Here is a 72,089-nt window from a genome sequence, read left to right as displayed (position 1 = left end):
GACCTCCTTCTTTCTCTTTTTGGCCAGCTGTGTCATCTTGAGCTTGGCCTCCTCCTTCTTGCGTTGAGCAATGGACTTGCTCCCTCCCACCGCCAAGTCTGCTATAGCGTACCATTCTAATGGCCAGCAATCAAGTACTGCATCAATGCCATCATCCGTTGCTAGGTAAGGCAAGTCATACCATGTCTACGCAAGGCCCTTCTACACCGTGGTGGAAACATGGTGAAAATATGCTTTAAACTTTGTGTAGCCTTGCAGATTGGCAAACATTGTAGGTGACAACCATGATTTGCGATTGATGGCCATGCGGATCTTCATCTCCATCAAGATCCAGAAGATCTGGATGTCCTTGATGCGTTGCACATCCTTGGTCACCCATAGCAAAGCGTACTTCATTACTTCTAGTAGGTCTGGTGCGACCGAAGGGAATTGACTATCGTCTGGGAGCTCGCATGCTACTAGCACAATCGATAGCAAAAGCCACACGTAGTGGAATGTCTTACTGAGCTCCTGTGCTTTGCTATAGTTCGCAAGGAACTCACCACGGAGATAGTCTGCCCAATTGAACTGAACTCCTTCGGCGCACTAGGCTGCTAGTGTGACGATAGGCGCCAGCACCTCATTTCCGCAACACTTCCTCATCACCTTCCTTGCTAAAATATGTGTAGCCACCTTTACAGTAGGGTCACAGATGCTGGATATGGAATATCCACACAGCTTCTTTTCCAGCTTAAAATTCTCTTTCATGGCCTCCACGAGGGCCTACTCACCACCTTTTCTGCCAAATATCATGGCCGGATTTTCTCCTGTGTAGGGCAACCACGTGATCCTATGGATCAATCTATCAGTGATGGGTATTGGCTCCTCTAGCCACAAAGATCCATCATGCACCAAGCATGGCAGCTGCTTGATGACCAAGACTATAATCAGGGTGCAGTTGTAGTGCGACACCCATAGAAAGTTGAGCAGACGTACCTTTTCTACTCCTCTGAGATACCTCCGCAGCTCCAATGCGGTCATTTTGATGGTTGTATCGATAATGTGTCACATCAGTTGTTCGGTCGCCAAGTGTGGGAAGTTCTCATGGTCAGCCAAGTCCTAATCTTCAAGTTTTAACAGAGGAACCCACGCCAAGCATGGTTCTTCAAAAACAATCTCATCCAGCAGCAAAGGGGTTTGCGAGGGGACCTTGCTCTCGTCGATATATTTCAGTACCTTGGCCTTGCCCTTGCACGGAGGGACATGTTAGAGTCAATATTTTCATACTGCCATCAGTGATCAAAAATCCTCTTTTCATATCATTTTAAGGGTCCCACTCAGAATTTTTTTATCATTCCATTAGGTCATGCAAAAAATTAGTCACTGATGGTAGTCCTAGTTCAAAAACATCACTCTTTCCCTAAATGCGATTACTTGCTGGCATAGTTTCATATCTTGTTGACTGTTTCATCATTCATAAAGTTATTTTTATCATGCCATTTGTGTCAATCATGACAGTAATTTTCATCATGGTCACAACCATTCAAACTCTCCATTAGGTCTTAGGGTTTCCAAGGTCCACTAAAACACCATCTCCTGCATAAAATACCAGCAAGTGAGGGGGTAAGAATAAACAAGATTTCATCAACAAAACAGTTTGTAATTTGAATATTCAATCAAATATGTAATTTTATGGTTTTAATGTGTAATAATTCTCATGGTTCCAAATGTTGTAATTTGAAGTTCCATCATCCAAAATGAAGGGTTTCAAGTCATTATGTTTCCAAATCCACCAAGAAGATCAAATCAGAAGATCAAGTCCAAAGGTAAATTGTAAAAGACAAGTCAAGTTTGAGAAAGAAAAAGTGGGTCCCAAGACTAATTTTGGAAATCTAATCAAATACCAAGGGAAGGCTCATTTCCACTATTATCCATCGATATCTAACTCACCTACACTCCATCTACCTCCCTTGACCTTTTCCCATGCCCATTCCTCTCATTTCCCTCTCCTAGGGTTTTGAGGGCATTTTTCTTGGTTTCATGACCTTCATGGTTAAATCATCAACAAAATTTGTATCCTGATGCTCTTACACCTTCCCCTATCCTTAATATACCTTCCTAAACACTTTCCATCACTCCTATCCCTCAAAATCATCATTTTTCTACAAACCCTAGCCTATTGCTATGCTTTTGACACTTTTCTAGACTAGGCCTGTGTTTTTCCCTTTTGGAACCCTTCCCCTCACTCAATCCTTGAAATTCCAGTTTTCCCTACTTCCTAACATCCCTCCCTACCTCCAAAAATTTTCCTAAGAATTTAGAAGCCCCCTATCCCCTTTATTTCCCTTCATTCCTATAAATTTCCCAAATCCCCTATTTTGCCTACACTAAACCCTAATTTCCTCTCCCACTAAGCTAGGGTTGGCTATGGAATTAGAGACATCTGAGTAGAGGAGGCATAAGGGAGGTATTTCAATAAGTATGAGGCCATTCCAAACTCATAGACATCATGTCTCCATCATTTTTCAAGAAGTCATTCCAAGGGACAAATCATTTGCCACACATAGGGCCGGTTTTTCTTCAAACTATGTTTCAGACCAAACAGGGATGAATTTGGAAAACGTGAGAGAGGTTTTTGTCCATCATAGGCCAAGGATAAAAAACCTCCTTCACTTTTTACACAAGTGTCATTTTTTTATAGAAATGTCAAAAATATAGTTGCTACAAGAGAGTTGTTGCACTTCTGGAGTGACTTTGGAAAATCACTTTTTATTCTATCTAGAGTGTCCAAAAGACTTTATTGATGAGTAAAAGGATAACTAGACAAAAGTATCTTTCCAATGAGATATCATGCAGTCAATTTGGAGTTGAGTAAGACCTCCAAAAGTTTCCTGCAAAAGAACACTTCATTTTTTCACCCAGGTCGATGCGCGTTTACCAATCTTGGGATATTGGCATTTTGACAAGGAAAATGACCTTCAAATTGAAAACTAAAAGTATATATGGAAATTATACTCGAAGGGATTTCCAAAGAGCTATCTTGTAGCAAATTTGGACATTGGCAAGGCCTCCAGAAGCAGCCCTAAAGAAGTCACTATGCCTTTACCATTGTGAGGACGCTCTTGACAGTGAAATGGTCAAACGTGCAACACCTAGGACGTTGTGCTTTTCTTGGGCATTCAATGAGAAAATGGTCAGTAGTTTTGGATTCATAATTATGAGGACATGAACCATGTAATTTTTCTAATAATTTGGAGCAAAACGGGTCAGCCAAAAGGGTCAAAAACTACCAAAAATCACCTTTTTGCCTCTTTTCTGGCCTAGTCACTACGTGTTTGAGCAGTCTTGGGAGATTGCTATTTTGGAGGGGTAAATGAAGCCCATTTTGAAAACCAAGGGCATTTCTGGAAACTAGATAGGATAAGATTTCCAATGAGCTATCCTGGGATAGATTTGGACATCGTGAAGGTGGTTAAAATTCATCTTGAAGATGATGTTGTGCATTTGACCAAGGTCGTTGCGCGTTTACCAGTGGCACTGCGCATTTGACAGTTTTCCACAATTTTCACTGTTTCATTTCAAGTTGACTTTTTTCCATGGTAAATTAAAGTTTTACCTATGTAATTGATCTAGATGATGTAGTTATCATTTTTTTACTTTTACCTAGGGTAGATACATCAGTTAGATGGCCTATGTGGCATGTAATGAATTAGTTTGCTAGAGTGAGGGATGCGTCACTTTGACCACCTCACACTCTAGCTATCAGTTCAGCCTTTCTTGCAACTGCTCCTCCACTCATGGATTCGAACCCTGAGCCTAGAATGAGTTGGTTGTTGGCCTATATTATGTATTTTCTTAGTCATTTTACAGGTTGGACTCAGTTAGATGCTTATGCTTTGAGTAGACATCATTTTGTATCAATTTTAGCAAGAGATTTATGAAAAGTTGTAGCTATTTCTTTGGGATCCATGTGGTATGATGTTTAATTCATTTTTTCTTATGTTTTCATGTGTTAAAATGTATTATTGACTCCATTTCATCATTTCATACTCTTTAAGTGGATGTTTTCAAGTTGATAGGCAGAACCCATAATATTTATGCTCTGTTTTGGGAAAATATTCACAGTCTATGTTTCCTTCAGTTTAGGAAGAATCCATGTTGTTCACATGCTCTTTCTAGCTCCTCACCTATCTTTGAATCACTTCACCCATAAAACCCTAGAGTGATGAGCCTTGTGCCTACCTTTCCCCATCGAAACCCTCTAATTTTGACCTAATTTCCTTGCCCTAACTGTTTGGCTCCTCCTGATCCAGCAAAACCTTCCAAAATCAAAATCAAACCTTTTGCTACTATACCTAACCTAATATCATTTCTTGATCCAATCATCTCGGCTGGGATCCTTACAGAGAGAGCCCTCTCCTGGCCTAGTAGGGCTAGCTACTTGGCTAAGCGTGGTTTGTGCTTACCCTGGCATTGCCTTCCTTCAGTCTGAGGTTCAATCCAGATGATAACAGGACATACTCATGCAACCGAGTGATAGGGTTAGCACCCTGAGCTTCAACTTCCTCCACATCTATTCCCACATCCTCATCATCCATCGGGATGTCTTCGATTTCTTCCTCCTCCAACTTTAGATTGACGACTTTTCCCTTCTCTTGTGCAGTGTGCTTGTCCGTCGATGGGTCTCCTCTTGGCGCTGCACACACTGATATTGCAGGATGATTTCCCTTCTTCGCACTCTCCTTGGTTGGGGTGGGCTTTGGTCTCAATGTCCTTGGTGATTTAGGGACTTCCGCTAATACTTTGGCAACCTCTGTAGCAACTTCTTCTGCTACTTCTTTGGTATCTATAGCTTCTACCGGTGCCAACATAACACTTTCCAACAATGCTCGCAACGTTTCTAGAAAGTTCGCAAACGCTGGACTCGCTATCAAAGCCTCGAGGAATTTCCGTTGATGTGCACCTGAGAACTCAACAACTCAATGCTCAAAATGCCAAGTGTTTTTCGCTAGGCAGCCACCTGTAATTTATAGGTAATTTTGAATTCAAATTCGACCATTCCCCCCACATTTGGCTCATTAATTCTGGATTGGCAACAGATTTTCAATGATATGACCCACAAATTCCGTCTTAAATGCTGGCTACCCACTCCATTTGGCCGGATTTCTATTGTCAAACCATGAACAACGAATTTAATAGTTACTTTCTGGCCAACCTCCGCGATTCCTTCCTGGGTAGCACAGATCCCTTCGGGCAGCCGCAAACCCTGTGACACTTCCTTGCTTCGCACAATCCTCCAATCGTGTAGCTACCCAACCTAGGCAGTGTAGTTTATAGTCTGGTGCCTCCTTTCAGCTTCCTGGAGCGCTAAGACTATTCTACCTTCATATAGTCATATGGCCAGACCACCAGTGTATGGCTTCAATCAACTTCCATTCACCTTTCATGGGAAGGGATCTCCATTCAATTTAACCATCTGAACCTCTCCTCCATCGGTAATCTCCTTAATGACATAGGGCCCTAACCAGTGCATTCTGAATTTCCCAGGAAAATTATCAAACTTGCTGTCATATAACAAAACCAGGTCCTTTACCTTAAAGGTGTGCAACTTAATGTGCTGAACATGCCATGCTTTTTCACATTGCTTCTGGACTTGTTGGTGAAATCCAGCTAGAAATCTCTCTTTCTCAAGCTCAGCAAGGTGCGTGAGCCTCTCCTCTGGGGCTCTGCAATCCATCATACCCATGAGTGCCACTATGCACAGACTAGGCACAATGCATTCCATGGGCATCATGGCATCAACACCATATAGAAACCTAAAGGGTGTTTGTCTAGTCAACTTCTTGCATGTTGTCCAATAGGCCCATAGTACTGTGGGTATGCATAGGTCCCAATCACTTCACTCAGCGTTGCAAACCTTGATCTGCACGTTCTCCAACACTTTATTGAATTCTTCCACTATCCCGTTAGCCTACGAGTGATAATGCGTGCTTTTTTGATGATATACCTAAAATTCCTCCATCAGCGTGTTAATTGTCTCATTCAGAAAGTGTGTACTGCGATCACTCATCAAAATATTTGGACACCCGAATCATGTCAGTACATACTCAAAGAGGAACTTTGCAGCAGTCACGGCTGTGCAATATTCACAGGTTGTGCCTCCGCCCATCGAGTCAAATACTCTGTTGCAATGATAATGTACCTTGCTCCCGTCTTCTTCCCTCAGGGCTGAATGGGTTCCACAAAATCTATCTCCCATTTTTCGAAGGGCTTTAATGTAATATGTCGATTCAAAGGTAGCTCATCCCTCTGTGATGGCCTACTAGTCCTTTGACATACATCACACGCTTTGCAATACGCTTTTGAATCTTGATGGAGGGTTGGCCACCACAACCCTGGGCGTAGAATCTTCTGTATGGTCGCTCTCCCTGCATAATGTCCTCCCATGGCGCCCCCATGAACATCTGTGAGGATACTGCTCCTTTCATACTCCGGGACATATCATCGCAATATCTCATCAAACCCCATTTTGTACAAATGCCTAACAATGACAGAAAAGTCTGTTGCACACACCACTAACTCCTCCTTCTGTTGGGCGTTGTAACCTTTTGGGGCAGTTCTTATTGTTAGGAAGTGTATGATATCCTCAAAATGACCATCCGCAATGCGCGCTGCAAATAGTTGCACGTCAGGCAATCCCTCACCCAAATTAGTGGGATCTTCCCCTGTTTCAATGCACGACAGATGATTTGGTCCCGTGTTCAGTCATCTAGGCTTTACAATAACTTTAAAATCATACTTTTGGAACAATAAGAACCACCTGCAAATTCTTCCCCTCAACAGAAGCTTATTGACTAGGTATTTCAACGCAAAATTATTCATATACATCTTAAAATGGCCACCAAACAAATAGTGTCTAAACTTCTGGAGCGTGTATACCATGGCTAACCATTCACGCTTAGTGGTGGAATAGTTCTTCTCCTCCTTGGATAACCTTCTACTTGCAAACGTTATAGGAGTTCCAAATCTCCTCCGCCAGCCTGTGTTAGTATTGCTCCCAACGTTATACATGACGCATCAACATGTACATAAAACTCCTTCTTCCAATATGGGAAGACTAAAATCGGCATGGTGACCATCTTTTCCTTCAATACATCCAATATTTTCTTACAGTCCTCGTTCCAGTAGAATGTAACATCCGTTTTCAACAACTTCTCCATAGGCGCGGTTTAGGCATCGCCCTTGATAAACTTTCTGTAATATCCAGTATGCCCTAGGGTAGCGCGCAGCTATTTCACACTCCTCGATGCTTCTAAGTTAAGTATCACCGTGATCTTTGTAGGATCTACCATCAGTCCCTGTTTACAAACCACATGACCCAGTAGGGTCCCAAAAGGAACACAAAATAGGCATTTCTTCAGATTGAGCGCGATCTGGTATCTTTAAGTATCTAGCATTAGGAGAAAACTTGCCACATGGCATTTCACCAGCCCAAACATAATCCAGTCATCAAAGTATACTTCCAGGAACTTATGAATAAATTCCTTGAACACAGCAATGACTACGCGCGAAAAAATTGCAGGTGCATTCTTCAATCTGAAAGGCATTACAGTGTACTAAAAACATCCCCACTCAGTCGCGAAGGTCATCTTGCTTCTATCCTCTGGCGTGATTTTGATCTGATGGTACCTAGAGAACCTATCAGTGAAGGAATATGCTTCCTGGCCACCCACATTGTCCAACACTTCATCAGTGAACGGGGTTGGGAAAGGATCATGTACATAGGCATCATTCAACTTCCTGAGATCTACGCATATCCTTATTTCATCCTTCTGCTTCTTTTCCTCTACCACCATTGGGTTTACCCAATCAAATTCTTCTACGGGCTCAATGATACCTGCCGCAAGCATCTCATCTAGCTCTAAGCAGACCTTCTCTTTATACTTCAGATTGAGATGGTAAGGTATTTACTTAACTGGTTTCACGTTGGGCTTCAATGTGATCTTCATAACACCCATGTCTCCTATTATCCCTTTTAGATCTGTAAACTTGGTAGGGAACAAATCCTGGTATTCACGGAGCAATTCAGTGACTTTATCCACCATCACATCATCCCAGTAATCTCTAATCTTCATGAATTTGGGCTCCGCCTTCGTACCAATATTCACCTGTTTCGTCTTCAGTGACGTGGTTATATGAGGATTCTCAATCTGCAATCCTTCAACCTTGTGATGACCTTCTGTTTCAAGGATGTTAATATTTCGTGGATCCTCATCTTCTTCTTCAATGATCACATTATAGCATTCCAGTGCATGACTCAGCTGAGTAGTCCAATCGGGTTGAATCAGGTCCAAAGGATCCTGCAATATCCTAAATATCGTTGCTTTCACTTCTTGTAGCGCTTCATCAATACAGTCAAACCCATCTTCAAAGTTGAATGTCATTATGAATCCTTCACATAGAATATCCCATTCACCTGTACCATGGAGGAGCTCTGTTTCCAAGTACCAGTTCATCGAGATGACATCCGGTGTGTGACAGAAAAAGTGAACCCATTCAGGTTGGGGCTTCGCTCCATAAGCCTCGGCCCGTTTCGCTAAGTGCGTGCGCGGATCATCTTTCCCATCATATTTTTCTGTCATTCGTACCTTCAGCTTCCTAAAGCATCTTCTCATCATATTTCTACATTCGTGTCAATGATCAAAGCTACCCTTGTGCGTACCCTACCACCTTGCCGGCGTAGTGCACAGTGCCTAGTCCAAAGCCTGGAAGCGCTGTTTCTCTGGTACCTCCCTTTCGAATGCATCCAAAAATATATCTACATCATTTAGGCCATCATAAGTGGGAATATTTCTTACCTCTAATGACACACAGCATAGCGACTGGGTCATCATGTTATAGCTTAGCGTGGTTACTTCATGTAACCGATTCTGCCAGCGCTCTAATTCTTCAACGGAGTCCAAGGTGCAGGAACTCTCGTGATCCCATGTAAGTCATCCATCTGCTATTGGATTCACCCAATCTTGGTCTCATGTTATTACTTTATATATGCAGTCCAAATCGTTATCTCTCTCATAATCGCGAATTGGTTCAGTATAGTGTGATCCTTTAGCAGGATCTAGGGGTACTATTACGTGGAGCGATTTCTTCTCAGATATCATCTTTCACTTCTTTAGGTTGATTACCCTATTCATATCAGTAACCCAATCAATTCCAAGGAGCATAGGGTAGGGGTTGTTGTCATCTACAATTTCTATTACTTCAAAGTCAGCCAACATGCTTACGCCTTCAATATAGTCACCCCTTGAAGGTGCCCCATGGGGATGATCTTTTGCTGATTTTCCATCCTTAACTAAATTAGAGACCACTGCAGCGTGGGTCTTCTCATCCGTTCCCAATTCCACTTTGGTAGGAAATTTGCATCTGACCCCAGATCCAAAATAACCTAATCCATTTCATATTCTCCTATCTGTGTCGTCAATTTCATCTCTCGTCCTATCCTTGTTTTATGCTTACCAATCTTTCGTACCACGTGCGGTTCATTCGGAGTGTTTCCAGCACATCGATTTATAAGCTCTTGTAATCCCTTCACAGCTTTGCTGTCACGCAGCAACTTCATGCAGGTCTCTAGAAAGTTTGTAAGCATAGAAGGGTCCATCTCCTAATCAGGCTTATCCTTGCTCCTTGAGGTGGAGGCCTCAGCGAAGCTCTTCTTTGCTTCCATGAACATTTCATGTGCGCGCTCAAAATCAAATTCATCCTCCTTCACTGGAGCTTTGCGAACCCATGCACTATCTTCAGGGTGTTTCCCCTTAACATCCCCTATTGCAACTCCACTTCAGAGCATTATATTCACATTCAGATCCTCTTCGCGAGGCTCAAACCTCATCATAAATACATTATGAGTCAGCTGAGGTGGTGGCACCCATTTTTTGTGTATCTCATTATCAGCATAGGACAGTCCTCCATCTCATGATCAAATAGAGTGCAATATTTTCATGATGGACATGTTGGGTTAGTTCAATCGTGGGCATCGTGTCTTGGTCCCCCACAATTGTAGCAGATTAGCTATCATTGACCTCTATCAGGTCCTCCTCTGCATCGGCCTCGTCCACGCCCCTAAAATCCTGTTCGCACCATCCTCGTGCTTTAGTTAAGGGGTTGCATCTCTACCTAAACCATATAGGCAGGTGTTATATCCATCATCAAGTCATAACTTCTGAAATTGCGCTCATCATGCCCTACCAACATACAAAAGTTGCAGAACAGTTGTTGTGTTGTTTGTACAAACTTCTGCAGTAAATGATAATTATCCGTCGTATGTTTTATGTTGGGTTGTGTTATATTCTTTCCATGACTAGCCCACATAGTTAACTTGGGGGTTAGAAGGGGGGCAGAGCCCCCCTTTCGTTGCATCGATTGCGTAGCAGGGGGAGTCACAGGGGGTTTGAGGGGTGTAGGTAACCCCACTCTATGGGGTCCAAGGCAGTGCGCTGGAAAATTTTGGTTTTGGACCCTACATTAGGTTGGGCAGACCTACCTATGTTTTTGTGCATGTTTTTTGCACATGGTTTTAGACGTGATGGTCTTCGGTCCATCGTATTGGATGCTTCGGCATGTATAAATACGTATTGTAACATTGAAAGGAACACAATGAAAAATCAAGATAGTAGTCCCGATTTTGGGATCCAGGGGAAAATATCTGTGTATATGTGTTTTATGTGTTATGCTCTCGCATTGTTTATTTTCTGTGTTTTAGAATTCGTATGCAGGTAATTTCTGTATGAGGTTAAAACCTACATTTTCTTGCTACCTAACATATAGCACACCACAATGCAGGCCCCATGCTTGGTCCTGCTTGAATTTCCACCCTCAAAGGCATCGGTCCCCCTCCTGCAATGTAGTTCGCAAATACCAGGCAATTGTCTTTGTCATGCCCCTCACCCTTACATTTTAGGCACCATACCTCTTCGCGCACCTCCGACTAAACTGTCATGTCCTGCTTCAAGATCTATATTTCAATGCAAAGATTTTGCAACTGTGCACGGATCTACTAAACCACTAGATTGAGATCCTACATTTGTGTTTCATGCAGTCTCATTGCAATCTCCAAGGCCTCTTCCTGAGTCGTGATCTTCTGTTGTGACAACGCAACACTTTGGTGTGGCAGGAGCGAAACTAGGAATCATTTGCGTTGTTGTCCATCTGTTAAGTTCATATTAGCTTCGTAGATTTTACACTTCAATCTCTGATCTAATTCCCAAGGTGTCTCACCTGGTTTCATTGCGATTTCCTTGAACCCCACAACTGATTGTGCCTCAAATTTAGGCCTACTGAATTCTTTATTCAATGCGGTCTGGATGTCTGCCACCCCAGTGGTTGGGTTATCATTAGAGTACTTGATGTACCAGGTTAGCATGTGATCCTACAAAGCACTAAGCAGTGTTGCCTTCTTCATGTGTTCATCTATAACACCCTGAGCTTCCCAAACAACATTCACAATGAACCAAAACTGGTCCAAGTCCTCATTTACCAAGCCTTTGAACAAAGGTGTTTCCGGGAAAACTAGTGTCTTTTCAATCTACTAGTCCCACTAGGATTGGTAGCTATCCTAGAAACAAACAATCAAAGTAATTTGTGATTAACTCTATGTATGATAGATAAGAGAGAGGCAATTGGACCAACCTGGGTCTCCCGCTTAGCTCCTTGCTTGATCTCTCTCTCCCTTGACAGAGCTTGCAACTCCTCTCCGTACTTATCCCGCTTGGAGAGTACCTGTAGAAACACAGTAACAAAGAACTATCAAAGCATCTCGATCTATTATATCATAAGCATTGCAGAATCAGAAATACAATGAACATACAATGGCATTTACAAATAACAACATTCACAAATACACGATTGTATGGAGGAAAACTCAAAGAACTTTATTAAAGTAGAAGGGAGAATTACAACCCAGCTGTTTGATCCAGCATCATCCTCCCAGCATCAAAGCCCTCTTCACCTCATGAAAAGCAAGATCACCCAACAATACAATGCTCCTTCTCAAAGACAAACTATCAACACTTCCTTACAAATTACAAAATTCCAGCCTCTAGATCTCTCAGATGAGGGATCCATTTATAGATGTCTACAAGGGTGTGAGTCATCTCTGGGTTTTTGATTAGTGTCATTCCACTTGTTGTTCTTGGTTCCACTTGGAGATTTCTTGGATCTCTTACTCATCCCTGGGCGAATTTAGAGAGGCAAGTGTCATAGGAGAAGTTTCTAGAAGATTCCATGAGCATCCACTTAGCAAACTGTCTCAGACATTTTTCCATCCTCGTTCATCGCACCCCACAGAAGGCCTCTTCAATATGCATCACACCTGGATAGTGTAGAATTCAGTATGCATCGCACCCTGACAGTGGAGCAGACAGTATGGTCTAGTTTTGGCCAGTTCTGAGTGGTTTTTCAGGTGGAACTTTTGTGGAATGATGTAATCAGTTGACCATGATCCTTTAGGGTATGAAACAAAAATTTTAGGGGTTAAAGAGCCCTTTATTTATCGACATATAAGATTGGGGTTGCAGTGCTCAAATATGTCTATAACAGTTGCCCCCTAAAGCATGAAGTCGTAAATCTTTTGATGTCGGGTGAAATGCTTTATCATGAGGATCCGAGGTATTCGAACTGGAAGGTGACCTGTATAAGATACAATACAATACATCATCATCATACTATTTTCATGATCTACTGAGGCAGGCATTCCCATGCTCAGCTTTATAAATTCATTTTCATGTACATAGGACAAATAATTGTCTGCAGTTGCAGACTGGTGATTCCTCATATGAAGAGTCATCTTCCCTAGCTTAGATGACTATCTATGCAGTTTCTGTGTACATTTGATGTCTTTATATTCCCGAATGTATCGTAGCCCGGATGGATGAAACTAGATCTGGGGTATTCAAACTCGTTCAATATTCACCCAATGTACAAGTCGATCCATGTGAAAAGATGTCTTGAAGTCGAACATGGAAAGACATCGCCTGATTACCAACCAATAATGTAAGCTGTTAACAGGCGTGAGAGGAATCACCAATAATGATAATGACCCTCAAGGTACTACATTACAATTCACATGGTGTGAATATATGATCCGATGTCAAACACCACGCAAAATATTTTGGTCGAAGGCCATTGATGTAAAACTGTCACTAGAAGTGAGAAACTTGCCATTGAGGCATGCAAGATTCAAAGTACTGAAAGGGTTGTTTCTAAGTCAACTTCTTGGATCATGAGTTGATGTCGACAAGAAGTGACCCATCATAGGATGGCCTTAATGTATCCCACATCTACGACATGAAATGAAGCAAATGATTTTCTGGAGGTGAAAATGATCTGATGATACAAGGTTCAGGAATGGAGGTCATGAAAAATGGAGGGTGAAGGTATTGTAGTGGATGAGGCATTAACTGGATGATGAATTATCTGAATGAATTCTCTTGAATATATCGGTGACACTGAGATGGATTGGTAGCATTAACCCCAAAAGATGGATGGTATGGAGGACCAATGGTGATATGACTGGTGAATGGAATAACCCAACCCGACTCAATCATGGTGATGGAGTGAAAGTGTCATGTTTAAGAGTGACCTGCTACCAATAAAATTCTTCAAGTTTTCTTCCCTTTTTCCCCAGTCATTGCTGACCAGTACCTCTTTATTTTTGTCAAGCTTGAGGAGGATAACATATGCTTGTTCTATAATTTTCCCTTCGGGCAAACCTGTCACTATGTTTTAGCGAGCCTAGCGACAATGAAACTCGTTCTTGTCTGGGTGGACAAGTTTGTCGCTATTGTTTTAATGAGTTTAACGACAAAGATAACTCGGTCCTTTTCATGTTTAGAGAGTTTGAAAAGGGACGAAAACAAAACTCTTGCAGTTATTTTTCATAGCATAATCCCTTAAGTCCGAAAAAGATTAAAATAATACAAAAGGGATGACTTTTCGATCACTTTAGTGAGCCGAAAAAGACAAGCGCTCGATATTTTTTGTGAGATAATCCCTCAAGTCCAAAAAAGATTAAAATATACAGGAGGGATGGCGCTTCCAATCACTTTAGCGAGCTGGAGAGGCCAATAGCTCGACAATCTTTTCATATTTAGCAAGTCTGAAAAGAGTTTAAAGGAGACTCGTTTTTGAGGAACGAGTGGCGTTTAGGGTAGCAACTGGTTCCGGGTAATCTTGGAACTTCTCAAAACATGGTGATGTGAAGAGGGTGGCTAATCATACTACTCATTACAGCTGTTCCTCAAAATGGTAAAAAATCAAGTGGAAGCGTATGATCGGCCAAAAGGATGGAGGTGATGGAAGGAACACAACCAAGGCTCAAAAGGTTGATGTAATGGCAATCACAAAGGTTATTTACCGAAGGTGGGTTCATTTTTTAACGAGCTTGAACTCTGGGGGAACATATGCTCAGTTGGCAGGTTTATTTTTTAACGAGCTTGAACCTTGCAGAAACATTGCTCATTGCCTTTTTATGTAGGCTAGAAATGACCAAACTACAAAGCTAAAAAAACACTAGAAAGCTAAGGAACTACTGAGGTTAGGTAGGACAGTTTCATCAGTAGTTTATACAAAACCCTTCCTTTGCTCCGTCTATGGCACAGACATTGTCGAATTAATCACCTAACCTAAGAAGTTGAAAAACTAAAAAACTAAAAAATGAAATTGGTCATTTTTCGCTTGCATAAAAAGGTTTACATGCCCCCAGGGATCGAGAAAAGGAGAGTCTCCAGTAACCATATGGGAATCATTGTGGTTAAGCAGGATTGTTTTTATTAGCGGTTAGACAAAAACACTTCCTTGGCTTTGTCCGCCAATTAGACAAAGGTGAGTGGTGTGTCAGACCAATCAATTAACTTACAGGGACATTCATATGGTAGGATGGTTTTTTCAGCGGTTAGACAAAACACTTCCTTGGCTTCATCCACAATGTGAACGAAAGCGAATGGTGTGGGATGGCACTTCCAATCACATAACCTATAGGGAAACCTATCTTTTCAGCTGGGTTCATCCGCAGAATAGACAAGGGTGCATGCCCCCTAAGCTTCATTGCATTCACCTAATTAGACTTCTTATGGCTATCAGGTGAGTGGAATGAAGGTTCTTTTACAAGATCAAGTGAAGGACTTGACTTTGAACTTGGGACCTTGTTTCATTTTTAACAAGGTTGACACAAGTCAACTAACTATCCTCCGTAAATCCCTGTATCACAACTCATATGTGGTCGTGAAGGAGAGATCTGGGTCCAATGCCCCCAGTACATGTTGTACAACATCACTGAATTGATTGTTAGTTGATGTAGGTATGGAACAAGTTGCCACATAATTAACCCGTGGCGGGGATGATACCATTGGTATAAAAGGACCATTTAGGGATGATGGTTAACTAGGAGCTATATTTGGACCGGGAAATGAAAGCTGGTCAACGGTGACAATTTAGCTTTCATGTGGGAAACAAATCACTCGAAAGAGTGTTGAAACAATAGCTCCCATGTCATAAACATAGTCATGCCCAAAAAGTAAATTGTAGTCTAAAGGTCCTAAGACTACCATCACGTTCAGGTAAACGGTTTTTCCTCCCAAAGTGATAGGTAACTGAGGGAGGATCCCTAACAGTTGAATGGTTCCTCTGTTAAAGCCCAACAAATTCTGTGTAACAGGCAAAAGTGGTGGCGAACCAAGCACTTGCCAAGCAGTTGAGGAAAGGATGCTCATTGATGCACCTTCATCTATAATAGTGCTATGTACAATCATATTAAAAACTCATACTATGATCTAGAAAGGCACATAAGAAGGAAGGCAAGATCCTGACAGTCGATTCCAATCAAAGGAAGTGACTAGACTACTTGGAGGGGGTACCGTAGAAATGGGAGAATTGACCCCTTGACTTACGAGAGCCGAAGGATTTTCCTCTTGTCTTGGTGGAACAGGAGGACTGCCCCCAAGCTCATTTGAACCTGAGGTAACAAAAAGAACTTGAGTGGTATCCTTTTCACTCTCTTCGGCAATGATATCATCTGAAGGTGGACCTTCTGAAGGCAAAACTGGGTCGACTGCTATCTCAACCTATTGACTTTGGTCTAGTATGGACTCAGAAGATTCACTTTCAACGATAGGTGTTTCAACCGATGGTTGAGTTATGTCAGTCTCATTTTCAACTAGTAAAGGACTTGAGGTGAGTTTCTTGTATCTAGATGGAAGTCGCTGTGGTGTAGTAGGATGGTTATCCAATACTCTTTTGGCTTCATCCAAAAAGGGACAAAGGTGAAGGGAATGTTACCTTCACATAACTTACATGGAAACTTAACCTTTCTCCTGTGTCCATGAACTTTATTATCACTAGTTGAAGGTGTGTTACCAACATGATTTCCAGTGGTTGATCACACGGGATGGTGCTTACGGGAAGACCATTATTTCAAGAGCTGAGGAAAGCAAGGACAATTTCGATGAAAATGGTCTTTCGCACAAATTATGCAAGGGAATTTGGGTTTAGGAGCTTTAATGTGTGGATTTTCACCAGATGATGCATTTAAAGCAATGGTCACTTGGTTTCCCCCTTGCTGAATGGGCTTCTTCTTCTTCCTCTTCCCTTTCTTCTTCTTCTTAGCCACCTGGTATATGGTATCAATACTTTGACCAAGCGAAGAGGAAGAGGGGGCGGGAGAAACAAATGAAGAATAAGGTGAAGGGTCAACTTCAGTATCAACTGGATGTTGATTTGATTATGGAGGAATCACGATATTTTGAACGACAGAGGTTGAGAATAGCCATACCGGCAGACCAATTGTGATTCTTGGAGGGACAAAGTGGCCATATGAGGAGCACCAATATTTCCCCAAGAAGTGAAAGGACTAGGATTCCCATCGAGAGGGATTCCTTGATTGGTGGACTCCGTTACCTCAATCTAAGATCAACGAAGGAACAGGGATGTTATTTTGAATTTAATAAATTTTAATGACGCTTTGACACAACTTTGGTTTTTCAATTTTTAAGAGTTGAGAAAAAGCTAAAGATGACTCTATTCCCCTTCGATTTTTAATGAGCCTGAAGTGACAAGTGCTCAGATGGACCTTTTCTTTTGAGTCGAAAAGGAACGAAAGTGACTTCTCTGGAAATCTAGATAGAGGGATTACCAAACCAATCGCAAAACTGCAAAATACACCTTGGTGATAAATTAAAGAGAAATTACCAAGGACTTATGTATGGCAGTCAATCTTCCTGAATGTTATGTTCAATGCATTGCGATCGATAGGGCGGCAGACACAGCTTCCTATGGATAAAGGATATAAGCCTATTGTGGTCTCCCAATATATACTCGACAGTACAAGGAGCACAAGTCTGTGCTAGCACTTACCGTATCAAAGAGGAGGAATCACCCAACCTTCGATGAAAATGATAGTTACTAGATTTTACGATGCCAAAATACGTATCTAGCCTATACCTCTAGATGTGTTGCGTTAGGTTCCAAAGCATTGTTAAGTTCATTGAAATTTATTTTAGAGTTGATCTTGCTTAGAAGTTTTCCTTTCAATGGTTCATCGCGTGATGTATATGTAAAATTCCTAAAAATGCAATCTAAAATGATAAACAATCGTTGTTTACTTTTAGCAATGAAAATCCTAGCTACTAAGGAAATAAGATTATGATTCTTTCAAACAAAGAGCAATCAGCACACACTAAATGCACTTTTCCTAAATCATTTTTCGCACACAGTCTAAATGCAAATGCAAATGCATGTATTTTTTTTTCGTTCCCTTAATGTGAGAAATGCAAAAAAGGAAAACTAAGTATAGATCTGAAATATTTTCTTCAAAGCAACATTTCGACAATTTCTTTTTTAAAATGAAAGGAAGACTTAAACGACACTTTTCAATTTCGAATAGAAGATGCTTTCGACACTTCAAATATCAACAAATCAAATCAAATACATGACAAAAAATTCAATCAACTATCTAGAGAAGGAAGACTTTACGACACTCCTCTTTTTGACACAAAATGACAGTTACAACACTTTTTGCACCAAAATGACACATCGATTCAAATAACTTTTTGACAAAGGATTGCAAATGATGGAAAAATACATAAAAAAAATTACTAATCCTAATCAATCGAGGCTGGTCTATGTAATGCAAGGAGGCTTCAGCAATGAGATATTATTCATAAGTAGCAAAACAACTAAAGAGAGTTGAAAACAAGGACAAAAAACCCAAATTTCAAGGAAAGAAATAGGATTACTCAGTCATCGCACCTGTGCTTCACAGAAACAGGGATGCATCTCACCTGCTACACTCGGGAAGTGCGATGCATACTGGCTTCCAGTGACAGACAGTGCGATGGGCCAGGGAGCACAACTAAGATGGGTTTTGGCACAAATTTGCAGCTGGTTTCAGTGAGTTAAGCTGAGCTATTATAGACAATAAAGAACAAATTACAGGGGTATGATATTGGGAGGTTATTGAGCTACCAACAAGGCATCTAGAATGCTTGTAAGTCAGATGTTCAAATCATAAACTAAACCGGAGATTGACTGAAGCAGCATTCATCTACTTTGCAATTGCAGAGCAAGAGCAGTTCGAAGGCTATCTGGCTAACTTCAGGCTCCATCTATAGTTTATAAAACAAACAAACAAACTATTCGATCCCCAGCGGAGTCGCCATTTTGTTTCCAGGAAAACTAGTGTCTTTTCGATCTGCTAGTCCCACTAAGATTGGCAGCTATCCTAGAAACAAACAATCAAAGTAATTTGTGATTTCCTCTATGTATGATAGATAAGAGAGATGCAATTGGACCAACCTGGGTCTTCCGCTTAGCTCCTTGCTTGATCTCTCTCTCCCTTGATAGAGATTGCAACTCCTCTCTGTACGTATCCTGCTTGGAGAGTACTTGTAGAAACATAGTAACAAAGAACTATCAAAGAATCTCGATCTATTACATCATAAGCATTGCAGAATCAGAAATACAATGAACATACAATGGCATTTACAAATAACAACATTCACAAATGCTCGATTGTATGGAGGAAAACTCAAAGAACTTTATTAAAGTAGAAGGGAGAATTACAACCTAGCTATCTGATCCAGCATCATCCTCCCAGTATCGAAGCCCTCTTCACCTCATGGAAAGCAAGATCAACCAACAATACAATGCTCCTTCTCAAAGACAAACTATCAGCACTTCCTTACAAATTACAAAATTCTAGCCTCTATATCTATTAGATGAGCGATCCATTTATAGATGTCTGCAAGGGTGTGACTCATCTCTGGGTTTTTTATTAGTGTCATTCCACTTTTTGTTCTTGGTTCCACTTGGAGATTTCTTGGATCTCTTACTCATCCCTAGGCGAATTCAGAGAGGCAAGTGTCATAGGAGAAGTTTCTGGAAGATTCCATGAGCATCCACTTAACAAACTGTCTCAGACATTTGTCCATCCTCGTTCATCGCACCCCACAGAAGGCATTTTCAGTATGCATCGCACCTGGCTAGTGTAGAAGTCAGTATGCATTGCACCCTGATAGTGGAGTAGTCAGTATGGTCCAGTTTTGGCCAGTTCTGAGTGGTTTTTCAAGTGGAACTTTTGGGGAATGATGTAATCAGTTGACCATGATCCTTTAGGGTATGAAACAAAACTTTTAGGGGTTAAAGAGCCCTTGGTTTATCGACATATAAGATTGGGGTTGCAGTGCCCAAATATGTCTATAACAAAAGGTAGCTTCACTGAATTTGCCATGCTGAACTGCGGTGGAGGCGGTGGTGGTATGGGTGAAGTCGCAAGAAATGGTGGTGAAGTTGGAGGTGGTGTGGGTGGAGGTGGTAGTCACGGTAATCCTTGTCTTATTAACTAAATAGCACTTCACAGAGAAGCCTGCGCTACTCCCTCTCTGTCACCCAATGGAGGTGAAATCAATGGACTATATTCAAGACCCTTTCTTCCTTCATTCCTATAAGTCTTTTCGCTTCGCGTAGCTCCGAACATCAAGGTAGCTTCATAACTCATTTTTCACACAATAACATCTTAATCCAGGTATTCAAAGACTTTAAGTACTTACCTCGTGGACCTTTGAAAAAGCGTTGCTCTGCCTCGCTGTAGCTGACTGAGGTATCAACCGCGAATTCAGTCACAAATCCTCCTATGATGCGATTGAGCCAATGATCGACAGCGCGGGCGATCTTATCCTTAGAGGCTTCCAATATTTGTACTAACTCCGGGATCCAGACAATAGGGCCGTTAAGTCTCCACCTTCCTTGGCTATCCACTAGCTTCACAATCCACTCATATAACTCAACCGGAAAGGAACAAAAAAATATCTCATGGATCTCTGTGTATAGGTACCTGTCTAGCCACTGTTCCTTTGTCAATCACAGACTTCTATTCTCCTGCACCACGAATTCGTGGATCTTCCTATCCAACCAGTCTTCGATCTCTTTCTTAGTTGGATTCCAGTGATATAACATCACACATCTCTTATGTAGATTTTGTTGTAGTCTAGCCAGTTAGGATACTCGGCTCTCACTCGAGAGACCCGGGTTTGAGTCCCGACAACGGAACCATTTGTTGTTTGCGTGGGGCCTGACCCAAGTTTAGCATTAGTTAGCCAAATAAATCCCTACACTATGGCCCTTTTGGTATCAGCCCACGGAGTGCGGACTGAAGTCTCACCCAAAGCAGTATGGGGGGATGCTGGAACCAAGTTTCTGCACCTTGAGATGGTCATGATGTTGGTTTATTCCTTCTATTCCTACTCTCACGTAGGTTGTTAAGTTCTAGGGCTCTGTCAATCTAGCCCTTTATTTCGCCCTTCAGTACCTCTGCGAAGGGGTACGATTGGCCTTTGTGTAGCCCTAACCTACGATTTAGGTACTTTCACACTGCTAGGGCAGTGTATCGTGTAGATTCCCAAACTAGCTTAAGTGTCTTACTTATCTTATTAAACAATCACAGTTAGCACCGCGTAAATAGATATCCTTACTTGCGTTCAATTAACCAACTTAATTACATACAATCATGCACAACATAAGCATTATAAATTAAATTCATACACAATAGGACAAGATGCATTAACAGGAAACAAAGACACAAAATTTGTAGAATGCTTCTCTTTATTGATATCTTCAGATGATTATAGACTCTATCCACCTTGCCCACATAGCTGCAGGGATCCACACACTCAACTACAGACTTCCACCCTAGGCCTCTGTGCACTCAGCTATAGAGCCTCTACCTACGCTACGACCCAAAACTTAGACTTATCTCCTTATCGCTCAAGACTTCTACTACAACTTATTACTTCTTAGAGTTTACTTACTTAGCTCTTTTTATACAATCCCATGGTCTCGAACCATGGGTAGATCTTTACAACCGACTTTACACTTTACAAAATAAGGGCAGACAACCCTTTATGACTCATGACACCTTCACACTTCGTGACGACAAAATGTGGAGACTTTACACTTAATACAAAACTTGAACCAAAACATGGGCTTTTAGCCCCAAAATTGCCCTTGGGGGATCCCGTTCCCAACAGTAGGTGATTGGGTAGGTGACTGTGCAAGGGTCAACATCGGTCAATGCCCAATGAGGGCTTGCCAAATGTCATAATTTGATTGCCTAATAGGTTGGTGACGTGGCACATTTTTAGTGGTTAATGGGGACCAATGAGAGAATGCTATGTGGCATGCCCAAAGGCCGCCACGTGGCACCTCCCAAAGGTCAAATGTCCAATGTGTGTTTGATCAAAATTTTGTGGAGGCGCTGGGGTTCAACCCCACAAGCTCCCCTCCACTAGTTGGGTGACTTACCAATACACCATTCCATTGCTTCTTAAAAAATCATGTGCACACATTATATTTAAAGACAAAGCATCGAAGCTTTAGGAGTTAACTGCCACCTTAATCCTCCACATGTGAACAAAAACTTTGTAACTATTAAGATTTAATGTTAACCAGTGGCGATATTTATTGGACCAGCTAACTTTCCTACAAATTCACCTGAAAATAGGGAATATGTCACTCCGTTAGTGGAAAATAGGATGAAATTGTAGGATCATGCCGGATTTGGTGCAATTTGTGGAGCGAATAGTGGAGAAACTAGGGGAGGTCATAAATTCTTTAGTTTTCGACCAAATTGAGCTCAAAAAAAGGTGTTCTTAGAAGATTTCAACCTTTTGAACACAATGAAATCAGTTTCAGAGGCTATGGAGCACTATGTATGTGATTTTTCCACGTTTAAGTTTTATGAAGTTGAGGGCAACTGGGGAGGAGATCATGCCCAAAATGACTGTGGTCCATTTGTAGAGTTTGGAGAGTCAACTTAGGGATTTTGGAATTCTCTGAGTCCATTGAACCAGGTTTCAAGAGCCTTAGAGCATTGTAAACTGTACTATTTTTTCCATTTTGAGAAAATACAGAGGCCTAAGCCACGAAAGCTGGACCAAGGAGATGTAAACCAGGAGGGGTGAACTCCTTTATCAAAAGGTTGTGTTGAGTGTTTTTCTTGATGGTTTGTTGTTCATTTTATTGTTGATGTTCAGTACTTACTTTCACTCTATTATGCTCATGATTTCACATAAAAATTAACATAATTTTATCTGTTTCCAATCACAAAGAGCATAAGAGAACCATGCACATGAAGAAATAGACAAGCATGTGTTTTTAAATCTGTAAATGAAATTAGCACAGCAAAACTAACATTCAGCTATAGATAAACAGCATAAGCTACTACAACATTCTCAGCATATTTAACATTAACATGTTGTTATGGCATCTATTCTTACAACATATGCTATTACAACATCCATTGTTACAACTTCTACTTCTCAATCCGATGCTACCTATGTTTGTGCTTCTCAATTTTTTTTTTGATCCCCCAAGTGCTAGTGTAGTGTTGAGTGGTAGAAAAACCTCTTAAGATACCCAGTTTCAAGCTTTGACAAGTAAGATGAAATTCCTTGTTGTTACAACATCTAATGTTACAGCATCTGCTATGGCATTTGTTGTTACAACATCTTCCATTACAACATCCATTGTTACAACATCTACTTCTCAATATGTTGTTACCTATGTTTATGCTTCTCAATTTATTTTCTTGATCCCTCAAGTTATAGTGTAGTGTTGGGTGTAAAAAAAACCTCTTTGGCTACCCACTTTCAAGCTTTGACAAGCAAGATGAAATGGATTTATACCCCCTCAATTGTTTCAACATATGTTGTTACAACATCTGCTATAATGGTCATTGTTTTAGTAGTTTCAATAGTAGCAATTGTTATAGCATCAACTTTTACAATAGTTTCAACATTTTCAATAGTAATGGGTTTTATATCATTTTCATCAGATTTAACAATGACATGATGTTATGGCATTTGTTGTCACAACATCTATTGTTACCTCATCTTCTTCTCAATCCATTGTTACCTATGTTTGTGCTTCTTAATTTGTTTTCTTGATCCCCCAAGTGCTAGTGTAGTGTCAGATAACAGAAACACCTCTTTGGTTGCCCACTTTCAAGCCCTAACAAGCAAGATGAAACAATTGCATTATCCACATTTACCTCATAGTTTTCCACCTTGTAATCAAGATTTTATATCTTGGATATGATTACCTCCATCGCAGCTTGCATAATTTCAACATATTTTTTCAGACTTTCCATCTGACCCATTACTAGGGTGAAATGAGAGAGAGCCTCATGAATTATTTTCCCACATGTCCTAGAGATCATCTCGTTGATTTCCTGCTTGAACACCGGGTCAATCTCATCTAGGGAGCCACCAACGCCATTTCCTGAAGAGGAGGCCATGATCTCTTCATCTTGGAAAGAATATATGGAGAGCCACTGTGAATAAATTCTACACAACCACTCTCTTATAGTCAGACTTAACTCCAAAATGACGGCAGGGGAGTCTCTTTGAGTTTAATTTTGTTCGCATTAAAAATTGTGAATTAATTTCTTCTTGATCTCGACCACAGACACACACACTAGAACTGAGATGTTCTTCCTCGACCATAGAAATATCAAATCCTTCGCTGGCGACATCCCATATGACCACATGCTTAGCATTAATCCTCGCATTTAACCATATTTTGGATTAATGGCCTGTCATTTTTCTCGAATGATCACTAATGAGATTTTGTACCATGAAATGACTACAAAATTTATGCACCCTGTCAATCAAATTATGCTCCTTAATTACCCTTAAGCATCTTGAGATCCTCGATTTATGAGTAATCATGGTATGTGACACATAGTTGTTATGCTTCCCTCCTCCATTAACTAGCCTTTAACCAAATTTATGCCTTTGTTGGCTTGATTACCTGCCAATGTTTTGTTCTCTCTCTTGATATGATAGAACTCCAAAATTTCAAATTTATCCATAATCAATTGGATTCTTTGTAGAGTTGGTCTTGTATTTGGGTCCTTGCAATGATTCAGTTTGATACATTTTTTAATTATAATGAGAGAGTCTCCAAATACATATATGATGATGATATTTTCAATATTGACTCGTTAATTTTTGTATGTTGAAAGTGGTTGATGATTTTGATGCATATTCATTACATATGATGGTTTTGATTTACTGCTTAAGATAGATGTTGTCAAATTCACTTAAATTATAGATATTTGATTCACTTGTTTTAATTATAGATGATTATCATGTTACAATAATTATCTTGTTATTTTATATATATTGGATGTTGTAGATTTTATTTTGATAGAGATTTAATAAGTATAATGACATTGTTAATTTTTATGGATGTTTCTTTCCCTAAAAACTATTTATAAATGTTATCTTATAAAATATTTCAAATGCATTCATATGATGTATAATAATATAACTTATTTAAGAGACATGATATATTCAACTAATTAAATTGAAATAAAACATGTTAATTTAACTATATGAAAAACAATAATAATTTCTTGGAAGCATAACAGAAGCAACGATGGAAGCCAAATTGGAATCAAAATAGAAGCAACAATGGAAGCAAAATTGGAAGAAAAATTAGAAGTCACACTAGAAGCAAAACGGGATGCAAAACTAGAAGCCAAATCAGAATCCAAACTGGATGTATATATTGGTGCTAAACCTGGCACTATTTCCTAGGATTACAAGAAAAAAAATAAGTAACAGTGGAAGCCAAATTGGAAGAAAAATTGGAAGCCACACTAGAATCAAAATTGGATGCAAAATTGGAAGCCACATTAGAAGAAAAACTAGAAGCAAAATTGGAAGCCACACTAGAAGCAAAACTGGAAGCAAATTTGGAAGCCACACTAGAAGCAAAATCAGAAGCCACACTAGAAGAAAAATTGGAAGCCATGCTGGAAGCAAAATTGGAAGCTAGACTAGAAGCAAAACTAGAAGCAAAATTGGAAGCCACACTAGAAGCAAAATTAGAAGTAAAATTGAAAGCTACACTAGAAGCAAAATTGGACTTTAAACTGAAACCAAACTAGGAGCCAATTAGGAAGCAAGATGTGGCACTATTTCCAATGCTAAAATGGCACTATTCCAGGAATTATTTACGATGTTATTCATGGTACTACTTACAACATTATTTTTGGTGCCACATCCGGCATAACTCCAAGAAAATTGTGGGGCGCTATTTATGGTGTTATTTTTCCAACACAATTTATGATGTTGTTTTTGGAGCAATTTATGATGCTAGATATGGCACTAGTATAAACATACCTAGTAGTGCCCATTCTTTAGCTGGGAAAGGTTTCCAATTCATGAACTAAAAAACACTAAATTCCATCTCTATTTTCACCGTTATTTCCCTGTTCCAATGTAGTGTATGAACACCTACGTGCAATTTTCAGCCCTATATTTTCATCCTTTTCATCATTTGGTTCATGGTGGAGTGGTCCTACAGTCAAGCATAAATGAGTGAGAGTCATGGTTTGGCCATGGACTCATCTTGGTGTTTAGATTACATTCAAGAGAGTCTTGAGAGTTGACATCCATGTCTGGGCTATTGTCATCATTGTTGTAACCATGTATTGTCATGTTTTAGCCATATATTGACTATTTGAAGCCATTGTACAACCACATAATATCATTCATATTGTCATGCATTATGTTTGTAAAGCTCTGTAACTCATTGTATATCATTGGGACAAATATATTTGAAGTATTGGTATATGAGGAACATCCTTTTTTATGTAACAAGGAGGCATTTGGAGTAACATATAATGTGTACAACTGCATGGGATGATGTTTTTCAGCCCCATTATATGTTTAGGGGTAGTTTTTTTTAGCCTAGTAGCATAAGGAAGTGCATGGTGTTGGTATAGAGGCATAATGTTGATTAGTGTTGGTATGTTATGAAACCAGCTCACAAAAAGATAGAAAAGAGAGATCCACGCCTTAGAATTCAGCCTCTTCGAGGGGGCAACCTCCTTTACATTACATAAATGAACAATTCTTGGATGATACAAATGACAAAACCTCCTTTCTATATATAGGAGTCTAGGGAGTCACAATATAATCCAGCCGACCTAACAATAATAATATAAAGCCACAAAAATAACAATAGAGGGATTCTATGGGGCACAGAAATAACAATATGGGGGTAATAGGGGCACAACAATATAAATAAGGGGTATAACTACAATAGTAATGGGGTAATCACTAGTATTATAGGGACCCAACATGCCCCTCTCCTTCAAAAAAGTGTTGTCCTCAACGCTTGAGTAGTTCTGGATACTTCTGCATAAAATTCTCATCCTCCCATGTGGAATCTTCAGCGGATAAGTTCTTCCACTTGATAAGATACTCTGAAATTGATCGATTTCGTAGCTGTCGAGTTCTTGTTTCTGTGACTGCTTCCGGTTCCAATATAATTTTTCCTTCCTCGTCAAGTTCTGGCAATATTGTTTGAATTGGGAGCTTGTCACCTATAACCTTCTTTAAACATGAAACATGGAAAACTGGGTGCAATCGAGAAGCTGCAGGAAGCTCCAATTTGTATGCCATAGTACCAATCTTTTGCAACACCTTGTACGGACCATAATACTTTGGTGATAATTTATTATCCTTCTTAGCTTGCTTTAGGGACATTTGCTTATATGGTTGTAGCCGTAGGAATACCCAATCACCTACATCAAAACTTCTTTCACTGCGATGTTGATCTGCCTGTTGTTTCATTCTATTTTGTGCCAACACGAGGTTATCCTTTAAGAGTTGGAGGACTTGTTGTTGATGTTCGATGTGATGTTCCACTGCCTGAACCTTAGAATTTTCTCTTAAATATGATGTGATGGATGGTGGTTGATACCCATAAAGTGCCATAAATGGGGTCATTTTTGTTGCTGTATGGAAGGAAGTGTTATACCACCATTCAGCCAGAGGCAACCATTTGACCCATTGTGTCTGTTTATCAGATACAAAGCAACGAAGATATCCTTCCAAACATTTGTTTACTATCTCAGTTTGCCCATCAGATTGAGGATGATAAGATGAGCTATGAGCTAACTGAGTACCAAGACAAGAAAATAATTCTGTCCAAAAATTTCCAGTGAAAATGGGATCTCTGTCACTTACAATAATCTTTGGGTTTCCATGTAGCTTTTGAACTGTTTCCATAAATGCAGTAGAAACTGTACTGGCTTTAAATGGATGTGATAATGCACAAAAGTGTGCATACTTGGTAAGTCTGTCAACTACCACCATGATGACACTCTTTCCCTCAGACTTGGGTAAACCTGTGATAAAATCCATTGAAACCTCCTCCCAACGTTGGCTTGGAATGGATAAAGGTTGTAATAGACCCGGTGTCTTAATTGTTTCAACTTTATTTTGTTGGCAAACCAAACATTCCGCCACAAACTTTTGAATATCTGATTTAAGGCCATCCCAAAAAAATTCCTTCTTAACCCTGTGGTAAGTTTTTAAAAATCCTGAGTGCCCTCCTAAGGGAGAAGTGTGCAATTCCATAAGAATCTTTTGTTTTAGCTGGGAATTCTTACAGAGGTATAAGCGATCTTTGTACCATAACGAATCATTTTTCCAGCTAAATGTATCAGAAGTACTGGAATCTTGTTGTAGCTTTCGAATAAGTGCCCACACTTCTTCGTCATTCTTCCATTCCTCCCTTGCTTCGTTTATCCAATCTGGTTGGATAATAGAAATGGCACACAACAATGCTTCCACATCCTCATCCTTTCTTGAGAGTGCATCTGCCACCACATTTTGCTTCCCTTTTTTGTAGATGATTTCAAAGTCATAACCCAACATCTTTGTGACCCACTTTTGTTGCTCTTCAGAGGATAATCTTTGTTCTAAAAAGTATTTAAGGCTATCATGATCCGTTTTTACCTTGAAGTGTCTTCCCATTAGGTAGGGTCGCCATTTCTTAAGTGCATGGAGTATTGCCAACATTTCCTTCTCATAAATAGCTTTGCTTAAAAACTTTCCCTTGATTGGACGACTTTCAAAAGCAATGGGTCTTTCATCTTGCATTAGAACAGCACCAATTCCATTTCCTGAAGCATCACATTCCACAATAAAGGTTTTTGTGAAGTCCGGTGTAGCTAAGACCGGTGCTTGGCACATTGCCTCTTTAAGATGTTCAAAGGCCTTTGTTGCTTCCGGAGTCCATGAAAATGAATCTTTCTTCAATAATGTTGTTAGAGGTGCTGCTATTCTCCCATAATTCTTAACAAACTTGCGATAATACCCTGTCAACCCAAGAAATCCTCGCAGATGCTTTATGGATGTGGGGATTTTCCATTCCTTAATGGCTTTAATTTTGCTAGGGTCTACCTTAACTCCTTCATGAGATACAATATGACCCAAATATTCCACCTCCTGGACTCCAAAGAAACATTTGGATCTTTTTGCATATAATTGTTTCTCCTCCAATAGTTGTAGCACCCTGTCAACATGTTCAACATGATCCTTCCAAGACTTGCTGTAGATTAGTATATCATCAAAAAATACTAACACAAATTTTCTAAGGAATGGTTTGAAAATTGAATTCATCAAACCTTGAAATGTTGAAGGTGCATTGGTAAGGCCAAAAGGCATGACCAAAAATTCATAATGACCCTCATGAGTTCTAAATGCCGTTTTCGGAATGTCTTCAATCTTCATTCTGATTTGATGATATCCCGAACGAAGATCCAACTTGGTGAAGTAAATTGATCCATGCAATTCATCCAGTAATTCATCAATAACAGGAATGGGGAACTTATCTTTAATAGTGAGCTTGTTGAGCTCCCTATAATCCGGACACATGCGCCATGATCCATCCTTCTTGTGCACCAATACTACTGGAGCTGAGAAAGAACTTTGACTCGGTTGAATTATACCAGCCTCTAGCATTTCTGCAACCATACGTTCAATTTCACTTTTTTGGACATAGGGATATCTGTACGGCCTGATGTTTGGAGGAACACTTCCTGGAATCAGATGAATAGCATGATCATGATCACGCATAGGTGGGAGACCTTTGGGAGTCTCAAATACCTTGGAATGATTGTCCAGGACTTTTTGGAGATCTGGAGAAATAGATGATTCCAATGTGGAAACATCTAGCGAACATAATTGTGCAATTACACCTCTTTGCTCCTTTTTTAGAAGCTTTGTCATGCCATTAGAGCTGATTATCTTTCCTGGTTTCCCTGCAATACCCCTTAATTCAACTTCCTTTCCTTCCACAGAAAATTTCATGAAAAGTTCTTGAAAATTAAAAGCTATTGTACCCAAGGATTGTAGCCATTGGACTCCTAGTACAACATCAGCACCTCCCATTGGAATGGAAAGCATTGGGCTAGTCAATACATATTCTCCCATGGATAGCTTGATATTATGGCACTTTCCAGAACAATTTATTGTTCCTCCATTTGCAATCATCACTTGACACTCTGGTGCTGGATATAGGAAGCAATTCAATTCTTTTGCTACCCTACAATGAATAAAATTGTGGGTGCTTCCTGAATCAATCAACACTATTACCTTTTTCTTCTTGATTTGTCCTTCTATCTTGATGGTTTGAGGAGTGGTAATTCCCGCCAATGCATTACAAGATATGGTCGGATTTATTTGTTCTTCATCTAGGCTTTGTTCCTGGAATATATCCTCTTCTTTTGACCTTTCTTGCTCCTTTTCTTCTTCCTCTTCACAATCTATGTAGAATAATTTCTTCTCAGCACACTTATGACCTTTTGTGTATTTGCTATCACAATTGTAACAAAGCCCTTTTGCTCTTTTTTCTTCCAATTGTTGTGGTGTCAACCTTGTAGGTTGTGGAAGACTATGGGCAACAACACTTCCGTCTTTATAGTTGTGAGTGGTATGCTTCCTAGTTGCCATAATTTTGCTTTCCATTTTTCTTGCTAACCTGAATGCCTTCTCTAATGAATCAGGTTCCCAAAGGCGCACATCATGTTGGATATTATCCTTTAAAGACCCTATGAACACATCAATCCTATGCTCCTCTGGAATATCTTTTACCCTTATGTTCAATTTTTGGAACTCCTCAATGTGCTCCATTATTGAACCCTTTTGTTTGAGACTTATCAATTGGCTAAAAAAAGTGTTGCTTTTTGTATCCTCATAATGTGCTATCAATTCTTCCGTAAAAATTGCCCAAGTGATAAATTGTTTACGAGAACAAAGCCATTGATACCATACAAACTGATTTGGTTCCAAATATAAAGTTGCCATACGTACCTTTTGTGTGTTTTGCACATTATTGAGATCGAAGAATTGCTCCATCTGTAATATCCATGTGGCGGGATCCTTGCCATCAAACTTCCTCATATCGATTTTTGGAACATGGTGAGTCTTCGATCCAACATTAGAGTCTATGGAATCATGATTAACATTTCTTTTGTTCTCATCATGAGTTTCCTTTACTACCTTTTCACCATTAGTGACCCTTTCTTGTAGCAACTTCTTCAATTCATCCATCTTATCATCCATGCCATCAAATTTAGCGTCAATCTTAGCTTCCATGCCATCCATCTTAGCTTCCATTCCCTTTATCTTAGATTCCACGCCATTTATCTTAGATTCCACGCCACTTATCTTAGCTTCTGTTAGCTTTTGTGAGCGTGACATTTGTTGCACTTGTTCTTGTAATTTTGATATATCATGTAGCATTTCTTCCTCTTCTTCATGAGTCATGCTAGAGCTTTCAGGTTCCTTACTAGGTGTTTGCATTTTCTTTCCTCGGGGCATCAGTTACCGATAATAATGCTTTACTATGCCCTTTGAATTCCGTTAAACCAAGCTTACACAAAAATTAAAAAAAAAACTACACACCTTTTTTCACTTTATAGAAGCCTGATATTGAATCTGATGTATCTCTGTAATTTCGGATCATCCAGTTCTGAAATTGCTACCTGTAGTAGCCTTCTGCGTCCTCTTTCCAATGCCACAAGTCTGAGCCAAATTGGATTCTCCAAGGAAGAGTTATGTGAAATCTCCCACAGTGACTTGCTTTTAGACTGGTTCAGTAGAGCGAACTTGTACGACGTGCCACGAGTCACTGTTTCAACCTTTGAATCTGAAACACACATACAAGAAACTACAGTCCGTCCTCTTTCTGTACCTTTTTACGAAATTTCAATCCGATCCTCAGAGAGAAAGTTATGACGATTTTCCCCAGGTCACCTGTTTTGAATGTAATTCAGGAGTCTGCAAAAAGACCAACTTCCTCAGATCATATCTCCGAAAATATCGCGCGAAAAGCTCTGAAATTGGACCCAAGGTTCAGCGCCAATTCTTCTCAAATGGGTTTTTTTTGCGACTTCTGAAACGTCACAGAAAAAAAGTTATAGCGAAAATGCCACGATGACCTGTTTGGAGCAGCGAAACCCTAGAATCCAAAGCTCTGATACCAAATGTTATGAAACCAGCTCACAAAAAGATAGAAAAGAGAGATCCACGCCTTAGAATTCAGCCTCTTCGAGGGGGCAACCTCCTTTACATTACATAAATGAACAATTCTTGGATGATACAAATGACAAAACCTCCTTTCTATATATAGGAGTCTAAGGAGTCACAATATAATCCAGCCGACCTAACAATAATAATATAAAGCCACAAAAATAACAATAGAGGGATTCTATGGGGCACAGAAATAACAATATGGGGGTAATAGGGGCACAACAATATAAATAAGGGGTATAACTACAATAGTAATGGGGTAATCACTAGTATTATAGGGACCCAACATGGCATATATGCATGGTATTTTGGCAAGGTGTTGACATGTTGGTATTGTTACCGCTCAAACTAGTAGGGGTCCTTGGAGGGGGTCCTATAGAGAATCTACTAGGTCAAGGGAAACAATGGAGCAATAGCCCACTATCATCTCAGCTAAGGCTCCCTACTCTTTACAGACTTTCACTGATGGGAGGAGACCATGTATAATAAGGATCACGAAGATGAATGGATCAATAATAGAATGAAAAGTTATCCTAAAGCCTATTCACAAGAGAGGCTCAAATATATGGCTTGCTTTATTGGAAAGTAAGATGAAACGGGCTCTAGGAAGGGTTTAGGAGAATTCAAAGGGATATGGTTTGAGTATATGACATGTCAAGGAGATTCCTAGATCTTTAAATCTTTGTGGAAGCTCGGATTCCAAGTGGTAATTATGAAATTACTTTCAAAAAGTTGCGGGACTACACAGGAACAAGTGGACCCAAAATTAGGTCAAGTACGAGGAATTTGTCACTCAAGGAGGGACTTGAACTAACTGTGGAAAAGAAGAGGATAAATGGGCAAATATTCTTGGAATGGAATGCAATGATCTAGATGAGGTTACTAGCCAAGGGAAAACTAGGGAAATAAATAGTCCTCGAGCTATGGCTTGCAATATCTCGAGATCCCACTATCAGATTTGCTTCAAATTTGGAGGTCCTATAGAGAAAACTCAAGTGCAGTTATGGACCACAAATTGAAGTGTTTGGATGGATATATTGTGAGCTAATTGATGCCCGCCGTGACCTACATAGGCTAGACCTATAGAGAAAGAAAGAAATGTGAGAAAAATGTGTTTTTAGGTGATCATATATGGAGGAATAGTGCCTAATCCTTTGTGAGAAATGGATTCAAGATGATTCTAATGCTTAGGATGGTTTCATTCAAATAGGAGGCATCTTGAACAATTTTGCATGTCAATTAGGGTATGAGGAAAACTACATCAAGGTTTTTATACTTCAATGTGCAATATGTGATGACTTATTAAGATAAATTTCAATGGAATATCTCTAGGAACATTCACTTATTCAAACATGGCACATAACATGATGCAACTCTAATAAAAGGCAAATATACACACTTTCACCAAAGAAAAGACGCAAAATTTCAGCCTAGTATAGGGAAAATCTCAGCATCATTTATGTGACATCGAAAACAATGACAAAATTGTAGGTTTTAACCCCGTACAGAAATTACCTGCATACGAATTCTAAAACATAGAAAATAAACAATGCAAGAGCATAACACATAAAACACATATACATAGAGATTTTACTCTGGATCCCAAAACTGGGACTACCAGCTTGATTTTTCATTAAATTCCTTTCAATGTTACAATACATATTTATACATGCTGAAGCATCCAATACCATGGACCAAAAACCATCGTGTCCAAAACCATGGACCGAAAACCATCGCGTCCAAAACCATGTGTGAAAAACATGCACAAAACCATAGGTAGATCTGCCCAACCTAATATAGGGTCAAAAACCAAAATTTTCTGGGGCGCTGCCCTGGACCCCATAGGGTGGGGTTACCTACGCCCCTCAAACCCCCTATGACTCCCCCCACTATGCAATCGGCGTAACAAATGGGGGGCTTCACCCCCCTTCTAACCCCTCGATTAACTACGTGGGCTAGTCTTGGAAAGAATATAACACAACCCAACATTCTCCCACTTGTTGTTTTCTTTCCATAGGGGGCCACAAAAGAGCTTAGTCATTTATCCAGCCCTGCAATGCCCATTGTTTCTCTACACCAAGAGAAATTCTCAGAGCTCATAGATTTTCTCAATGCATCTACAGTATTCTTCAAAGTGTCCACCTTTACCAGCAACACCTTTTTGTCTTCTATCATATCCCTCACAAAGTGATACTGAATATCAATGTGCTTTTTCTTTTAATGATATGCAGGGTTCTTTGCCAAGAAAATTGCACTTTGGCTGTCACAGTCTATCCTTATAGCTCCCTGTACTAACCCCATACTTGAACACAATCTCCACAACCAAACTTCTTCCATGTTTGCATGAGTGGCTGCCATGTATTCTGCCTCTGTAGTTGATAGTGCCACTACAGATTGTTTCTTACTCATCCAATTGGTTGCACCTCCAAATAGGTTAAACACATACCCACTTGTAGATCTTCTCTGATCCAGATCTACAGCCTAGTCTGCATCAACAAAGCCACAAATATCCAACACTCTGACCAATCCTAGTCTTCCTTGGTAGCACAAACCATAATCACTAGTGCCACGCAAATACCTAAAAACCCACTTCATTGATGTCCAGTGTTCCTTCCCTGGTTTTGACATAAACCTGCTCAACACTCCCACTGCATGTGCAATGTCTGGTCTAGTGCAGACCATCGCATACATCAGGCTACCGACTGCACTTGCATATGGAACACGGGACATGTCCTCTTCCTCTTCTTGTGTCTTGGGACACTGTTCAACGGATAACTTTACACCTACAAGAATAGGAACCTTCACCAGTTTACTATCCTGCATATTAAACTCTACAATATTGTCTTGACATACCACCTCTGGTTTAACCATAGCTTCCAATTTTTCCGTTCTATTTTAATTTCCATGCCTAAAATATAGTTTGTAGCACCAAGATCTTTCATGTCAAATTTGGAGGAGAAATGGGTCTTCAAATCCTGGATAATTTCTTTGTCATTTCCAACCAACAACATATCATCCACATACAAGACCAAATAAATAACATGGTCACCAATTAATTTAAAATATACACAGTGTTCTGCTTTGCTTCTGGTGAAGCCAAGTCCCCATATAAATGTATCAAGTTTCCGATACCACATCCTTGGTGACTGTTTTAACCCATACAAAGACTTATTTAACTTGCATACTAGTTCTTTCTTACCCTTCACTGCAAAGCCTTCAGGTTTCTTCATGTAGATATCCTCTTCCAAATCCTCATGAAGAAATGTTGTCTTCACATCCATATGTTCTACCTCAAAATCAAAAGCAGCAATAACAAATAAAAGTAATCTAATAGAAGTTACCTTGGCAACATGAGAAAAAATATCATTCCCGACACCTGGGAATAACCTTTTGCTACCAACCAAGATTTGTATTTCTCCACCTTTCCTTCTACATTTGTCTTCTTCTTGAACACCCATTTGCTGCCAATGGGTTTCCTTCCAACCGAGAACTCCATCAGATCCCAAGCCTCATTTTTGTGCAAAGATGTCATTTCATCAACCATGGCCTCTTTCCAGAGTTTTCCATCCTTTGAATCTACTGCTTCCTTCACAGTTCTGGGATCATCATCAATAATAGATAAAGAAAAATTTAAACAGAAAGCAGATGGAATATACTTTTTTGGTTGCCTTCTTTCTCAAACTGATCTTCTCACACCTGGAGTTTGTGGCTATTCATCTTCTTATTCCTCCTCTATTGTAGAGTCCGATTCTTCCTCCTTTAGCTCAAACTCTATCTTCTTAGGTTCCTTTGGTTGGAATTCACGTTTAATAACATCTTTCACCTCTCTGAACACCACATATCAACTGTACAAAACCTTCCTTGTTACTGGGTTCCAAAGCTTATAACCCTTTAAACCATCCTTATACCCAATAAAGATGCACTTTTCAGATTTACTATCCAACTTGGTTCATTTCTCCTTTGGAACATGTACATATGCATCACATCCAAATACCATCAGATGTGAAAGAGAGGGTTTCTTACCAATCCATACCTCTTGTGGAGTCCTATCCTCCAATGTTGATGAAGGTGATCTATTGACCAGGTAACATGTTGTCTCCACCGCCTCTACCCAGAATTCCTATCCTAACCTAGCACCACTAAGCATGCTTCTTGCCCTTTCCATCAATGTCTTGTTCATTCTTTTTGCAACTCCATTTTGCTAAGGTGTATATGGAGTAGTCTTCTATCGTGCTATACCACACTTTTACAGAATTCTTCAAATTCCTTACTGTAAAATTCTCCACCATTATCTATCCTCAACACCTTTATCTTCTTCTCTGTTTGGTTTTCCACCAAAGCCTTAAATTCTTTAAACCTGTCAAAGACTTCATATTTCTTCTTAAGGAAATATATCCATGTACTCCTTGAGAAGTAATCTATAAGTGATACATAGTACACAGACTTACCCAGTGATGGAACCTTCAGAGGTCCAAACACATCACTGTGCACAAGCTCTAATATCTATTTCGCCTTCTTACCACCAGATGGGAAACTCACCTGATTCTGCCTCCCATATACACAATTTTCGCAGAAATCAAAATCCAAAGAACTATTACTCATACCTTCTACCATACCTTTACCATGAAGTATTCAAAGGCCCTTCTCTCCAATATGTCCAAGCCTTTGATGCCACAGCATGGTCTTCTCTCCAGAGACCACTAGATTTTCTACTCCACTTTCAGGAACCACAGAATTGTTGCACCCATCAACAACCATGTTACCTTAAAGCTTGTACAGAGTTCCAATTTGAACTCCCCGCATGAATAATAGTGCCCCCCAAACCATCTTGCAAGTATCCTTCTCGAATACTGTTTTTACACCTGCATCATCCAACTTGCTTACAGAAATCAGATTTCTGGCTAATGCAGGAATATGCAGAACACCTGGAAGTGTTCTAACCCTTCCACCTTGCAACTTCAACTTTACTATTCCGTGACCAATGATTCTAGCCTTCCTGTCATCCCCTAAGAAGACATCACCACCATCATATTTCTCATACTCGCAGAACCACTCTTTGTGGGAGGTGAAGTGAAAGGATGCACCTGAGTCAATCAACCATGCCTCTACATGTGTACTTGAAGAAGCCAAGTACACATCACCACCTTCATCTAAGGTGGTTTTCACCTCTGCAGAAGGAGCATCATCAAATCCATTTCCTTTATCAGGAGCTTTAGATTTACAATCCCTTTTGTAGTGCCCTTCCTTTCCGCATTTCCAGCAAACTAGCTTTACAGGTTTTCCTAGAGATTTAGATCTCCCTCTAGATTTAGATCTCCCACTCGATGTCTTATTTTTGTTTCTGTTCTTGGACCGTCCTCATACAGACAAGGCATCACCATTTTTGCTCTCCAAAATTTTCCTTCTCATTTCCTCTGTCAACAAGGATGAGACTATTTCATCAAACTGCAAGGCAGTTGCATTGCTACCTATTACAATAACTAAACTATCCCATGAATATGGTAGAGAACACAAAAAATTGATGAACTTATCTTAATCTAAAATTTTAATATCAACAGATGATAACTGACTTACCATAGTATTAAATGTATTTAGATGCTCTGTCACCGGGTCTCCAACTTTCATCCTCAAGTTATACAGCATTTTCCACAGGAATAGTTTATTCACCAGAGACTTAGATTGGTACAAAGTCCCTAACTTGTCCCACAAAGCCTTCGTCGTAGCTTCCCCTGATACATTCAAAAATACTGAATCTGAGACACACAACCGTATTATGATCTTTGCCTTCCAATCCAACTTCTTCCATTCTTCATCAGACACTCCCATTGGTTTAGTACCTAGATCTATCGCGATCCACTGACCTTTATCCACCAACAGATCCTCCATCTTGAGTTTCCATTACTCAAAACTCTGACCATTAAATTTCTCGATCTCTATCTTTCCACTGCTCGCCATCTTCTTTCACCACTAGAATCGATCCCACAGATCTCCCACTGAATAGAGTCTACCACAGGCCCGAGTGAAACCCCTCAGCAGCAAAGGCATCCCCTTGAAGCCAAAACAGCTCTGATACCAAATGTAGGTTTTAACCCGTTACAGAAATTACCTGCATACGAATTCTAAAACACAGAAAATAAACAATGCGAGAGCATAACACATAAAACACATATACACAGAGATTTTCCCCTGGATCCCAAAACTAGGACTACCAGCTTGATTTTTCATTATATTCCTTTCAACGTTACAATACATATTTATACATGTCGAAGCATCCAAAACCATGGACCGAAAACCATCGCTTCCAAAACCATGGACCAAAAACCATCACGTCGAAAACCATGTGCGAAAAACATGCACAAAACCATAGGTAGGACCCCATAGAGTGGGGTTACTTGCACCCCTCAAACCACCTGTGACTCCCCTTGCTACGCAATCGGCGCAACGAAGGGGGGGTTCCACCCCCCTTCTAACCCCCTAGTTAACTACGTGGGCTAGTCGTGGAAATAATATAACACAACCCAACAAAAATAGAATTAAAACAAAACATGCATGTGAGAAAAATAATATCCAATCATCATAATATGCCAATATAAAAGCTTCAAGGAAAAAATGAACATATCCAAACATCAAAATTCATCCATCCATCCAATTTCATCCTCCAAAGAGAATAGCGAAAATATCGCAAGATAATATGATCAATCCAAGTGATAATTCTACAATGAAATCACATCACTTTTATTTATAGACTTCTAAAAATTTTGATTTACCTAATTATGCCTAATTAGCCCCTAAAATAAAATAATGTACAAAATAACTAACTTTTGGTGACATACCCACCAAACTAGCTCATAAACAAAGGAATAAGCATCTCAAAAGGTTGAATGACCAATAGTAAATGTTGGTTGTCCTTATAAGAGGCTTGGTGAAGTCCATAGGTGCCATAATGAGAGATAAGACTCCCAAAAGTAGTGGACAAGGGGTTGGCCCCTTGTTCTCCAAATAATAAACTTGTGGTACTCCAAATGGGTGTGGGGGCACACAAGTAACCTCACAGGTCTCCAAATAGATCGAAGATGTCTATAGACCATCTATAAGGGCTCATATGATGGTGTAAGTGATGCCACATAATAATAAAGGTCATGGGTCATCTGCCAAGTGCTTGGTACAAATGTGGGGCTGACTGGGCATGGTGAACCAGGTGCATCTTCTTATTCCAATAGGTGAATCTTGAGTAGTATATGAATGTCTCTAGGGATCCATGGAATGTTGTATATTTCTATATAGGCCCATGGCTCTCTACACACACCCTATATGTGACAATGTAACCCTCTGGAGCATTAGGACCCCCTATATAGAGAAATGGAGACCATCTGCAATCCTACATAAGATCTAATGCATCCCCTTTCCTTCGAGTAGAACAAGTCATTTAAGGAAATCGAGTTAAAGAGATTAAAAATGATGGAAAACAAGTGGGCACTTCATAATGGCATGCCCTTCCATAATGGGATTTGGCATGTGCTAATGTCTCCAAGCTCCAAGGGGGGTAGACCAAGTACCCTATTAGGTGGTTTCAACCTTTAAAGGGGGCAGTATGTCCAAGGTACGTCCTTCAAATAGTGGTGGCATGTGATAAAGAGATGAATGGGAGAGGGAATGAAAGGGGAAATCCTAGGCCACATGTCGGGGTACAAAGGTAGCTAATAAAGGAAAACCCACTCTTGGGTATATAGTGTATACGAGGGAGAAATCGTGGTACATGAGTTACCCCAACCTTGATTTTTCCACCCTTCTTCATATTCCTTTTTCCTTTTATGATTTTTCTTTGATTAACTGCTCGGGGCTCAAGGAAGAAGAACATGATGTGTAAAGTATAGTAGTGGATACCCTCTTGGGGGTGGCATAGTTCATTTCCCACAAAGGGTTGGGACAATCATAGGTTCCTGAATGTCTCATCTAGGGCCTATAGGAACTAGGGTGATGGCCATGGGAATGGGGTAGATATCATGCATTATATTTTTCCCACGTTCTAAATGTGTTTTTCCTAGCCATATTTTTCATTTTGTGGTACATTTTTATGTTGAATGTGACCAATTATGCTTTTACTTTTCTTTTTAGTTGCATCAACCTTTGTGGCATCATTCCATGCCTAACCCAAGGTGTGGGTAAGGGGAAGGAGAGACTAACTCTATGTGGGCCCAGTGAAGGAATGTGGACCCATATGGGAAGAATAATGAAATGGGGTTATAATGAATGGAGGGGGAGTGATATATATGAATGAGGGAGTGGTGCCACACAACCAAAAACAGGGTTTCCCATAAAGTACCATCCGTAGAACCTAAAGGTCAGTAAAAGAGATCCCATGGGACTAAGGTCCAAGGGTAACATCCAAAAAGAGGTTTAGGGGATAGTAGCATAGACCTAGCGCACTCTTTCCACTGAATCGCCCCATCAATTCATGCCCAAAAGTTCCCAGGATAAGTAAACTACAATACTCAATTACCAAATGATAAGGAATACCTTTAGGTTTGGGAGGCCCACCTTCAAGCATACGATCATGACAGATGGATGAGGGACCACATGGTTGAATAAGGTGGCGGAGAAGTGGCACAACGAGCTAGTTAGTGGCTACAAGGGGTTTTTGGTTGTCTGATGAGGACTATATCAGAGAAATTTTTCTCCTAGGGCTAACACCCACAAAATGGTGGGTTACAGTTGGATCCAACTGGGATGTGATGTCTCGAAAAGTGGGTCAAGCTACTCGAACTGGAAGTCATGATATCATCAACAGTCTCTTGGTTACCATAGAAATGTTACTTGCACATACAAAGACTAAGCACATGGGGAATTGTGGTGTCTTATGATATCCTGTGCTTAGTATTAGGCCGTAAAAATCAACAGGAGAGAAAAGATATGTAAATTTAATATAAATGAAACTTAATCTATAATGAGAAATATCATATGATGTTAGTTATAATGAGAAAATCAGCATGCAATGCATGATATCCTAACATGCATATAGTAAGGCTAATAGTAAGTATAATCATAAAACTAGTGCAACCAACATATCATCACATCAATATACATATTCCTGCTAGTATGATTACTCATTGATCCAAATTTAAACAAGAACACAAAAAATTACAGATATAACCATAAAGATAAAGATGCAACAGAAATATCAAATACTGAAATGTGCTTACAAACAAATTTTAAATAAGACTAGCTTGGATGATGGTAGCTTATCTCTGAGAGGAGATGTGGTGGCTACATGCCTCTGAACTATGCTATAATGAGGCTCGGAGGCCTATTTATTATTGAGAAACAATGGAAAACCCTAAACATCCAAAAACCTAACCCTAGGAAATGAAGCGCCAAAACTATGGGCCCCATTTGGGTAAATTGGTACATCAACTTCCTGGGGTCATAACTTTGGCATACGATCTCTGTTTGATACGCACAATACCTCCTTAAAAATATATATCCAAGGAATACAAATTTCGACAAGCCAACACTAATAAAAATCCCTTTTTGGCCTCGGTGTTCCCAAAAAATGTCGTTTAGGGCCTCAAAATGGCTCTGTAAGTTCAGGACCCAAAAAACTACCAAAAATAGTAAATTGTGCTCTAATTAAGGAAACTGAAAAATTGAACGAGACAGTGGTGGGGGTCCAAGTGGAATAAACAAGTGGACAACCACATCCACCTAGATCAATCCTTCCCCCTTAGGAATAAATGGTCCCCATTGCATTGAGTGCCTCCATAAGATGAGAAAACTTTTGCTGGTGTGAGTTGTTCTATAATGTCTGACGTGTCCAGTAATGGTGGGAAGCATGGTCAAAGGCGGCCCACATTGAACACTGGGTGCAAGCAAAGGAATGGGGGAGTGCTTCGCTCCAAAGCATTGTCTCCCACAACCTTGGTAATGGTGTAAGGACCATATCAAAGTGGTATGAGCTTCTGATGGGCTCCAATAAGGCATTTTTCTGCCAATGCAACCAAAATTTGTCACCCACCTGAAACTTGTGTGGCACCCAATGTTGACCATGTCACTTCTTGTACTTGGTATTTGAATTAATGGAGTGGTAATATATTGGCCCATTGGGTAGAGGTTCTCTGGGAGTCAAACCAAATGAATGCTTGACCTAATAGTGCAATGGTACCCCTGTGGCCGAGGAAAAGATGTCCCTGTATTCTTTCATGACCATATCCACCTGATTCTACTACATGGAGGAATCCTTCCCAGGGACTATGGATGTGGCTATGATCTTCCCCTTACTTTGAGAGAAAACTAGAAAGAAAGTAAATTTCCTAGTCTTGGATATGAACTTACTGCATTTCTTCGCAAAGATCAAAGAGGTGGTCATAGGTGGGGCTACCTTTAGTATCCTGTATAACGTATTACCCAAAGAAATAATAACAGAGTGAGGTATAGATTCATATACAACATGTCACTTCCACAAGTATGGTTTTCCTAATAATAGATCACAAACTTCAAGAGGAGAAACATCACATAATACCTCATATGTGAAGGGCTTGATACTATAGGGAAGGAAACATTGCTGGCTAACTCAGAGATCTTGTCCCTAGTGAAGCCACCTGATATTGTATGGTTGTAGGTGTGGTTTAGTCAGTAGGCCCAACAACTTCACCACCTCTACTTAAATGAGGTTCTTTTGGCTCCCACTGTTGACAATGAATTGCAACGGTGAACCCTTCACCAACATCTATGAGTGGAAGAGACGCTCCCCCTCCTCTGGATCTTCGGGCTCATTCTTCTGGATATTGGTGGTGGAAATAGTGGCGCTAGGCTCCGCATCAACAATCTGCTTCCTTTTGTCATTCCTCTTGTTGGGTTCTGACTCAGAGTTGGAACATGTGTCTAATTCTGAAGCCTTCAACTTGTCCACCATTGACTTCTTAGCCCGACACTCACTTGTGTTGTGAGTGGGGATATTATGGAACTCACACCACTTTCCTATGTCCTTCTTTGGCTTCGTGGTGTTGTTCTTTTCTTGCAGCTTCGACAGGTTTTCTTGGGTCACCCTGCCTTGGCTTTTTCCTTTGTTCTCTAGTTTGGGGGCACATTTCCCTTGCTTTGGATTCGCAGAGCCAAAGTCTCGCTTCTTATGTTTAAACTTATGCTCACTCTTGGCAGTGTATCATTACATTGTGCTGAGTAAGGAGATGTCCAGGAACTCCATCTCATCATAGATTTACTTGTGTAGCATTTGTGGTACTTTAGTACCAAGTGTTTCTCAGAATCCTTAATACCTAAATTCATGTGAAGGATATGAAAAAAATTGGTAAACTCCAGCATGTCTTGGTCCCTTCCCTTCCACATCATGGTCCACTTTATGTATTTACCCTCATAGCTCCCAATATGGTAGTACTTCTCCTTGATGACATCTTGAAACGAATTCCAAGTGGGTGCGGCTGAAAACAGTGAGGTTTCTCTCTTGTCCTTCTATTCACAGTAAGTTTCCCACCAATCCTTGACATGGGGGATGGCATTGAGAAGTGAAAAAGTAATATTTTCCCCACTGGAAAATCATGAACAAAAGATTATCCTTCTATAATATTTAACCATTTATCTATGGCATTCGCATCTATATTACCCTCAAATATGGGAATGTCAAAGTTAACTTGTACCTTAAAGGGTGTGGCACTTCCAGTGTAGCTGACGGAAGTAGATGTGTCACCCTTGGGTAGTCGTTGAAGAATCTGGGAAAAGTTGTCCATCATCGCGTTCATTTGTCGTTCGAGGGCTTCTTCGAGCAAGATTTTGAAAGGATCTCCTGCCCCCTCATCTTTCTTTTCTTCCCCCATGGGAATCCATCAAGATTTTTGAGGTTGATCTTGCAAAGGTTCAACCAGTTCAAGCCCTAACTCCTTATATCCTAAACTTGTTGGGGACATGTAAACAAAAACAAAGAAAGAGCAGACCTCTTTGATATCACTGATCTGAATTTAAACAAGAAAGCATCAAATTACAGATATAACCATAAAGACAAAGATGCATCATAAATAACACTTCATTTCATTAATATCGAATACTGAAATGTTCTTACAAATGTAATGGAAATAAGACTAGCTCGAGCAATGGTAGCTTATCTCTTAGAAGAGATGTGGTGGTTACATGCCTCTAAACTATGTTACAATGAGGCTCGTAGGCCTATTTATTATTGAGAAACAATGGAAAAACCCAAACATCCAAAAACCTAACCCTAGGAGATGAAGCACCAAAACTATGGGCCCCATTTGGGTAAATTGGTACATCAACTTCCCGAGGTCGTAAATTTGGCATACAATCTTCGTTTGACGCACATAATACCTCGTTAGAAATATCTATCTGAGGAATACAACTTGCGACTAGCCAACACTAGTCCACAACCCTTGTTTGCCACGTCTTTCACTAAAAAAGCGTTTTTTAGGGCCTCAAAATGGTTATGAAAGTTCTAGACCCAAAAAACTGCCAAAAATATTAAATTGTGCTATAATGAAAGAAACTAAAAAAATGAAAGAGACAGTGGTGGGGGTCCAAGTAGAATAGATAGGGGACCCACATTCACCTGGATCAATCATGTAGAAAATCCCAAATCGAATAAGGACATAGTCACATGGAGGATGAAGCGGGTGGGAGGCAGAAAAACATAATCTCCATTCGAGGTAAAGGGAAGTGCTAGGAGAAATAAAATAAGTCAATCTAGAAGTGTTGGACTTTCCTTTTAAGTACACAATGGTGGAATAAATTATCACTCTCAAGAGCTCCTTATCATAATCATTGTTTATAATATTATTCTTTGTATATGCCACAAGGTTGTGATGAGAGTGGAATAAAGGGTGAGGGAAAGAAGGAGTGCAACAAATAGGTTGCTCAAGGTGATGGTGACATTGGAGAGGGGAGGTTATCAAGTGATCAAAACCCTGAGGGTGTTTCCAAGGAGGTAAAGTATAATCAATGAGGGGTTCTTCCTCTACACTATACATAGAAGGGGGAAACGACTCACAGTCACTTGAGATCATATGACAAGGGGCGAGGGAATTACTTGATGAAGACTTGAGATGATGAACAATAGATAAGGGCGAAGGGGAAGATTATGTCTCAATGGGATTCTTTTCCTAAAAGTCCAACTCCATAGGCTCAAGTGATCTGAATATATTCCCATAATCATAAGGAAGGTAGGTATGAGCAAGGGCCTCATCAATCCTATCATTGTTGGTATCAAAGATAGGGACTTACTAAAAAGGATAATCAATCATATGTAAGAGAAAATTATAATTCTCCTTCCCAATGGTGTCGATGGATATGTCATCATAAATAGCGCTCGGGAGAAAGGGAGGACCACTCTCAACCTAATCCTCCTTATGGGTGTCATAAATCGGAGCATAGTCAAATGGAGGACCAAAAATTTCCCATTTCTCCTTTTCAATGTGGAAATAATCTCCAATGTCACTTTCAAAGGGGCTAATGGGATCACCTTCCTCAAGGTTTCAAAAGGAGAATAATCAGGAGTACTATCCTTGAGAATGGTAAGGTTAGTCTCAACTTCACTTTCCATAGACTCATTCTTTCCTACACACATGTTGTTAAAATATTTTTTTTCATTGTGTGGACCTAACAATGACTCGTCTTCCTACTCATTACTTAGATTATCAATGTCTTGATGATTCTCAATGAAGACTTCCTCTTGGATGCTTAATGTGGGGTATATGTGAAAGTGTTTAAGAAATCCATCAACGAACTCCTCAATAGATGATATGCTCTCAGGTTCATGATCATGCAACCATGAGTTATGACCACCAAGAGATCCCATGAAAAACAACATAAGGACATCCTGGTGAACCACTTTCTCTTTTGAAGCATGTGCATTAAATATTTCTACATGGTCAATTGTAGAGAGTGGATCATAATCAAACATGGGCACCCCATGTACCATCCTTCTTGTGACATGATTAGGGTGGCCAAGGATGCTAGTGATGTCCAAAGTGGGAAAATCATCAAATAAAGACAACCTATTTGAGATATACATGTAAATTATGTAGGAGTTGCCAGGTTGATTTTAAAGATGCCTAAAACATGTTGGCTTCACCCTACAAGCATTGACCTTAAAGTTCAATGAAGAACTAGGGCTTAGTTCTTCCAATGGATTCATGAATAATGATATGTCAATATTTTGTATGGGGAACAAAACACACATCTCATATCCCTTGCAATGACACCAAAATGTTACTACTCAAACTAGTAGGGGTTCTATGAGGGGGTGCTATCAGGAAACTAATAGGTCAAGGGAAACAATTGAGCGAATGCCCACTTTCACCTTAGCTAAGGCTCCCTGCTCTTTATGGACTTTCACTAATCATAGGAGACCCTGTATAATAAGGATCACGAAGAAGAATGGATCAATTAGAGGATGAAAGGTGATCCTAGAAGCCTATTCATAAGAGAGGCTCAAATATATGGTTTGCTTTTTTGGAAAGTAAGATGAAGGGCTTTCTAGGAAGGGCTTAGGAGAATTCCAAGGGCTAGGGTTTGAGTGTATGACTTGTCAAAGAGATTCCTAGACCCCAAAATCCTTGTGGAAACTTTGATTCCAAGTGGTATTTATGAAATTATTTTCAAAATGTTGCGAGACAACACGGGACCAAGTGGACCCAAAATTAGGTCAAGTAAGAGGAATCGATCACTCAAGGAGGGGCTTGACCTAATTATGAAAGAGAAGAGGATAAATGGACAAATCTTCTTGGAATGGAATAAAATGATCCAAATGAGGTCACTAGCGAAGGGAAACCTAGGGCAATAAATGGTCACCAAGCTAGGACATGTAATATATCAATATCCCACTATTGAATTTGCTTCAAATTTGGATGGCCTCTAGAGAAAAATACATCATAGTTTTTTACCAAAAATCGAAGTGTTTGGATGGCCATATTTTGAGATAATCGATGCCCTAGGTAACCTATGTAGGCTAGACCTAGAGAGAAAGAAAGAAAGGTGAGAAAAATATGCTTTTAGGTGATCATCTATAGAGGATAAATGCCTAATCCTTTGGGATAAATGGATTCAAGATGATTCCAATTCTTAGGATGGTTTCATTCATTCGCGGAGGCCCATTGAACAATTTCACATGTCAATTAGGGCATGAGGAAAACTGCATCAAGGTCTTTATACTTCAATGTGCAATATATGATGACTTATCAAGATAAATTTCAATGAAATATCTCTAGGATAATTCACTTATTCAAACATGTCCCATAACATGATGCAAAGCTAATAAAATACAAATTTATACACTTTCACCAAAGAAAAGTAACAAAATTCTAACTTAGTATAGTGAAAATCCCAGCATAATTTATGTGACATAGAAAAGAATGAAAAAATAACATTTAAAGAGAACTTACATGTGATAAAAAGTATATCCAATCATAATCATATGCCAATATAGAATCTCCAAGAAAAAAATGAACATATCCAAACATCAAAATTCATCCATCCATCCAATTTTGTCCTCCAAAGAGAATAGTGAAAATATTCCAAGAGAATATGATCAATCCAAGTGATCACACTAAAATGAAATCACATCACTTGTATTATGCACTTATAAAGAGATTTATTTAGTTAATTAGGATTAATTATCCCTTAAAAAAATAATGTACAAAATAACTAACTTTTAGTGACAAGCCCACCAAACTAGCTCATAAACAAAATAATAAGCCTCTCACGAGTTCAAATGACCAATAGTACATGTTGTTGGGCCTTATAAGAGGCCTGGCATCATCCATAGGTGCCATAATGAGAAATAGGACTCCCAAAAGTATTGGACAAGGGGTTGGCCCCTTATTCTCCAAATAATAAACATGTGGTGCTCCAAATAGGTGTGGGGGCACACAAGTAAGCTCATGGGTCTCCAAATAGATCGAATGTGGCTATAGATCATCTAGAATGGATCATATAATGGTGTAAGTGATGCCACATCATCATAGAGGCCATGGGTTATTTGCCAAGTGCATGGTACAATTGTGGGGCCAACTGGGCATGGTGAGCCAAGTGCATCTTCTTCAAACAATGAAAAATATTTGAACATATCCAAGGATCCATGGAATTTTTTCTACTATTTTGGAGGCCCATGGATCTCTAAACACACCCTACATGTGCCAATGTAGCCCTCTGGAGGGTTATGGCCCTGTATAGGGAGACCAAACCCAAAATGGAGACCATCTGCAATCCTGCATAAGATCCAATGCGTCCGCTTGCCTTATAGTACAACAATTCATTTAAAGAACTATAGTTAAAGTGCCTACAAACCATGGACAATAGATGGGCACTTCATAATGGCATGCCCTTTGATCTGAAATGGGGCACTAAAGACTTCTTGTCAAACTTACAAGAACCTCTCCCACTCCAAAGCTTATATATTCCCAAGATTTATGCTTATGATTGATAATTTCCAGATTTAAAAGTACTTGAAATAGGTGTATGCTTGTGTTTGTTTTTAGACTATTCAAGTTTTTATGTACATTTGCTTATGCTGATGTAAAACACACATAATAGTAAATAAAGCAACAAATTAGCAAACACATAAGACAACAATATAATTAGGAGTTCACCCAAGCCTCTTGGGCTACATCTCCGTGAGCTCTAGTCAACTCAACTAGGCTCTCTGGGATTATGGTAATCTTTCTTTTACAAGTTCCACACTCAACTCCATTGGTTTATAACTGAACCTATGGGTTTATAATACCATCTTATCCCTAGCTGTCCATACTCTACAGATAGATCTAGGCTTCTCTAGATTAGACTTCTTCAATCGGCGCTCTGAGCTATCTTGAGCTCTAGCTTACACCAACTCCCTCAAAATTCTTTTGTTGTCTCTGGAATTCCTTCTTCTGTCTTCAACACACATCGAACATCAGCAATAGCTTGATCATTTGATCTCTTTGTTGTTCTAAACTTCATTACAGCTCCATGGCTCTTAGAAGTCTGCTGATGAGCTCTTAAGATCTGCAGCTCTGCACCCAACCCCTAGTGACTCTGCCTCTATCAAGCCTCCAACCTCTGGTGGCTCTTTCGCTATCCTCCCAACCTCTAGTGGCACTCTGTGAATCTTCGGATCTCTGGCCTTCTGTGCTCTACAACTCTGTTGCACTCAACTCTTTGGGAAATCACCCCTTTGCCATTGCCCCAACCTCTAGTGGCTTCTCGGCTTTCACGATCTTCTAGTTTTGCTTGACCTCCAAGCGACTCCAAGATTTTTCTATCAATTGTGCTCTCTTGCTTTTGTGGAATCCTCCGACTCTGCGGCTTCCATCCGTTCCTCTGTCCCCAATCATCAGGAATCATCCATTTCCGGCTCTTCAGCTCTGTGTGCTTCATAATGCATCCCTATTACAGAAATTCCTGCTGATAGTGTGGCACAGGTGTGATGGTTGTTTCCAAATGGAAATGAACTGGCAGGCACGAGAAACTCGGTCGTTTGGCCTTCCTCTGCAGAAATCCCGAAAATAGCCACATAACAGAATACAAAGGCAAACTGACTAAAAACACATCATGGAGCGTTTTGCTGGATTTAAAATTATATTCAATTGTGTTTATAATCGTATCGGGTCCACACATATCGCAATATCGCAATCGCATTGTGTAACGCTTGAAAACCCAATACACGGAAATACAAAGAAATCCTGTAAATCCGGATTTCAAATTATATGAAATCGCGCTTATTATCCCATCAGGTCTGCGCTTCAATCACATATCGAAATTGCATTGTCGCATGGTATGGTCCCTTTGTATTGTTGTGATCCTGATCGTCGATCGCCGATCAAGCTATCGGCGCATCACATATCGCAATCGTTGTTTTCATTGCACGTCATCATTTGACCCTCCCAAATGCGATTAGCGATTAATTCCCAACTGTTGATTTGCTCCTCGATTCGATGATCGATATTCCATCGTAATCGCTTTATCGACCTGATCACAATCGCAAGTCGCAATGGCCCAAGGCCTATATAACATCCCATGGACTGCTCCAATGCGATATATATATTGCCGATCACCGATCCACTTCGTCACAATCGCTTTATCAGCTCGCCCAGGTTCCAATATCGCATAGCAGCCTACCTTCAATGTGATATGTCGGAGATCACAATTAGGTATTCTTAAGGCCCGCTGCTTTATCATTGCGATGAAATTTCTGTAAGGAGCCCTTAGGTCCCATTTTTATAAGAAATTGCCTCATTTTCAAAGGACAATGGGCAAATTTCTTTTTACAATAACTCCTTCATCCGGAGTCCGTTTTGGTCCATTCAAATTGCATTAGATTCAGATTGAATGGATCTATGCAATGGGACTATTTTCAGAAGCATCCTTTGACTTTCATTTTTCCTCTATGAGGAAAATTCATAGACTTAGAAGTCTATGTTAGATCCATTTTGGATCACGCCTTCCCACTAAAAAGCTTTTGGACTCCAAAAGACTGATATACTGATCTGAACAGTAAATGAGAGTACCTCACCCTCTTCTTTCAACCTCCATACACTTGCCTTGCATAGTGCCTCTGAACCAAAGCCTTTGAACACTTCCTTCCTGGATGTGCTTGTCCTCCTAGGAAGAACTTTCTTCCTCCTTGACTTCCTGTAGAACTCCTACTGAGAAGGTCATAGAAGATAGTTTGAACTTCTCTACCTTGATCATTGATCCAAGGTGGCTCAAACCAATGCAAAGTTACATCTTCTTCACAAAATTTTGATTTGTACATGTTTGGCATACTATCGACAACAATTGTTAACAACAACAGGATTACAGACAACAACTGGATGACCTAAACTCCTGCTTCAAAAAAAGAAACAGATTTCACATCTTGTGAACACCTCCATGTTTTTACATCTACATACAAATGATGAACTAGATAACAAGCCCACAAACATGTCCTTAAAACAATTGACCCTTCAAGTCAAGCATGTAGAAAAAGAACTTTAGGATTCTTTTTCAAAGATGAAACACTTCATTATCATCTCCATCTTGGAGACCAATCAACTTTTCCCAATTCAATATTACATTACATGCATGTCTACAACAAAGTAATAAACCCTTCAAGTTAATCACGCATACATGTTTAAATACAAGGAAATCATCAACATCCCTGTGTTCATGCATATCATGCTTATGCATGCATCTCAACTTTCAACTTTCGATTAAGCACACTGTACTATCAAAGCTAAAATGATATAATGTTGTAGCAATAAAGTGAGTCTCCTACTCAACTTTTCCATTCACCTTCTTGGTAAAGCCCTGCAACTTGCATCTCATTAACAAAGAAATGCATTCTATTGATTTGATGCATTTTCAAAAGACATGTAACCTTAATTGGATAAAAACTCTAACCATTTCTTACCAATCCATTTCAAAGGTCCATCCTTTGTCTGCACATCAACATCAACATGTGGATCATCTGGAAACACATCATTCATGGAAACTTCCTTTCCATTTCTGCCATTTTCTCTTTCCACCTTCTTCAACTTTTGTGGAAGCATTGTTGGATTCAGAGTCCAACATTTTGCAACAACATGTCCTTGCTTATGGTAGTAAGTGTAATGCATGTGCACCTTCTTGACAACATGATTTGCCTTGTCCAGTGGACCTTTGGCTTTTTGCTTCCTTTCCTTCAAAAATTTCCTGTATGTGGCCATTCTCTTCCAACATCTAGAAACACTATGGTTATCCAAACCACAAAAGGAACATACAATTCTTTTCCCATACTTATATGGAAATTTACCATGTCGAACATAATCAAAAGGAATATGGTTAAAACTAGATTTATACCTTTCTTGTTCACCTTTATTACCTTCATGAGGGGGTGAATCGAATGAAGAAGTGGCTCCCTTTGGAACACCGTCAATCCCTTCAATTCTGTCAGAGTTTCCACAACTCTCTGGTTCAAGTGTATGCTAATATACACCTTCTTTCTGCAAAGTATGCTTCACACTATTGCATTCCCCAAGAATACAATCTTCACATTCTTGAGGTAGAAGACCTGCAATGAAACTCCTTCTTGGAACTATTTCAATTGTCTTCATGGCAGCTTTGGAACTTTCTCCATAAGGATGTCCATAGACAAGACCCAAATACTTAGGACTTTCCTCAACCATTATTGGCTCAACAATACCTTGTACATGTTTGCCTAGACCTTTTCCTTCATAGCCCATTTTGGACATTAACTTGGAACCTATGCCTCTGGTATGTTTTTCAAAAGAACCAATATAAACATTCTTAAAGGAAATTGAAGACAAACTGGAATTGTTTACCTCTTCTTCAGGCTGATACTTGACCAAGGCTTCCTTGGCAACAAATAGCTGTGTCTCCAACTCATGCATCCTTTCTAGGTACATATTTGCAATATGTAGTTGTCTCTCCATTTCTTGCAATTTGTTAGAAATCAACTGCTTCTCTTCCCTCATGGAATTCAACTGCTCTCTAAGGGTGATGCTCTTTCTTCCATCCTCATACATTTCTCTCACCATGTCCATCATGATGAAAAAGTCTTGCTTCATGTCTTCGTCAAAGAATCTTGTGATGAAGGAGGAATTTGAGGATTCGCTTGTAGAAGTTGTCATTATGCAAATGAACAAAAGAACTTCAAACAAGATTAGCAAAGAGCTTATTCAAGCAACCTTTTGCAACAAACCTCTTGTGCTTCAAGGATTGCTTTGAAGTCCTTTGGGATAAGAAGAATGCCTTCAACCCTCCTTCCTTCTTGTCCTCTCCTGGACTTAGCTAACAACAACTTTCCTTACTCCTTTGCAAACTCAAACAATAGTTAGTTTACAAACAATCAAACACCTTTCAAGTCAACCAAGCATATAGATTGCTCTATCAATCAAGCATCCTAATCTGATATCACCTGCACCATGATACTACCTAATCTGGTATAACTTAACCCTGATATCACCTTCTTTGAAGATGGGGTTAATCAACCTGGTGCTCTGATACCACCTGATCTGAAATGGGGCACTAAAGGCTTCTTGTCAAACTTATAAGAGCCTCTCCCACTCCAAAGCTTATATGCTCCCAAGATCTATGCTTATGATTGATAATTTGCGGAATTAAAAGTACTAGAAATAGGTGTATGCTTGTGTTTGTTTTAGACTTTTCAAGTGCTTATGTACATTTTCTTATCCTGATGTAAAACACACATAATAGTAAATAAAACAGCAAATCAGCAAACACATAAGACAACAATATAATTAGGAGTTCACCCAAACCTCTTGGGCTACGCCTTCGTGAGCTCTAGTCAACTCAACCAAGCTCTCTGGGATTATGGTAATCTTTCTTTTACAAGTTCCACACTCAACTCCATTGGTTTACAACTGAACCTATGGGTTTAGAATACCATATTATCCCCAGTTGTCCATACTCTGCAGACAGATCTAGGCTTCTTTGGAGTAGACTGCTTCAATTAGTGCTCTGAGCTATCTTGAGCTCTAGCTTGCACCAACTCCCTCAGAATTCTTTTGCTATCTCTGGAATTCCTTCTTCTGTCTTCAGCACACATCAGACATTAGCAATAGCTTGATCATTTGATCTCTTTGTTGTTTTGAACTTCATTACAGCTCCATGGCTCTTAGAAGTCTACTTATGAGCTCTCTGGCTCTACAACTTTGCCGCTAACCTCTGGTGACTCTGCCTCTATCAAGCCTTCGACCTCTGGTGGCACTCTGTGAATCTTTGGCTCTCTGGCCTTCTACGCTCTGCAACTCTATTGTGCTCATCTCTCTAGGAAATCACCCCTTTTCCATCGCCCCAACCTCTGGTGGCTTCTCGGCTTTCACGAGCTTCTGGTTTTGCTTGACCTCCAAGTGACTCCAAGCTTTTTCTCTTAATTATGCTCTATGGCTTTTGTGGAATCCTCCGACTCTGCGGCTTCCATCCACTCCTCTGTCCCCAATCATGAGGAATCATCCCTTTCTGGCTCTTCAACTCTGCGTGCTTCATAACGCATCCCTGTTACAGAAACGCCCATTGATAGCATGGCACAAGTGTGATGGATGTTTCCAAATGGAAATGAACCGGCGAGCACGGGAAACCTGATTGTTTGGCCTTCCTATGCAAAACTCCCAAAAATAACCACATAACGGAATACACAGGAAAACTGCTGAAAAACACATCATGGAGCATTTTGCCGGATTTTAAATTATATTCAATCATGTTTATAATCCTATTGGGTCACATATTGCAATCGCATTGCATAACGCTTAAAAACCCAATACACGAAAATACAAAGAAATCCCATAAATCCGGATTTCAAATTATATGAAATCACGCTTATAATCCCATTGGGTCTGCATTCTGATCGCATAACGCAATCGCATTGTCGCATGGTATGGTCCCTTTGTATTGCTGTGATCTCGATCACCGATCGCTGAATGCACTATTAGCGCATCGCATATCGAAATCACTGTGTTCATCGCACGTCATCACTTAACCCTCCAAAATGCGATTAGTGATTAATTCCAAACCGTTGATCTGCTCCTCGATCCGACAGTCGATATTCCATCGTAATCGCTTTATCAACCTGATCGTGATCGCAAGTCGCAATGGCCGAGGCCTATACAACATCCCATGGACTGCTCCGATGCGATATATATATTGCCGATCGCCAATCCGCTTCGTCGCAATCTCTCTATCGACTCGACTGGGTTCTGATATCGCATGGTAGCCTACATCCGATGTGATATGTCAAAAATCGCAATTGGAGATTCTTAAGGCCCACTGATTCGCCCTTTATCATTGTCATGCGATTCCTTTAAGGAGCCCTTAACTCCCATTTTTATAAGAAATTGCCTCCTTTTCAAAGGACAATGGGCAAATTTCTTTTTACAATAACTCCTTCATCTGGAGCCTATTTTCGTCCATTAAAATTGCATTGGATTTAGATTGAAGATATCTATGCAATGGGACTATTTTTAGACGAATCCTTTGACTTTCATTTTTCCTCTGTGAGGAAAATTCATAGACTTAGAAATCTATGTTAGATCCATTTTGGATCACCCTTCCATAGTGGGCTTTGGCATGTGTTAATGTCTCCAAGCTCCAAGAGGAGTTAACCAAGCATCCTATTAGGTGGTTTCTACCTTTAAAGGGGTTAGTGTGTCCAAGGTACATCCTTCAAATGGTGGTGGCATGTGATAAAGAGATGAATGGGATAGGGAATGAAAGGGGTAATCCTAGGCCACATCTCGGGGTACAAGGGTAGCTAATAAAGGGAAGCCCACACTTGGGTATATAATGTATAAGAGGGAGAAATCGTGGTACATGATTTACCCCGGCCTTGATTTTTCCACCCTTCTTCATATGCCTTTTTCCTTTTATGATTTTTCTCTGATTAACTGCTTAGGGCTCAAGGGACAAGGGAATGGTGTGTAAAGTATAGCAATGGGGTAGAGCTCATGCATTGGCTTTTTCCCACGTGTTAAATGTGTTTGTCCCGACCATCTTTTGCATTTTGTGGTACATTATCCTGTTAAATGTCGTCAACTATGCTTTTACTTTTTCTTTTAGCTACATCAACTTTCGGGACATTGTTCCATTCCCGAACCAAGGTGTGTGTAAGGGGAAGGGGAGGTCGACCCTATGTAGACCTAGTGAAGGAATGTGGACCGAAGTGGGAATAATGATGAAATGGGGTTATAATGAATGGAGGGGGAGTGATATAAGTGGATTAGGGATAAGGACCACGCAACCAAAATCAAGGTTTCCCATGAAGTACCATCCCTAGAACATAAAGGTCAGTAAAAGAGATCCCATGGGACTAAGGTCCAAGGGTAACATCCACTACCCACCCCCTCAATATTGTTCAACGTTTCTAACGAAAAGAAAACTATTTTTTTAATTATATTTTATGTTTATCTCCTTATATGCTTACTCAAATTTCAAGTGTAGACACTCGTTCAAAGTAGAATTAAATTCCACATCCAATAAGTATCCACTCTGCATACTTATGTGAAGACCCACATCGAAAAAAATGAAGATACATTAAAAAAGTGTTAATGTATCTTCAATTTTTTTTCAATGTGGGTCTTCAAAGAAGTATGCAGAGTGGGTACTTATTAGATGTGGAATTTAATTCCACATCAAACAGGTGTCTACACTTGACATTTGAGTAAGCCTGATAGGAGATAAGTCAAAACTACAATAAATACAAAATTTCATTTCTTTTTCTTTAAAAATTCACAACTCTTATTTTATTATTTTCCATAGGAGGCCCATTTTAGACGACAAAATTTCCCTAATGTTTCATCACACTCAAATATATGTATTATAGTTAGAATGTGCAATGATTCTTAAGAAGGCTCAATGTTCTACAATTTTGTTTTTTTCTAGTTTAATCTAATTATGTAATCTTTTCTTTAAATATATCATTTTCGATTTGATGAAATTGTTGCTTTTAATGTAAAAATGGTTTTAATCCCATCAATATCAATACTACTATTTCAACAAAATTATGAAATGTTAACATTTGATACCTATGATTCCATCATCTCAAAATGGTTTCTTCTAGATTTCCTAGAAAAATAATTATGTCGTCGCTAAAAAATGGTCATTTTGTTGTAAATTTAGACAATTGTTATAGAAAATAAAGCTAAATGTTTTATGATTTTGACCTTTTGTAATATCACTAAAATGTCACAAAACAATCTTTAGTTAAAATTGTTATTTGAATTAATGAAATTATTATTTCTAATTAAAAAAAAATGGATCCAACCACCTTAAATATCCCTACTTCAACTCATTTGTATAAATACTAGCATCTAATATCTTCAAATCCATCCATCCACACTTATTTCTATTTCAAGCCCTTATTTTGTGTCATCAAAAAATAGTAATTTCATCATAATTATATCATTATTTAAAAAAAAAATTACTATTTCCAACATTTTCCATATACCAATTAGAACATTCAATTAAATATATTTTATTCAAAATATAATTTTGGAAATTATTAAATTATTAAAAAACAAAAAAAAACAAAAAATTACATCTTTAAATACCATAACATAATAAAATTTATGATATCAACATATAATATATACAATTTCATTAATGAAAATTAATTCTTATTATATTTTATATAAAAATATCAATTTACGCACTCTTCTTCTTCTAACGACTAAAAGAAACATTCATACATTTAATCCATTACTATCAATTAATCAACCATGGTTAATCCATATACTATTATTGTATTTATAAAGATAAAATGGTTAACTATCATTAGGCATTGCATTTTCTTAATCTGATCTCTCCACCCTTTAAAATTCTCGACAATACTCCACACCGCTTCAGACATAAAGGATGCTTTTCTTAAAAAAAATCAATTTGAGGAAGCCATTTCCCACGCAATTAATTTGCTGGCCGTGACAGAGGCTGTGCCGTTGTTGAAGACGTAGAGATGGGCGTCTTTGCCTATTGCCAGGGGGGGATAAACTCGAGCAGTTATGCACGCCTTTCCCCTTCTCCAAAGCTCTCCACGATGGAATGATCAACCTGTTATTTCATTTCATCACCATTGTAACGTTATCTGGACCTCCATTTTCCACAATTGCAAGGAAATTGCCAACAAATTAAGCAATATTATGCAGCTTACCAGGATTCGCAGTGAAAGGGTCTGCCCCTTGAAGGACCCCACATGATTCACGAAGGTACCATATGTTGTCTTATCAAGGTCGCTCGCTAAACACGATCTGCAAGCATTAACACATTCTGAGACAGAATAATGTGCTTTTCTTTTTCTTTTTCTTGGAATGTTTAGATTAATAAGTTATAGTGTTCATGAATTTATACCTGCTCTGGTCACTGCACATTAATATCTTCAATTCATTTCGATATCGAACGATCTGAAAAAACACAGCAGTGCGTTCATTCAAGTCCTTGGAAGCCAAAACAAGCAGCCCAAATGGCCAACAACAGTCCTCGCAGCTGACCCCAACTGGCTGCACAGCTGTTGAGCCGTCAAATTCACTCCCATATCGTCTTCAAACTCTGTGATTTCGAGCCTTGGGAGATCAAAGGAGACCTCCACATCAACCTAATAACGAACACAAATTCACCGAATAAGTTAAGAAAATGAAAGCACAGCCACAGAAAAGGAAATAACTCTTAAAATTTGTCAAGTCATGAAAGGGATCTTGGCTTCAACTAAGGTCATAGATGGCCTGTGCGATTTTCCTGCTATATTTTAAAGAATCCTAAAAGCCAGTAAAAAGAACTCCTAACTCGATACATAAAATCAATGTTGGAGCAATTAATTAGCCTAAACTTTAAAACAGACCATTGAGATGTTCCGAGCAAACAATTGTTAGGTAAAATGTATTGAATTAAAAGAAATCTGTTGATGCATTGAGTACCTGCGCTGCGTTTATGCCTGCAATTTCAACAACGGATCCACTGCTGAGATCAATGTTTTGTTTCAAAGTTTTGTTTCAAAGTTTTGTTTCGACGAAGGGATTCTACTTCGGAAACTGGCCACTGCAAAAGCTGTGCTCTAGTGATGTTGTCTAGCCAGATGGTTCTTGGAATGGCCTTAACAAAACACAAACACATGCATCAAGAAGTAGAAGAAATAAAAAATGTAAACAACATATAAGACTAATAGGTGTGATGACACTGACTTTACCTGAAGACCAGCCCAGCCCTTGGTAATATCATCGGAGGCGCTGTCGGCTTCCTTCACCCATGCCCACAGAATTCGCCATTGCTTATATTGATCAAAAAAGGACTTGGAGGCATAGAATTTACCATAATCATATCTCAACCCATTTTTATCATCGCTGCTGGTGTTGTCGGGCACGTATCGATCCTGGCCGGACAAGTACGTTCCCACTGTATAATAATCGATCGTGTTAGCGCCCAGACTCGCCTTCAAAACGTGTTTGAGAGAGGGCCCAATTGCGGAAGTGTCTAGCCCTTTGGTCCCAGAGAGAAGAACCGGGTAAAAATCAGGACACTCCCACATTCCTGTCAAGTTCGATGAATGTAGAGGATGCTCGGCCTTCACCCAGTTGACAAAGTCCTTGCTTTTGTATAACAGAGCCACCCCGCTGAGATTCCTCTTATTTCCAACTACAATCCTTCATTTGCCGTCCATGCCCAGCCATCCAGTAGTGGGATCCCTAAAGGAACCCCCATCAATTCCATCGCCTGGAACCAAAATAGGATTCTGAGGTATCTTCACCCATTCCCTCAAAAGAGGATCGGAGATATTCTTAGGAACGGCCATGTTTTGCACTTGTTGGGATGAATTGGCCACCCCGGTATAAAGAATTACGGGTTTCCCTCCGGGCAGTAACGTTGCCGAACCGGACCAGCAGCCATTAATATCGTACCATTCACTTCGAACAATCGCAGGAGGCAGGAAATGCCAGTTAATAAGATCCTTAGATACAGCATGCCCCCAGACAATATTTGCCGGCACTGCTCCTTCAGGATTGTACTGGTAGAAGAGATGGTAGAATCCCTTGTAGAACATGGGCCCTGCAAAACGAGCCCAATCCAAATTTCACCACAGAGAATATTAAATCTAATAACTATTGAATGCATGAAATGAAATGGAATGAAAAGCTTACCATTTGGGTCTGTTGGGAAGATAATCATGCAAGCAATCACAAACAAAGCAAAACAAAGTTAGAAGACTGGTTGAAAAAAAAAAAAAAAAAAGCAGAGTTCATACGTGAGTTCATCTAGTTCTTTTGAGGCTGAAAATGGTAGGCTGTGCGATACGGCTGTTGAATACTTGTTCTCGCTGTATTAACAGTATGCACCACATGAGAAGCGGAGATGCTTAACCGCAGCCATGCGAGAGTTATCGCATGGATCAAAAGCATTCGATCCGGTGAACCCATTCTGCAAGAAGAGCCAAATACAGCAAAGTAATCGCCGGTAAGTATGAAGATCTACTAGACTCAAGTCTTGCTGATATAACTAGCAATCGGTGGTTTACACAAATCAAAAGCAATACAAGAAACTCAGAGAAGATAAGTCAATCAAAACGCCAGAGCAAATCAACGGTAACTTCCTTGATAAACCAGGTGAAAGTGAAAGGAACGCGGATGGGCGTTTTTTCTACGGAGATTCCTTGATAAGCCAGGCGAAAGTGAAAGGAACGCGGACGGGCGTTTTTTCTACGCTCTGCATAGAAAACGAAACGGAATTGGTCAAATTTTTTAAATATATTATACAAAAATAGATTGATAGTCTTCCCACCCGAGACCAAGTGTCAGGTCTTTGGGTAAGGGGGCGTTCGGGCGCCGGGCAAAGTCACCGTGCACGGGCACACGGGCGGGCGCGGGCGCACGGGTGGGCACAGGCACACAAGCGGGCGTGGGCTGCACGACCGGCAGGCGGGTCTACACGATAGGCGGGCGAGGCTGCATGGCGGGCGGGTCTGCACAGCTGGTGGGTCTGCACGACGGGCGGGTGAGCGCACACGGGCGGGTGAGCGCACACGACAGTGCGACGTTTCTGCGAGCTGCTTGCGACGATAACGTGAACAGTTTTACGACACTTATGAAAAAGTGCGTGGAACAATGGACAACTTATACTCGACTTGGAAGGTGGTTGCATAGGGCGTGGCCGACTTGTTGATAAGAGCTTTGTGGGTGTGCTATGGGGTCGGCCAAGGGGCTGACACCCCCATGTGATGCCCACGTATGAAGCATATAAAAACATGAGTGTGAGAGCTCATTTCACCAATGAACATTCGCTCAAGCCTTCGCATAACAGACAAAGGAGTGCGCAGTCTTAGGTAGGTAAATGCGCATATCTCATGTGCATTAGGCTTGAAGGATTGCGCAGCTTGACTTAGTGGGAGGTTGGCAAGTGTGCCATGTGTTGAGTGGATTTTCGTACACGGGTTTATGCAGGACTTGGCTAAGGGATCTTGGGTGGCTCGGGTGAGCACCTCCCTTCGTGCAAGGGTGCAGAACATGTTGTAAAAGGCAGGTGGCCTGTCTTTTGTAAAAATTGGTTAAGTGTGAGACTTGGTTCGGCCAAGACACACTTGTTGTAAAATCTGATATTCTTGATATAATAAAATTGTCGGGCAGACTTTCTGGGAGTTGCCCCTCCCTTTGTACTTGATTATTGTTGATGTTCTCGGTTTATTGTTCATGGTTAATAATTGAGAATGGTCTTCATTAAAGTATAAAGGATAATGCTTCTACTTGGTTATAAAACACAAACTAAGTATGTTAATGTTGGAGTAGGCGTAGTCCACGGGTGTTAGTATTGTTAAAAAGAAAGCACTCGGTGGTGCCGCACCTCGCTACAAGTGGTTGGAAGACTACCGCGGGTGTAGGGGCGTGACACCAAGCCTCCTTACCTCACAATTGAACAACAATTCCACCTCACCATTGAACAACAATTACATGACTAAACATTTATACTCTTCTAGTTATTCTCATGAATCAAGGAGATTCAATACATAGCCCTGCCCCGAATGTACGTCAAAACGTATGGGATCAAACCTCCGCAAGTAGGACCTCAAAACGTATGGTGACCAAACTTCTCTAAGCAGTCAAGGAAAATAATGTCATCCGGAATTACACCACTATTGCACGACCTCAAAATTTATAGGGACCAAATCTCCCCCGCAGTGAAGGAAAACCATGTCATTTGGAATCTCAAAATGTATGGTGACCAAATCTCTCCAAATGGTAAAAGAAAATGATGCCACCTGAAATCTCAAAACCTATGGTGGTCAAACCTCCCCAAGCAGTAAAGGAAAACGATGTCACCTAGAACTATCACACCAATGCTGGTTAGTTTCTATCAATGCTAGTTGTCTCATCACCGTTATTAAAAAGAAGTCATGCTGCCTGGAATTAACTCCGAAAGGGGAAAGTTTTCACTCAGACAAAATGTTTCTGGATTTTGGGCAATTAAAATGTTTCTTTATATCAAAACACTTTCACTTCTGCAAAATATCTCTTGGTCTTGTGCCATCAACATGTTTCTTCATGCTTAGTCTAAAGACCCACAATTTTGACACGAAAATAATAGGAATTCTGTGAAAAGGTTGAGAAATCAGAGTTACATGATTTTGGGTGCCCCTAGGATTCTTGATGGCACTGAACCCACTTTTGCCATGAAAAAATGATTTAAACACTCATATAGCAAGATTATTTAAACCAATCAGATTTTTGAAAAAAAACATAGCTAGATTCCATCGAAAAAAAACTTTAAATCCTTGAGAAATTGTGACCTAAGTAAACAAATCCCTTTCTTTATATAAACAATTATAAAAATAAAATAAATTTGATTCTCCTTTTCCTTTTTTTTTATAATTTTATTAATATAATAATAAATTATATTATTTTTTTAACTTAAGAGGTTATTTTCAGTTAATTTTTTTTTTAAGTTAATATTCCTATTATCTCTAACATCATTCGACTTATTATCCTTTATTTATTTATATATTTAATCTAGTCAATTATTTTTTAATTTATATTATTATATATATTTAATTATTTAACTTATAAGTAAAATATATTTTTTGATTAATTAGTTCAAGATTAAATAAAATATATATTTATCAATATTTTAATTAGTTTAAGACTAAATAATAATGATATCAATATTTATTTATTTACATTCAAATCAATTAACATTAAATTAATTATTTTTTTATTTTTTACACAGTAGAAAGTGGTTGTTTTTTTTAGCCGTTTTTTTATAGTTATTAGAAATACTTGTTTTTCTATTTAACCTGCTGCTAAAATCTGATTCTTCATCTTGTCTTGATGATAAACCACACTCATTAGTTGGAAACACCTTCACCAAACTTTCATAATATGATTCTTTATCTTGTCGTGATGATAAACTACACTGATTGGTTGGAAACGCGTCCACCAAACTTTCATAATGTGATTTCTACCAAAAATATTTCAAATATTCAAAATATAGATCACAAAAACCTGAATTTGAATAATAAAATAAATTATAATTTTATTTTAGATTATTAAAAATTAATATATAAATTTAAATAAAAAACCTGAATTTTTTTTTGTAAGTTGCGGTGTTGCTCTTCTTTTTCTATTACTTTAAATCAAAAACAAAACAGTATATATATGGTTGAATTCAACTCGCCCTCTTGGGGAAATCGAGTTTTTCAGCCACCTAAAGTTCTTAATAGCCGACCAAAAATAGAAGTTCCAGATTCTGATTATCCATGCTAAATAAACTAAACAGTGTTGCAGATTTCTAATTCTACTTGTATGCATATATCGATTTTCCTCTTCTAAAATTTGAAGCAAACTATAATTATCTATACTATGCAGCGTCATCAAAATTAATACATATCTATACTCAAACAGCTTCTGTCGCTGGTCGCTGGTTTGTCTCCCTGTTTGCACCCTCTTGTCCTTCCCTTATCATTTGCTGAATCTCCTCAAGCTTCTTTTCTTGCATCTCCAATGTAATCTGAATAATCTTCAGCGCCCTCCTTAGGTTGGGGACTCCTTGCGTCATTTCTGCCATCTCTGTTGTAGCGTGTTCCAAGGCTTTAGCCAAAAACCTGAATTTGAATAATAAAATAAATTATAATTTTATTTTAGATTATTAAAAAATTAATATATAAATTTAAATAAAAAGAAATAAGAACTTTAATTATGGATAGTTATTTAATTTTAACAGAGTAATTCTTAAATTATAATAACTTATCAATAAAATTATGTTATTTGCACTATTTCTGTTTAGTGACTGTTTAATGTGCAATTACAGAGTTGACACCTCCGTATTAGTCATCTTCATTGACGTGTGAGGTCATAGTGATAAAGAGGAGACGAGTCACTTTATTTATGTTTTAGAGCCATTTACCCATTGTCATAAATTTTGTTAAGAAAGGGCTTTGTATTGGTTTTTTGGGTTTAATCATAACCCATATCATACAAATACAACAAGCACATGGTCTTACCACACTAGAAACACATATTCATAATTGGATAAGGCTTTGTATGGGCTATGGTTGCAGTGAGAGATATCATAATAATGGGAAGTTAAAAGCATAGACTCATCTAATGGATCGTAGAGTAGTTTAAAGCCATTTCTCCTTAAATGGAATGAAATAACACTGTAGAAATTAATGTGAACGAAAGAATGAAATAACACTGTAGAAATTAATGTGCACTACCGCTTTCGTGATAATGCAAAGCCCAACAAAAAGAAGATTAGTATAAGAATCCAGTTCAAATTAACATATAAAAGATACCAATAATGTCTTAAGCAAGATTATGGTGCATGCATTATTTTTCTATAAAGTAGCATATTAAGAATGAAAAAATTAACCAAATATTTTAATAATTTAAATTTTATTGTTGATAATTTTGCAAAATGTTTTAATATTTCACTGCGCCAACAGACAATCTAATAGGAGAAATTTGCACTTCTCAAAAGAGGGAGAGAAGGAACCTTCACCAAATTATTATTCTAATATTTATTGGATATAAACATATGTCTTATAAACATTGACATATGTTTACTATGAGTTTGGCATTAACTGTGGTTACTATTATTCTCTACCAGCTTTTATGTCTTTTGTTCCTCAGTCACACATAAGTCTATGATATAAATTTTTCTTAATCTTATATACATTATAGATATAATGCTTTTTATTTTTTTGTTCCTCAGTCACACATAAATCTATGACATAATTTTTTCTTAATCTTATATACATCATAGATATAATTTCAAGTAAATTACATCTAATAGCTAACAATTGGCTTATCTCACCACCAGATAATGAGCAGTGGAACTAGGTTGAAAATATTTATTGGTAGAGGAGGCCGAACTATGGCAAATTAGGCCAATGAAATTTGCCAATGAAAACGAGTATAATGCGTGCCCAAGCTTCAATTTTCCCATGATGGTGGTGGTGGTCCTCGTTTATTAGTCCGGGACTATAGTAATCGAAAATGATGTACTTAGTATTAGTTGAGCTATTTGCTAGCGACTGTTTGTTGAGTATAATCAAAGTTTTAAAGTGAATAGTGATTTGCGGTCTTATTTGGCCTCTTCCCGAGGTAAAAAGGCTCAAAGCATATACTAGCATATACTATCTTGCCTTTGTCTGTTCATTCTGATTCATTTTTTTTGGAGCTATCGATTAATGTTAGCATTAATCTAGTGGTATGAAGAAATGCTAGCTCCCGCTCCTGGATATTGTCGTCTATTTATTAGTCTTTGATGAAGTTGCCACCTGTTGCAATGTGCAATGTGTCTACGGTATCTGTTGTAATGTGTACTCTGCATATTGCCTACTCTGCATGTTGCTTTGGCACAAGTCCATCCAGCCTAATACAAACCAAAACCAGAACAAAACCAGCTAAGGAACATTGGTAAGATCAATACATACCTTCTCATCGAATTTCTGGTTACAAGCCCTGCAATTTTCTGAATGGGAAATAATCCTAGAGCGGAAGCCCTGCAATTTTCTGAATCGACAATAATCCTAGAGCGGAAGCCCTGCAATTCTCTGAATCAGAAATAATCCTAGAAGTGGTCATTAATCCCAGTTGCATACCAAGTGCTTAGCCAAAGAGAATAACAAGTTGAGGCCGTACCAAGAGCGTGAGCTGAAAGAAATAACAATTCGTACCTGGAGCTGAGCCGAAGATTCGTTTCTTGCAGGCAGGCGGGGAATCAAATTGGCAGGCCTCGGCTACAGATTGAGCATTGGCCTCGGCCACTGATTCTACAGATGGCTCAGTTGGAGCTTGAGTAAGGGCATCAGAAGTAGATTCCACAACAGACTTATAATCAACAGGTTGCTCTTGAGAGGATTCCACGGAAGCCACATTTGTAATTTTAGCAAGCTTTTCTTCGACCTGAATTTCATTTCTCTCACCTTCATTCTTGCTCTCTTGCTGATCTTCTTCTTCCAAATCCGGGATCCCTTCTTCTTCCCTCACCTGATTCATCTCCCTGATGTCATCTTCATCGAAAACTTGACTCAATCTCATCTGACCATTGTATGTATAAAGACTATCGAGCGAGAGCGAGGTAAATGGATTGAAGAAATCCCATGTTGAATCTTGAGGAAGCGAGGGTAGTGGGGAAAGGCCCATGGAGTTTTCCTCCCTCAATATGGTTGAGCACCCATAAACGCGTTGTTAAAGAAATGTTTATAACCTATATGATAGGGCAAGCTCCACAACTCCTACAGGACACAAGCTAACAACTCCTACGATGGGATCAATCGATGAAGGTGTATGATACAAGCTAGTAAAGGTTGAACACACAGCTTTGCAGAGCAAAAACACTAAAAGAAAATTGAAAGAACAAAAGAATGATTCTTAGAAAATAGGTTACAATGCTCATGATATAGCATTAATGGGTGAAGATCCCAAGGTAATGCACCATAGTGGTGATCAATGAGAGGACTCAACACCTACAACAAGTTCCAAAGAGAACTAGCCAGTTGTGGAGTGAAAGGAGGAGCAAATCAGGGAGTAAATCATGCAGAAGAACTAGCCAGTTGCGAATTTAAAGAAGGAGCAAATCAGAGAGTAAATCATGTAGAAGAACTAGCCAGTTGTGGAGTTAAAGAAGGAGCAAATCAGGGAGTAAATCATGTAGAAGGAATCTTGCATGTAGTCCCATGCTCTAACTAAGTGTTCGCATGTAGGTGTGTAGTACCTCCAACACCCCCCCTGAACACCACTATGGGGGAAAATGGAAAATGGGCCCTGGAAACTAAGGCCAAAGGTCACCTAAAATACAATGCAACTTGTACTAAAATTGAGGAAAGAGGGAAAACCTCGTGGGAAAAACCCCCCTCAAAATACAATGTAATCAAAAGAAAAGATGAAGAAAAGACAGTTGATAAGCAACTATGTCCTTCACTCTAAGACGATCACGCAGAGAGCGAAACTTTTGCTCAGTGAATGTCTTGGTGAAGATGTCTGCAGTCTATTATGCTAAATGATAGAACTGCAAATCAATGACCTGATCATGTACTAAGTCTCTGATGTAGTGCATATGGATCTCTATGTGCTTCGTCCGCTACTGTTGTACTGGATCCCTACAAAATTTTAGAGTGCTTTGGTTGTCACACCAGATGACAATGGTCTGGTGGAACTGAACGCTCCACTCAGTGAGGAAGTGTTGTAGCCAAAGAGCTTGAATGGTGATGTTGAATACTCCTCTGTACTCAACCTCAGTTGAAGAGAGAGTAATAGCAGCCTGCTTCTTGCTCGACCAACAGATAGTGCCAGACCCTAGAGTGAGTGAATATCCGAAGGTGTACTTGCGATCAATGTTGTCACCTGCCCAATCAAAATTAATGAAGCCAAGTAGAGTCAATGCAGTGTCTGTTGCATAGTGATGGTGCAGATCAGAATTATCCCCCACAAGACCATTTTTAGCAGCTGGGTGGTCTTGTGCATATATCTCACGTAAGCTCCTTGTTCTCTAATTTATGACAGGGGAAGTTGATTCACTGCTGGAAGCCTGATCTGGGCTTGGATGTGGATCATCATATGCATGCACTGGATTTGTATCTGAAGAATTTGTCTCTACATCTGCATGCTCTACCGTGGCATCTGCATGCTCTATATCTGCATCTGAGTGTACTGAGTCATCATCTTGGACATGAGGTAGATAAAAGGTGTTTGCATGCAGCAATTGAGGTGCATGCGAGAGACTTTCCTCAAATTTGACACTTCACTCAATGATGAGCTTGTCCGTAGAGGAAATCGGGAGTTGGTATCCCTTCACACCATCAGGGTATCCCACAAAGATGCACTCAATGCTCTGTGGATCAAGAGCTTTCCTCTTTTCAAAGGGGATCTCGGCCCATGCTTAGGAGCCGAAAACACAGAAGTGGGTGACGTCTAGTTTAGTGCCGCTCCAAGCCTCAAAGGGGGTCTGACCCTTGACAGACATATGAGGAGATTTGTTCTAGATGTAGTTAGCACAATTAAGTGCTTCAGCCCATATCTTATGAGGCAGTGACTTAGCATGCAACATGCAGGAAGCCATCTCTTTGAGAGATTGGTTCTTTCTCTCAGCAACTCTATTCTGTTGCAAAGTGTATGGAACTGTGTACTGCAACTGTATGCCAAACTCAAGGAAAAGGTTCTGAAGTGTTGTGTTAACATATTCCCCCCCATTGTCTGTACAGAGGGCTTTGATCTTTCTCTCTGACTGTGTCTCAACTAGTGCTTTGAAATCTTCAAAGTTTGCAAAAACTTCAGATTTGTCCCTGAGAACATACACCAAGTATACCATGATAAATCATCAATAAATGTAAGCACATACCTTGCTTTGTTGATGGAAGGATGAGGAAAAGGCCCCATGATATCACTATGGATCAGATCTAGAGGAGAGGATGCTCTGTGAGTCTTGCCGATGTCAAACTTTTCTCTAGGATGTTTGCCAAGGACACACCCTTCACAAAGTCCTTTGGAGAAACTAATATTTTGCAAGCCTTCCACCATCTCATGCTTGCTTAGCTGCTACATATACTTGTAATTTAAGTGACCAAACCTCTCATGCCAAAGCCTACTACTATCATCAACATGTGTAAGCAATAAGGAGGATTCAGATTCAATAAATTCAAAAAATGTATATAGTCTGGCTCCATTGTTTACCTCACCGGTTGCAATTTTGTAGCTGTTATGTAGGTCATATATGTTCACTACATTTGGAGTGAATTCCACTCTCTTTCCGGTGCTGAAATGAGTGATCTGATAAACTGAAAGCAGGTTTACCGAAAGTTTTGGAACATGAAGCACATCTTCAAATCTTCTGTGTAAAAGTTCAACTCTACCTTTTCTGGTGACTTCAATAGGTAAGTCATCTCCCATGAGGATGGGAGGTCCTTTGCATGTGAGATTTACTGAAAAAACCCTGGTCAAGTCCATGTCGCTTGCGAGATTTACTGAAAAAGGCTTTGCACTGCTCCTCACCTTTTGTTGCAACATGTTGAGAGATTTTCTTAAAATCCTTACCAAACATTGCAAGGGCAGTCACAAAAAGCTACCTCTCATGATCCGTCCACTGGGAATCAAATTCCTCTATGATAGTTGTTGCAAGTCGTGGATTGTGAACATCATTTACTTTATTGGAATGTTCTATAGTCACATTTCTTCCAGTGACAAAACCTACAATAGAACCATCTCTAAGAAGTGTTTTCACTGAAATAATTCAAAACAATTGCTTGCACTACAAGGGAAAACTGAAACAGGGCAACATAATTTTTAATCTTTTACAATAACCTGATTTTTTTGGATATGCATTTCACTTGAGACAACATCAAGAATAAAATGCCGAAACTATAAATCAAACCAAAAAAATGTAAAACTGAGGTAAAAACATGCCAACGTCACACAAAAAAATTATTTTTTACAATTACCTGAATTTCCTAGATGGTTATCAAGGTTGCTTGAAATGACAGAGACAAATTGATGCATGAGCATTCAGGCCAGTCAACAATGTGATAGTATGGTCACATGTTGTGACTAGCAAGGGGCTGAAAGAAAATAATTTAATTAAATTATTTGTTTAAATATGTGAGAGTGTTTATTTATTGAGGAAAGGGTATAGGTGGCTGAGTGATCCTCCTTGTATGGAGATCAGGCCAAATAGTTGGATTTATTTGGCTAGAATAGAGTATGAGAGATTTTAAAAGCTTTATTTAGTGTTAGTTTAGAAAAGAGTGGGATTGAAGAGATTTTTTAGGAGAGGTTGAGAGATTTCTTGTTCAGAATCAGAATTGGTTCATGAACCATTTATTTGTATAAATTGTGTCTTCTTGTACAATTGAGAAGAGAGATGTGAGGTAGAATTAGATAGGCTTGGTGTGGAGCGAGAGCTCAAAGAGGTGTGAAGATTGTGTTTGTGTGAAATTGAGTCAAAAGCAAAACTCTGTTTCGTTTTTTTTCTGAATATTATAAAAGTAACTACTTTTGTGGGTAATTGAATGCTAAATTGTGTAGACTTGAGCATGATATGTCTGCGTAATTGATTGTAATAGTAATTCTGTGTGAAGGGTTGTATCCAGCGCATTTTATTCTTCAGTTTTATGTTGAATCATTGTACAGGACTCTGTTTTTGTTGGGTTTCATTCTTGTTAATATAACTTTGTGGGTAGAATTGATGTGTGAAAGCGGAGGAGATTCAATTGTCAACATTGATTTTTATTACAAAACCGGTTCAGAATCATTGAGAGTTTCAATAGGCGTTAATGAAATTGGGTTTTTTTTATGGAGACAACGCTTAAATTATAATTGTGAAATTGGTAAATCGATCACCCTGAATCGATTTCATGAAGAATAATTCCTGTATTGGTCAAGCACTAGTTGAAAGAGGGTGTTGTTCCTTTGAAATTATATATGCCATGTAAAGGCTTCTGTCTTGAACGCCTTTAACTGCATTTGAAAGTCCTGAACGTTGTAATTCGAATGTATGATCTGCAAAATCCTGGGAGATAAAGAGCGCAAGGTCAAATTTATGACTGTTTATGTTTGATTTTATATCGTGATATCGTTCTGAGCTCGTGGGCGCAAAGAAGTCACTTTTGTAGTCACGTGGAGTGGAGTATACACTGGATTGGTTTCTGTGCTAAGCTGAAGCACACGTCAAGCAGAACTGAGCGTGAAATCGATCCATATGTTATCTATAAATAACAGAAGCTATGGATCATCTGAAGATTGTGTTAGCAAGGTCATATCAGTGTTGAATAGCACTAAACCTAGCGTTAAGCAGTGGCCAGTTTGTCAGAGGCCGCGCACTTGTAGGTAGAATTTGTCCAAATTCGGTGATCGATGTTGTTTAAATTGCAAATCGAGTTGAATCGTTGTGTCAGAAGTAATCGATTCAAATTGCCATCAATTGTTACAGTGAGGTCAATGTAATTGTTACAACTTTCAAATTCTGCTTTGATATGGTTAATTTGAGTGTAGATTGGGTGCTGCGTCTGGTATACATAGTTTTCAGTTTCCTGAGATAACTGATTGAAGTATGTAATAAGCCAGATTGGAGCTCTAATATGTTCAAAAGTAGTGTTTGCAGATCGCTACAGTTTGAGCATCGTTGATGAGAAACAGGTATGCGATATCGACATTCGATTCTAGCCAACTCTCAGTTTATATAAATTGCTATTGCCATAAGTCGAAAGGTTCGATTGTTTGGTTGGAAGTTGTGTTTTGATTGAATGAGAATTGAATAAAGAGATTCAATTTAAAGGCATATTTGGGCGCTGGTGCCATGATCTTATTTGAATTCAAGGGTGTAAATAATAATTGTATGGATGTCAGCAACAGAGTATTACAGGCGAGACTTGCATTGGATGAGATTGAAGGTCGAAAATTAATGTCTGAAAATTAATTCAACTTGTTATGAGAAGAAATGTTAAATATTGTTTTTAATCATAAATATGAAGGAGAAACTAAAACTTCCGCATGAGTTGAATTTGCCAAAAAGTGAACTGAAATTGACTAGAACAGGAATTGCCGTTTTTATATGTACAGTTTGTAATGATTCTGGGTTTTGCAGTCTAGAGTTGCGTCATTTTGGTATCAGAGCTAGCTTAACGCTTTGAAAGATTGTTTTGGGAAACTGCATTTTAATTTTTAGCAGGATGTATAATTTCCTGAAGTGTGTTTGATGAAGGTGAGGATCAGGTTACTAATGGCATTGAAATCAGAATGGAGAAGCAGAGAATGCCCAGGAAGGTCTGGTAAGAACGTTTAAGTTGATAATTTTGCAGAGATGTATTTGAATGTCTAAATGTAACAGTGAATAGATGAGTCCTTTGACTGATGGAATGGAAGTCAATTTAAAGACATCTTTGAAGGAAATATTGCAGGTTTGAGAGATACTTTGATGTGTCTTGAGATCAGATTGTGCAGGTCAGTGGATTTGCTGAAAGGTGGAATGAGTTGTACCAGCATTATGGCATATGAGTTATGTGAGTAATTGAAGATGCAGAGCCTACAACAAGAAGTATTCAAGAGGAGATGAGAACAACTTCCAACTGAGGTTGGGTAGAAGTTGATGAGGCAGCTCCACAATTGTGATTGTGGATAGGAGATAACAATTCCAGCAAGAAGAGTGCTGGGTAGAATTGTTAGTCAGTGAAAGGTTCGAGGAAAGAACCAATAGGTGCCAAAAGGCTAAACTCAAGAA

The 72,089-nt window shown here is 39.4% G+C and overlaps 1 pseudogene; it reads right to left on the bottom strand.

The window, feature by feature from the left end:
• Positions 1-57,231: 57,231 nt before the first annotated feature.
• On the bottom strand, positions 57,232-66,025 carry LOC149144349 (beta-fructofuranosidase, insoluble isoenzyme 1-like; annotated as a pseudogene).
• Positions 66,026-72,089: the final 6,064 nt, after the last annotated feature.

This window comes from Pinus tabuliformis, chromosome X (genome assembly GCF_031772625.1).
Source record: "Pinus tabuliformis cultivar Carrire ecotype Pingquan chromosome X, CPIR1, whole genome shotgun sequence".
NCBI classification, from domain to species: Eukaryota; Viridiplantae; Streptophyta; class Pinopsida; order Pinales; family Pinaceae; genus Pinus; species Pinus tabuliformis.
This window is presented reverse-complemented; position numbering and strand designations above follow the sequence as displayed.